Source organism: Nicotiana tabacum, chromosome 18 (genome assembly GCF_000715075.1).
Source record: "Nicotiana tabacum cultivar K326 chromosome 18, ASM71507v2, whole genome shotgun sequence".
Lineage (NCBI taxonomy): Eukaryota > Viridiplantae > Streptophyta > Magnoliopsida > Solanales > Solanaceae > Nicotiana > Nicotiana tabacum.
In genome coordinates, this window is record NC_134097.1 from 132,264,702 (window position 1) to 132,336,790 (window position 72,089).

A 72,089-nucleotide genomic window follows, 5' to 3' on the forward strand; every position below is an offset into this window, starting at 1 on the left:
TCAGCCACACTCCAGAGTACCTAAAATCCGCGAAAACAAAAATCAAGAGGAAAAAAAAAAGAAATTAAAATCTACCCGGGAATGAATAGATCAACATGTGGAGACTTGTTAAACGCCTGATATCAGGTGCATTTGATATTCAACAGCTGATGGCTAATGATTTACTAATAATACTCCAACTTTGAGCAAGTATTAGTTAGTAAGGTAGCCAAAATGCAAGAAGAATTCAGATATAATGGGATTATGGGAGAAGGATACAGCAAACCTTTTAGCATTTGCAATTATAAATGCTTCCATGGCCCACTTTGTATAGCAATAATCTCCTATTTTCCCCATTATTGAGCTACTGTCCTGTCTAGCTACGAGAGTTAAAACAACTGGTAGCAACACCGACAACTGAAAGACAAATTAGCTTGTTAGTAAAGAATGATGGAGATAGAGGATAATGGCATAGAGATGAAATGTATTTCATGATCAAAGTTCCAAGTACACACCAGTTGAGCTTGACCAGGGTTGAAGTAGATGGCAAGTGCATACGCTATCCCAGTAACACAATATACAACACAAAGCAAGACGATATAATTATCCAAAATGGAAGATCTTGGATTATTGAAGAAGTAGAACATTGATAGATAAACTGCAGGCTTTATAATTGTGCTGATATGGTCAATGGTATCCTTAGCCATAAAGTATGCCAAACTGCTCATGCCACATGCACTCTCTCTCCAGTAGTGTAATTTATCTAGAGAAAATGATCTCAAAGCTGAAATCTTGGTGAGAAGAGCTGGAAAAAAATTTAGGAAGATTAGAACTAAGGGAAAGTAAAAAGTTAATGAAGATATATGAGAACTGCCAATAACAAAATTTTCATATAAAAACCATCAAACGATAAGGTATCAAAATCCATATTTTCTGACACGTGACATTTTTCTATAAAGTAAATGCCACTGTTTCAAGGTAAAATTCACCATGCCAAATCCATGATTCAAATTCTCGGTCTAAACTTTAAACCTACATTTCCAAGAGAATTTCTGGGCTGGGTGTGAAAAATGTTGTAACTTCTCTTTTACTCTCTAACTTCTGCAATCCGTTGTACCATCTCCTTTTCTGAGATGCTTTGTTTATTTGAGATTTATTATTTCTTACTTCAGGTAAGCAATAAGGAATGGTTACTAACAGTAAGGAGGTTAAATAAAGTTTCTTTATTTAACTTTAAAACACTTTGTCAGTTCATGGCAGAAAGTTTTACACTACACATGCACAGTATGCTAATCTTAGAAATATGATTTTAAAATTGAGTGTCCCAAGTTTGCAAATGAAAAATAATCAACTGTCTTTAAGTCATTAATTCTCCTTAATAAAGATGAAAAAACTTAAGTATATACACTGTTCCAAGGTTTTGAACTTACGAACTGCAATGACGGTGTAAAGGTACCCCATAGTTCCGAAGGTTTCATCACTCACTTCAGCAAGTGTTCCCAAACAGATTCCAGCAAGCAATAGAATAAGAAAATCAACTGCTTGCATCCTGGCTTCTCGCAATCGCTGCTTGCCGACTCTGACAGTATGCAGTATCATAGATGCCAATGTCAAAACAAATGCAAACTCAAAACAAAAGAACTGTACACGTATTTGAATATAGGACAGCAAGCACAAGATAATCAAACACAAGCACACAGTAATTAGAAGGTATACGACTGAAAAGGAGAGAAATTTATCATTACCTTCCAAGGAAATACTTATATTGGAACAATACACCAGGGGTTCTCCGATTGGACAAGTCCTTCCATGCCAAAAAGTTGTATCGCATGCGGTCTTTCTTTTGTTCAACATTGGATTTGACCTCTGACCACAGGTCTCCAGTAAAAGATTGATCGGAGGTAGCAGTTGCAGGACTTGCTCCATCAGCTGAATTTTCTCCAACCGAAGATGCTCTTGAACCAGAAGAATCTAGCATGTCTGGTGGTACGGGGTAACCATTATGAAGCATCCATCTGAGAGGAAGATCTTTATAGTTCACTGCTGTGCTCGGAAGTTTAACAATTCCTTCTAAAATATCAATGAAGTGATCAGGAGGGTTAACACGATCAGGTACAGTTATTCCAATGCCTGCAAAGTACTCTTCAACTGTTTTCACTGGTCCATGATATACTGTAAGGCCACCCTTGGCTAGAAGTATCAAATCGTCAAACATCCTGAACAAAGTATAGCTGCAAAAGAAGAAGTGATTACTGAGATAAGGTGTCCATGGTAAGGTCCGGTTAGCAAAGATATCTTTTTTTTTTAAATATTTATTACATAGAACCAAAATGAAACATTGTCAAACCATCCAAGTTGTGGCATTTTTTCTTGCATCTCGGTTTGGTTTAGCTAATTTTTGGTACAATCCTTTCTTCTGAAAGATCCTCTCCAGAAGAATGGTGGAGCACAAAAAACATTCATGACCTTTAGGATGATTAACATTTTTTCAGAGGCTTGCTTATCAAAAAGACATTTTCCACAGGCTTGAGTGACTGTTTCGGCGTGTAGTTACACATTTAAGAAGACAGATCCCACTCACTGAAAGTAGAATTCCCCAAAATCCACTAGTTGCAGCTCACTAGCTACATGTTAGTCCAATTAGTCCATAAGAACATCAAGCTCTTTATTTGGCTTTCATCACTGTAGTTCAAAAATAAAGTAATTTGAAAGGCCATCATTACGCTGGAGGATAAAACTACTTAAATTTATATATTTATAATTCCACATGTTTTATGATTGCAATTCGTTTAACGATTGCGAGGATAAACAAAAAGATACTGCAACAGATAAAAGTCAATATGATAACCACCAGGGAATGCAGATGGAAGAAGAAACAGAGTAAGACCAAAGAAAAGAGGCTATCGTCCACAACATCACCTTGGTTGGTGCACCACCATGCATATATTCACTCCTTCAAGAGCTTCACGACGGAGTGCTCTAAGCAATAATTGAGATGAAGAGCTATCCAAACCAGAAGTGGGTTCATCTAAGATTAACAAAGAAGGTTCCATAACCATTTCCAGCCCAACATTGACTCTCTTCCTTTGACCCCCAGAGATGCCTCGCTTCTCCACCGTCCCCACAAGAGAATCTCTCACGGGTTGCAATCCCAAGGACTCTATGACTCTTTCAACAACTAAAACCTTTTCTGGTTTAGGCAAATCAGCTGCCAATCTGGACGAGTGATTCAATAAAGAAGAGCAGTCAAGCGAAAGATGAATATAGTATCAAAAACAGCAATGCTAACAAGTAAAAGCAGTAGAGCAAAACTAACTTCCTTTTGGATAATATAAGCTGGTCATATCTCTGCCTAATTTGTGTTTAATAACAATAGAAGGGGCATAGATTTCTCACAAGAATACTTTGAAATGTTATGTGAATGCATAGATTCAGACTAACAGAAGTATGACAGCATACCTGCACCGAGCACTAAACCAAAGATTCTCCTCCACCGTTAAATTTCCGTGTACTATGTCATCTTGAGGTACAAAGCCAATAATTTTCTTGTATGACTGCATCGGGTCGGGCTTCCCATTTATGAGAATCACACCAGTCGTGGTACACCCAGCAGCCTTACCAGTCAATGCAGACAGAAACGTTGTCTTTCCAGCACCAGATGGACCCATAACAGCAGAAACACGGCCAGGTGATAATTTCCCTGATACGCACCTCAATAAATGCTTGTTTTTCCCCTTCAAAGTAAGTGTCAAATCTTTGAAACACACCTCAATGGGAGGTCTAGTTCTTATCTCAATCTCACTTGCCATTGAGATTACACCAGAAAAGGTCAAATTCTTATTCTGCTCCTGCAGGGCTTTTTCTTTTTCAATTTGACCATATGCATATTTAAAGATTTGACTCTTGGTATGCAACTGTTTAGCCTTGGGCTTTTTCATATTTTTGTCCCCAACTTGCTCAGGTGTTTTCATATTTTTGTCCCCAATATCAATATTGAAACCGTCATGACTATCAGGATTTTCTTCAAGCTCTTGAACCATCTTTGTGAGGTTGGTTTGCTTTTTAGCTTTGGCATGAGACATACCTAAGGGCAATGGGGGTAAGGCAGCTTCTGAACGAGACCTAGCATGACTGGGCGCCTTATGCGGATCCTGTTGACTTACAAATTTTTTTCGGGAGAATGTCCTTGACAATTGAGATTGTAGACCAGTTGCATGCTTGCGAGCAATCTCTTTAGCAGATTTCCATTTCTCACGTGCTTGTACGGTCTCCCTTGCACTTTTTGCTGCACGTTCCCTGGACTTTGCTTGTTTTTTCTCTCTGCTGCTCAGCACTTGGCCAGAACAGTTGTATATAATGAGAAGTATAAGTGTGATTGCACCCTATTAGAAATGGAGAGGCCAGTTACATGTCGCAACCTGTGTGAAATCTAAATCTTATCCCAACTAGGTAATAAAACATGCATGTTCGAGGCTGAAGCATGACTAGTTTACAGAAGTCATATCTATTAGATATTCAACGCCTCTGAAACACAAAAAACTCAGGACAGATGGAAGTCTTTTCAGACTAAAGGAGACTTGGAAACTGATTACCTAAGAACATGTCATAGTTCAATTGACATATTCAAAGAACTTTCACATTTTGAATCTCTAACAGATATCCATTGAAACCATACACGTGTTTCAGCAAATGCCCATGGATCTGATTATTACAATGAAACATGAATATCAATTTGACGTTCATTCTTGATAATTAGTGATGTACAGACTCTTCAGAGATAAAAAATTATGACTTCCTTAGGAATTACCAAGGAACCAAAAGCATTTGTTCCTTCTAATGTATCCATTGGGAACTCCGAGAAATGAAGTTAATTAAATCAGAAAACTTGAAATGAGAAGAAGAAGAAGAAAGTTATCAGAGAAGCTTTTTGGTTAGTTGTGAGTTGTGACTTGTTACAGATGAAATCCGAAGAGAAGGAAAAGTAAGATGTTATATCTTGTGCGATCTGTCCTTTTAGGTTCAGCTGCATTATTTATGCAGCCATTACTCCACTATCATTAAGAAAAGAGGGGTAGAAGCTACGTCAAGACGAATCCCTCCCATTTCCTCCTCCTTTGGTAAGGCAATAGCGAGCATTAGCTGAAGGCAGATCTTTCTTTTGCTGGTTCTATTCTGTTCTTTTTGGCATGCATTTCTCACTTTCCTTCTCCCACTACAAGCCTAAAAAATTAAGACATGCATGGCCATACTAGCTAACAACCCAAGAGCATTATTTCAAAAGTAGAAACCTACAAAGATCATTAATATTTCTACAGCCTAGGAGTGAGGAGATGACTTACAAAAAACATAATACCATAAGCTGTGATATTTTGATTTGCTGTCTGTGATTCACAAATAGCTAATTTATAGCAGCCTGCATGTCGATAATAATGATGATGGAAGTGTTCAGACCAAAAAATATTTCCACAAACAGAAATTGAGAAGTACATGCAATGAGTTCTTACTTAATATAACTTCTCATCTTGTGAGATTATCTTCAAGTTACAAGTAACACATACTCTGTAACATGACAACTACATGATGTCTCATCTCAGCAAAACGAGTTCAAAGAAATCTATCTCTTAGTAGAGAAGAATGTGAGGCACACCCCACCAACAAAATAACAATCTTGGTAAGGTGGATGTCCAATATGCTCATATCTTGATACGTCCTGCTCATTTCTAGTAGTAGTTATTGGATATCCATCTAATATATTTTAACAGTACTGGTAGCCTAAGCAAAGAAGATATTGGATATGACAGCATGCCAAATTTGCGTCCTAGTATTCTTTTTTGTATTTCACTTTGAAGATAATTGTCTTTCTTTTTCCTTTATTTTGCTTTAGATGTATGGTACAAGTGAGACAGCAGAACCAAACAGGAAATTTTACTAGTACTATACATCTGGAAGGATCAAAGTTAATCCATGATTTATATTTTGTTGAAAAGTCAAGAATAAGAAATGAAGCAACGCAGAACTCAGTACAGAGAAAAAACAGACTGTCACATAAGATGAGGACTTACTTGATTGAGATGTAGAACCAGCTCTACAGTAATGGCTGGAAAAAGCATAAACAGACAGCATGATAAGTGAATGGATTAACATGAGCTTCTAATATGAGCAAAAGTATCCACCAAGTTAAACAGAAGTAGCATTTTGCTATTTGCTGCCTAAACCAGCAGGAGAAAAAAAGAAAGCACGCTAAGATACATGTTCTCCGGTTTTGGGATAAATATAAATACCCTTTAGTGCAAGGAATCTTCTCGGTAGTAGTTGGACAGTAAAATCCCGCTGAACAAAATAGTTCAGTAGTACTCACAAAATCACCCCAGACATCTGCTCCACCACAACTATGATTTGACTGTCCCGGAGGAGGTTGATAACGATACCTTCATATGTTGAGGCAGGCAATATCAGTTGAAGGATGCAAAAAATTCTGGTCAAGTAAGAATAATTAAGTTCTCCAAAAGATGTACGAAACTTACGGGTCACATGCACCAGTATCATTATTGAGTTTTGAAAGAGGACAATACGCGCCTAATGGGCAGGCTTCAACCGGAAAATAGGAAAATGAAAACAAACATAAATTTGTGATTGTTTATTAGAGAAGCAAATTCATCACTTCACAAAAAAGTGTAGAAATCACCTCAGAATAAAATAAAATAAAAAGAAAACAGTATGTCTTGGTATTAAGCAATTCTGAAATGCTTGAAAACACCATGTCTTGATATTAAGAAACTCTGAAATGTTGTTTGGTCTAAATTGATTGAGATTTCGTATCTACTTCGGATAGCGAACCAGGTTTAAATGACTATAAGCTAATATACTAGTAGATACTTACGTATCATGCAGGTGAGACCACGAGGACAGAAGAAACCTTCACAACAAGGTTGACAATCAAGAATTCTAGGTGGCATTTCCTTTGAATTTTTAAGGTCAACCTGCATGTCTTTTCCAACACTACATGCCCATCCTGGCTCACATCCAGAAGCCCATGATACCAGATTACAATTCTTGTTAGGTTTCAGGTTTCCTCTTCCAGCGCCTTGCGTTAAAAGTTGAGAATAGAACTTTACCTCTGCTGCTGTACACAACCGCTTTATTACATCACCTATTGGACCAACAAAGACATTGTGAGTATGAAAATAAAGACAATATAGAACAATCCATGCCATTGGAAATAGAAGCAACTAAATATTAAATGCTGTACTTGTGTAATTACTATTGATCACCACAAAAATGAACTTGCTATTCAAATGTTTACCAACCCAAGGAACTCATATTATTAGCTTATCTGAAAACGTAAGCCCACATATTACATCTTTTCACAAGTTTCTGAAGTTTAACTGATGCAAATCTTATAGAATATCATGAACTAGACCAGCAGGCTTCAAACTAGAAAAGATACAATCTCAGAGAATCTTATCCAGTAAATTAGTACCTTTTGTCTGTCTAACACATGCTGTCAAAAAATCTGTGTTGTCTGTAAAATTAAAAGCCGCGTTCCACTCAGCATCCCTACAACACGATCAGAATTCATCAACTGAAAATTAGCTGCTTTCAAAGTTCTATAGATGAATTGTCAAGCCAAACACGTAACAACCAAAGTGAAATACGATTTAGGAAAAGCTTTCGAAAATTGACTTAATGACATAGGAATTGAAGAATGTGCCTTTTTCTAAAGCAACACAAAAGACGTTTTCCGATACATATATTCTATTATGACACAATTTAAGTTAAAGTACTAGTAAGATAGTAAGAGCACGAACACCAAGATTTACAGTCTATAGTACGGTAGGGGTTATTATGGGTTCAACGGTACCAGTAAGAATAGGGCTTTGAGAGTCCACACTATGTTCATCGTATCATATGCATCAAATCCTAATCAATTTAGGTTGACCTTTTTTTATGACAGTGTTGTCCGTAACTATTCCCCAGGCACCTGCTACCTCCTATCAACCAAGGCTTGAATAGATGAGAAGAAATCACCCAATATTTTTTGTCTAGCTAGGATTTGAACCGTTCTCCTCCCACTTCATTGACCACTAGACCACACCGTTCGATGCAGTTATGTTTGACTATGAGAATCTTCACTATACATGTCACTCTATTTAAACCCGTCACAATCCAATATTCAATAACTTAGGTTTACCAAAACTAAAAGTTATCTACATATTCAAGTAACATAACAAATTATAACAACTAGATTAAAAGACTCCTAATGAACAATACACCTAAATTAAGTCTACTACAGCCATGCTCATTAATTGAACTAATACGCTTGCAGTTCCTACTTCCTAATCTAAACAGTTTCACAATACATTGAATTGGCACAAATTAAAAAAATAGTTTAAGTTATATATACTGTTAGTATAACGAAATTTGTTAACCCAAAGGATATCCCTAAGGAATGAGCCTCCATAAGAAGTGGGATTTGTATTCTTAAAAATAGAACATATTGCCTACTATAGCCCCTAATAGTTAAACGCGACCTAATAGTGTAAGAGATTCTTTACAAAAAAAAATGCATGAAGAGAAATATTATAGAAAATGACTTACACATCTTCGATGCAAAACCCCAATTCCTTGGTAACGCCAGGGTCAAATAAAGAGGTGAAATTGCTGAAACTGCTATAAAGGACCTGGGTCAAGAGCTGAGCCGACCCGGAGTTACCGGTCTGCTGTGCTGTCGCAATGTGATTCGTCGAGATGATGCAAAGCAAAAAATTGGTAAGCAAGGCATTTTTGTATTTTTGCCTTTTTGTCTGCACATTTTCATCAAAGACCATCACAATAGATGGATTTTTCAGGTGAGATATGGTAAATTTTGGTTGATGAAAATGGAGAGAAAGCTAGGGTTTGGATATGGGGAAAGGAAAGTGGAAGAAGGAGAATGGTGATTTCTCGGAGGGAAGAAATGGCGGGGAGGGGAAATAGGAGAACTGGAGAGAGATGGCATGATTTTGTATTATGGACCGTTAGATTAAGCAACGGTATTTCAAACCATGAAAAAATATATTATCTGCGACATAGTTCTCAGTCATACCAATGACGGCAATCATTTTTAATTAATTTTTCAACTCACCAAGTTTTTAATACAATCATTATAAGTAGAATCCTAGCATTGATTAATAATAGAATGCGTAAAGAGAATGTTCATCTGAACCCATAAGTTTCTACGCGAAACATATATTTATGAGTAAAAATTCATTAAAACTGTAAAAAAAATAGTATGCTTGAACTCATAAATTTAAAAATATAATATGTACAATATTAAAAGGCTTAAATATTGAACCCATAAATTTTAAATTCTGGATCTATCTCTAACTCTCTTGGGCAAGTGTGGATTTATAGAGGGAATTGTGGGGTACGTGAATCCATGGTCTTTCCGTAAAATTAGATATGTACATATTTGAAATTAGTATAATATTAAGTTATTAACTGTTGGAATTCATGCTCCAAGAAGGTTGAATGGTGCACTTGGTCGAAGGTTGAGTTATTTACCTAAAGGATGAGAGATCAATTCTCATTTAATATATTTTTTCTCTTTTTTTAGTAGTACACTCATGTACTAGAAATCCTAGATCCGTCTATGCTCTTAGAGCATTTGCATATATACCCATTTTTGGGGTTGTTGGTTTTTTTTTAAGTATATTAATGCTTAAAATAAGGTGAATGGGAAATGGAGAAAAAATGAAATATTTGAGTTTCATTTGAGATTCTCTCCTTGTAAAAGGGACATTGTCCCGTATTGGAAGAGGAAGAGGTTTTTGATGGGTATATAAGCAATTGCTCTTCTTCTAGCTCTTAAAGAGTTGAGAAGAAGGCAAGTCTCGCGCTGTCGTTTTCGGCTTCGGATTCGGATTTGGTCAAATGGTTGATTGATTAATTTTTTGGACCAAATTTATTTGTTAATAGTAAATATTAACAAAAATGTTATTAAATATTCGTTTTAATAACAGAATATTAATATTAATATTAAAATCCAACGGAACCATTTTCAGTTTTTCAGTTGTGTAACTGAAAATTAAACTTTCCTCTTCAATTCCCGATTTATTATTGCATAAATTAGCCATTTATGTTATGGCATTTATGCTATGGGCGTTTTGCATAAACAACCATTCTGAAGAGTTGCACCTCTTCAGCTTTCAGCTCAATATTGGCTATAAATACAAGTCTATTCTCTCAGAATTTTCATACGATTTTCTGAGTTCTGCTCCTTCCTTCTGCATACGTTTAACTTCAAAGAAAGCAACAATAAGTGTGATTTGCTACCGATTTTTTTGTTCGCTAAAACACTGGGGTTTGAAGTACCACTACACCTATGTGTAATTCGTTCTATCCTGGGAGGAAATAATCCATAACCTTAGGTACTAGGAGGGGATTAAATTCCTTAAGAAAACACTATAAATTCAATGGGCTTGAATTAACTTCTTTTTCGTTTATATTTCTGTTTATGTTATTTTATTTTCTCTAGAATTATTTTACAAATACAGTTTATTAACAAGCTTAAGGAATTTAATTTTGTATTTGTATTTGTGTTATATATTTACTGTTCTGGAAATTAAAATCTTTGTGGTTTTCTACTCCATTGGAGATTAAAATCTACGTGATTTTAACGTTTGTTTCTGCCATTATTTTACAGAAATGACTAATGATAATGGAAACCAAGTTGTTCCGATTGTGACTGCCAATGCGTCGACAAGCCGAACACCGGCGGAGAAACTCGAAAAATTTTCCGGGTTAGATTTCAAGCGGTGGTAGCAGAAGATGTTCTTTTACTTGACTACTTTAAGTCTGCAGAAGTTCATTAAGGAAGATGTTCATGTTCTGCCCGATAAAACTCCAGAGAATGAACACTTTCTTGTGATTGAGACATGGAAGCATTCTGATTTTCTGTGCAAGAATTATATTCTTAGCGGACTGGAGGAAGATCTGTATAACATCTACAGTGGCGTAGAGACGTTAAAAGAATTGTGGGTTGTGCTTGAAAAGAAATACCAGACTGAAGATGTCGGGTTGAAGAAATTCATTGCCGCTAAGTTTTTGGACTACAAAATGGTAGATAGCAAGTCTGTTATTACCTAAGTCCAGTAATTGCAAGTGATTATTCCCAATCTCCTTGCTGAAGGTATAAATCGAATTAATATTGATGTTGAAAGTAGTAATTTTAGTATTTTTACTAACAGAATTTTGATTGAAGGTCTTGTCATCAATGAAGCATTCCAAGTAACAAAGATGATTGGGAAGTTGCCTCCTATGTGGAAAAACTTCAAAAACTACTTGAAACACAAAAACAAGGAGATGTCTTTGAAGATTTTATTGTTCGGTTGAGAATCGAAGAGGACAACAAAGTTGCTGAAAAGAGAGGCCATGGAAACTCAACAATAATGGGAGCAAACATTGTTGAGGACACTTCTTAAAATAAGAGAAAAAGGAAGCAGGCTTCTGGATCGAAAAGCAACCCAAGCAAAAAGCGGTTCAACGGAAATTGCTACAATTGTGGGAAAGCTGGGCATAAATCTACGAAGTACCATTCTCCAAAGAAAGACAAGAAGAACGGTCAAGCAAACATGATTGAAAAGCATGAAGATGTTGATGACCTGTGTGCCATGCTTTATGAATGCAACCTGGTGGGAAATCCTAAGGAGTGGTGGATCCACTCGCCATGTTTGTGTTGTTAGGGAAGCCTTTGTAACATATGCTATTGTTAGACCCGAAGAGACTCTTTCTATGGGAAATGCTGCAACCGCCAAGATTGAAGGATGTGGGAAGATCTTTCTAAAGATGACTTCTGGCAAGGTGATGACTTTGAACAACATCCTTCATGTTCCCGAGATTAGGAAGAATTTAGTCTTTGCTGGACTTCTTGTTAAGAACAGTTTTAAGTGTGTTTTTGTATCTGATAAGGTTGTAATAAGTAATAATGAAATATTTATAGAAAAAGGTTACCTTACTGAGGGCTTTTTCAAGCTGAATGTAATGGTTGTTGAGAATAATAATAAAATTTCAGCTTCATCTTACTTAATTGAGTCAAATGAATTATGGCATATACGTTTGGGTCATGTCAATTATAAAACCTTGCGAAAAATGATTAACTTGGAAGTATTGCCTAAGTTTGAATGCGACAAATCAAAATGTCAAATATGTGTGGAATCTAAGTATATTAAACATCCTTATAAGTCAGTTGAAAGGAATTCAAATCCTTTAGACTTAATTCACACATATATTTGCGACATGAAGTCAATACCATCTCGCGGTGGAAAGAATTATTTCATAACTTTTATTGACGATAGTACTCGATATTGTTATGTTTACTTACTTAATAGTAAAGATGAAGCAATAGACGCATTCGAGCAATACAAAAATGAAGTTAAAATGCAACTTAACAAGAAAATCAAAATGATAAGAAGTGATAGGGGTGGTGAATATGAATCTCCTTTTGAAAAAATATGTTTATAATATGGAATTATTTATCAAACAACAGCCCCTTACACGCCCCAATCCAATGGGATTGCGAAAAGAAAGAATCGTTCATTAAAGGAGATGATGAACGCATTACTGATAAGTTCTGGTTTGCCACAGAACTTGTGGGGGGAAGCCGTTCTTACGGCTAACCGAATATTAAATCGAGTACCCCATAGCAAAACACAATCCATTCCATATGAAAAATAAAAAGGAAGGAAGTCTAACTTGAATTATTTTAAAGTGTGGGAGTGTTTGGCAAAAGTGCAAGTTACTAAACCCAAAAGGGTGAAAATAGGATCGAAAATCGTTGATTGTGTTTTCAAGGATATGCGATCAATAGTAAAGCATATCAATTTCTGGTTCATAAGTTAGAAAATCCCGACATTCATAATAATACTATTATAGAATCAGATAATGTTTAGTTCTTTGAAAATATATATCTGTATAAAAAGCAATGTGAGTCGATTGGTGAAGGATCTAAACGACCTCGGGAAGAAACAAAAGAAAGTACATTAATCAGGAGGATCCAAGACGTAGTAAACGTCAAAGAATGTCTACTTCATTTGGACCAGATTTTGTGACTTTCTTATTGGAAAATGAGTCTCGAACATTTAAAGAAGTTATATCTTCTTCGGAATCATTATTTTGGAAAGAGGCAGTCAATAGTAAAATAGAATCCATATTGAACAACCATACATAGGAATTGGTTGATCTTCCTCCTAAAAATAAACCGTTGGGTTCTAAATGGATCTTTAAGAGGAAAATGAAAGATAACGACACTATTGATAAATTTAAGACAAGACTTGTTCTCAAAGGGTATATGTAAGCACGTGATTTTTGCCCTATGAAAGAATTACTCCCAAAAATTCAAAATAAAATAATTTTCCTTGGTGTGCAATTTTGAGAATTTTTGTGACATTTTTGGATAATTATTTGTATTTGTCTGTGCATGTTTATTTGTTAAATTAATAAAAAAAAAATACAAAAATATATTGCATTTTGCATGTAGGATTTAATTCTACAATTGTTAGTAATTAAGTTTGTTTTACAAAAATTGAAAATTACAAAAATAGGCATTTTTTGCATTTTTAGCATTTAACGTCCAAATGTACAATTTTATGCTTAATTATTACTTAATTATGCGTTAATTGTTATTGGGAGTTAATATGCGCTTTTATAACTTAATAATAATTTAAGGATTTTTAGAATTTAGTTTTAGAAAAAATAAAAGAAGAAAAGAGAGCAAAAATATAAAGAAAATCGGAATTGGGCTATTCTTCAAATTCAAGCCACAAGCCCAAAAAATACCCAACCTTCCCCATAACCTGGTCCATTTCAAACCGGGTCGACCCGGTCCATAACCCAAATACCCAACACCCCTCTATCTTACATGTGACAAAAAAAACAAGAAAAAACCCTAAAAATTCCATCTGCCCCCTCTCTTTCTCTCTTCTCCTTCACCATCCCAAAGACCCCAAAAAACTCTAAGTAGCCATGGATGCTGCCCTTTCCCCGATCATCGAACCTCCATAGCCACACCAAACGACCCCGCTGCCACTGCTGCATCATCGCCTCACCACCACGAAGCTCGTTTTCTCCATGTCGAGCTCGAAGCTCGTTCATGGCTGCCCTCTCCTTTCATCTTCGAACCAGCTCCAAACGACCACCCCCTTTGCTGCGTTTTCTTCTTCTTCTACTCCTCCAAGCCCTAGCTTCAGGCGAAACCCCATGACTGCCTCATTCACTTCCCCAGCTGCCTCGTGACCTCCAGCAAAACCCAAGCATTCACGTCCCAAACGACCTCCAGCTCGGCGACTCAACAACAACAACTACTGCGTCCACCATCGATGTTGCTTCTTCCTTTCCAGTCGCAGCTTCAGGCAGTTCACCATGGTTGCTGCTGCTCGACGACCATGATGCCAGTTCACGCCACTGCTGCCCTCTGCTGCTCCGTCACGTTGTTGCTACCTTGGTCTCGTCCGTGTTGTTGTTGCTCGATGTTGCTGCTTCATCCAGCTTCATTCAACATCCATGGTGGCCACTACTCAACCACAAACAACTACTGCTCGACGATCTTCAGTTTCAATCCGTCAAGGTCGTTATGTGTTGTTTTGAGTTCGTCAAGGTTAAAAGGAAGGTGAGTTTGTCGTTGAATTCAAGATCCGTTAGGTCGTTGGCAGTCTTGGTGCGATAATCGTTTCCGGACAGATTTGTTCTCATTCAAGTTCTTCGTCGTTTCGATCCGGTTAGTGGGTTTTGAGTTTCACTTTTTTCCGTATTTTGTTTTTTGATATTCTCGAATCTAAAATCGGTAAATGTTTGGTTTTTGTTTTGTTCGTGTTCATTGTTTTGTTAATTTTCAGTTTGTTCATGTGAAATTGTTAGTTTAATGTCGTTAGATTCAAATTGAAGTTTAATTAATTATTTCGTCAGTTTGTTTCATGTGTTGTTATGTATTTTTTCAGAAATTGTTAATGTTGGTTAAATCATTTGAATCCGCCATATTTGTTGTTTAAAATAGATTTAATTCATGTTCACCTTTGTTTGAAGTTCGTTTGTAACCCCAGTAATTTAATGTGAGTTTGGGTTTTGGTTTTTGACTTATTGATTTAGTTTGAATCATGTTTTTTGTTGTTGATATTGTTGTCTCTTTGCTCATTCATTTTTGGTCTAAGTTAACCAGGATTGGTTCCAAATATGGTTAACTTATTCCCATTAATTTGAAGATGTATGATTCAATATGTGTTCATGAGATTTGTTGTTGAAATTTGTTTTGAAATTGGTCATATTTGCTGTATTTTGGTTGAGATTGATTAGGTGATTGGTTATAGCTGATGGGGGTAGTTTGGTAAATTGTAGTACGTTCAGGGGTAAAATGATAATTTCAGTAAGGTAGGAGGGGCATTTTTGGAATTGAACATTTGAACAATTGTTTAATATAATGGGGGACAAGACATAATATAGTGGGGGGGAATAATGTAATTGTTTATGTAATGGGGGACAAGACATAATGTAGTGGGGTGGGAATAATGTAATTATTTATGTAAGCATGGGGGACAAGGATTAAAAAATAAAGAAGACATTAATTAGTGGGGACAAAGCATGCAATTGGGGGAAATATTTCGGGTTGGGGATTCAAGACAAGAGTCTTGTTATAAATAGAGCATTTGAACAATTGTTTAATATAATGGGGGACAAGACATAATGTAGTGGGGGTTAATAATGTAATTGTTTATGTTAAGCATGGGGGACAAGATGTAATGGGTGGGGTTGATATAATTGTTTAATATAATGGGGGACAAGACATAATGTAGTGGGGTGGGAATAATGTAATTATTTATGTAAGCATGGGGGACAAGGATTAAAAAATAAAGAAGACATTAATTAGTGGGGACAAAGCATGCAATTGGGGGAAATATTTCGGGTTGGGGATTCAAGACAAGAGTCTTGTTATAAATAGAGTCATTTGACACATTTTAGGGGGGGCTTTAAGACTTGAGAGCTTTAAGACTTGAGAGGAGAACTTAAAAAGGGAAAAAGACTTGAATATTATACTTGAACTTGAAAGACTTACTTAGAGAGAGAGGGATACATTCTGAAAATCTGAATAGAGTGTGATAGAGTTTAAAAAGAGAAAACAAAAACAAAGTGAGAAACGAGTTTAGTTTCGGGTTTTAATAAACGCGTGGGTTGTTGCTGTTTAGTTTGTTTACAAACTTTTGGGTTTGTTCTATTGAGTTGTTCGGTTTTTCTTCAAAGTTTTCTGGGCCTTGAATCTGGTTCGAATTTGTTGATGTTGGGTTGTTGCTGTGTATTTACACTACTGCTGCTTCTATTGATTTTCATCTTCTTTCCTTGCTTTCCAAATACCAGGTACACAAACTGATACACTGGTTCATCTTATAAGCCACTCGAAGCATGAATGCAAAAATGAGAAAGATTTGAAGTTGTAGTTTAATGTAGTCTTTTCTTTCTTTTATTGTCTCTATATAGAACATTATATTCGTTGTCCATGTAAACTCTTTAAACGACTCATTTTCGAAACTTGACTATAATAACTCGAAAGTATGTAAATAAAGTAGGACATTTTCTTCATTTATTTTAGAAAACGAACTTAATAGAAAAATGTAGTCACTATAGGTTTATCCTTTTAAATAAAATGAGACGAGCCTCGCCAAATAAAATGCACAGATTGCGGGGCCCTCACAAAATGTATGTGTTAATTACTTAGAACTCGGGATTGGCCGCTTAGCGAACTCCACGGCCTTACCAAAAAATAGTAAATACGCTAATCGCTTTAGGCGTGCATTTTAATAATCTTACCTTCTTAAACTCGGGTGTGCATTTCATGCGACCCAAATCCAAATCCCCAAACATTGAATAAAAATGTGTTCCGGATTGCGGGTGCATTTCATGTGACGCAATCCAAAGACATGTTTTTAAACGATGTTCACATTCTTTTAAAAATATAATAATAAAAGCGATAAAGAGTTAAAACTTGCACATGAACGCATAATTGTATAAAATCAGATAAACAAGCCGAATATGACAGTTGAGCGACCGTGCTAGAACCACGGAACTTGGGAATGCCTAACACCTTCTCCTGGGTTAACAGAATTCCTTATCCGAATTTCTGGTTCGTGGACTGTAATACAGAGTTATTCTTTTCCTCGATTCGGGATTAAAATTGGTGACTTGGGACACCCTAAATCTCCCAAGTGACGATTCTGAAATAAACAAACAAATCCCGTTTCGATTGTCCTTTAATTGGAAATAACTCCTTCACCCTTCGCGGGGACGGAAAAAGGAGGTGTGACAGCTCTGGCGACTCTGTTGGGGACGATAACCCAGAACCACTGGTTCAGGGTTAGAAATTCGAGCTTATATAAATTGTTATATTTGGTTTTATCTGAGTTTGTTACATGTTTTGGCTCAATGTGCTAATTGGTTGCCTTTTACCGCTTTGATATTACGTGAACTGTATATAAACTGTGCCGAAACCCATCTCCTCTCTGAGTATTCTGAATCATGAAGAAGGGTGTACTTCGTACGACTTCTTTTCTGCATAGTGTCAAATCCCAATTTAGAACGAGGTTCGGACAAGTAGCTAAGCTGGTGAAGCTTTTGTATTCCCGGTATGCCCCCCCCCCTCGGCTTGAGCTGTCCGCTAGGGTAAGCCAGGTCTAGAACAAACACCCAGGTTCTGAACCTAGTATAACAAAGCCACATGTCGGATCCCTAGAAGGAACGCTTATTTGCATCGTGCGCATTTGACTTAGGGGACTCAACACAGGGGTTGAGTCCGTCTAGAACTAGCAACCTGAAGTGAAAAGACCATCCTGTTGCATACTGTGTGCTTTATGCATTTACTTGTTTCGGACTTGCATGCTGACCGGCTTCGAAAAATCGGGAATATTGAAAAATTGCGAAAAAGAGGGAAGTAACTGTGTAGAAAGTTAATTGCCTATTTTAGAAAGAAAAAAAACCCAATGCCCCAAATACTGGCGAAATTCTGCCGAAATTTTGGGAAAAATGAAAAAAAAGAAAAATATTTTTTTATATAGTTTGTTTCACTCAAAAAAGCAAAAGAAAAAATAGGAAAGAGTCTCTTATTTTTAGGTTGAAGAATAGGTTGGTCATTTTGTTGAAACGAAAAGAAAAAAAAATCTTCACTTTGTCTTGTTTTCAAAATAAAGAAAAAAGAAGAAAAAGAAAAATAGTTTGTCTTACCATGAAAAATGAAAATGAAAAAAGAGTCTTGTTTTTAAAATGGTTTTTTTATTATTTATTTATTTGTTTATGAAAATGCCAAAAATAAAAATAAAAAGAGTCTTGCGTTGAACGTGGTTTTATTATTTGTTGTAATATATATATATATATAAATCCAAAAAGTATTTTTATTTTTCCTTTCTAGAAAAGTTTTTTAGACCCCCAATTTTCAAAAAAAAATCCAAAAATATTTTCCATTATTGATTTCTTTAGAAAGTCTTTTTAATTGTTTTTTTTTTTACAAAAAAAAAATCCAAAAATATTTTCATTTTTCTTTCAAAATTGAAAAGAGAATTCAAAATTCAAAAATATATTTTAGAAGCGTTTCTTTCATTGGAAGTAAAATTCGAAAAATATTTTCTTTCTTCTTTAGATGTTTTTCTTTCGAAATTCAAAACAAAATAAAATCTTTTTCCTCTTTATAAGTCTTTCCTTCAAAAAAATATATATATATAAAAAAAGTTAGTTTATTTACTTTATTCATGATCACCCGAACTACGCGGGTTTGATTCTCACCGGATGTGAGATACGTAGGCAACCTTCATCGGGTCCAACCTCCCCTTTTTGCTAAAATAACCAAAAACAAACAAATAAATAAAAAAACATGTCAAGATTTTAATTTTGTCATAAAGAAGTCGGGTGACGCTTTTTTGTCAAAACATAGCCGAATGTTCCCGAAAGGGACGCCGGAGGGCTGACTTTGCATAAACAGCCACCTTTGGGTCATTTTTTTTTGGTATTTTTTGTCCAGTTGACCCACACAGCCTTAAAAATCTTCGTCCCCGAGGCGCTGAAGGGTCGTGTTTGCAACACCAGGTTTTTATTGTAATTTGAAAAAAAAACAAGGAGTCAGCGGTCAGGTGAATACCGTTTGGGTTTTTAGTCAAAAATAAGCCGAGCCAGCTTCGGCCGCGTATTAAACCGTTCTTGCCGAAATAGCTTTAGAGTATCTTTCAGTTGTCGAAAGGCTATTTTCGTAAAAGAACAAACAAGTTTGTAAAGTGTCATAAAATAATCCTCCTCGACCTTAAAATTCATGTGAAATTTGGAAGGGGCCACATTTGCAAAAAATAACCGTTCAGTTGCATTTGTCAAATGGAGAAAGGAAGCTCGCCATTTGTTTTTGGTGTTTGTAAATCTTTTGATTAGAATGTGTGGGTTGTTTGATTTTCGAGTTTGTAGGTCACCTTCAGACCTTTGAAACCCAGTTTGTTTTAATATGAAAATTGAAAAAAAAAATGTTTTATTATTATTTATCTTTTATTGGTCCGAACTACGCAAGGTCTGATTCATGCGGGGTCATGATACGTAGGCAATCTCCATAAGATTCGACCACAACACAAAAAAAACAAAAAGAAAAAAAATCAAAAAAAAGAAAGAAAAAAGAAAAAAGAAAAAAAAATGTTGTTAATAATGCAGACCGACTGAGTCCATTCTAACCTGTTTTGTTTTGAATCGCAAGGAAAGTTAAGGTGGTTGGTTTGTGGTAAGCCGGACAATGACACCCAGAATATCGCGCAGAATCCTTTACCTGCACATCATGATACACACTTTGCGGGGATCAAGCTTGATAACAGAAGCACTCGAATCCTATTGGGGACTTGTTGACGGAGGTTGATAATATTGAAGTTGGTAATGCTCTTGGCAGTATTGATGCGAAGATCAGTGGCTAAGATGCCAGTTTTGATAAAGTGGGAGGACGCTCCGTTCCTTGGTTAGCAAGAGAGAAGTTTGTGGTGGCTTATTTTGTTGTCATTTCTGTTGACCGGATTATTCTTAGGGTTGTAATCCGGATATTGTCTTGTGTCAAACTTTCTTATCTTTCCATTTTGTCATAACGGTTTGTTTAAGTTTTGTCCAGGTTGTTTTTGGATTTTATTCTGGTTTGTTTTTGTTTGTTTTGTTATTCAAACCATTTCACCGGTAGTCTAATGCAAATTCCGGTCTTTTATTATTTCTAGTCATCTTTTTGTTTAGTCCTTTTATCATTTTTATTCAACGCCAATTCTAGTGACATGACATGCGCACACAGTTTGGGCCTAATCTTAAAAGTTAATCATAAAACCCCGGAAAGGTGATCAGAACATTTAAAGGAATAAGGACGGTTTGAAATTATTCGTAGTTCGAGTCATGTGGAACTAGGGCAAGTAAAACACAAAGAAAACCGTTTAAAAGCAAGATTCGCCAAATTGGCACGAGGGTCGTTCATGATAATGAGAGTGAGAGTGTCGCCCAACGGTGCTTTAGAAATGACAAATGAAAAAGCAAATGTTGAATATAATTGTCAAGTCCAGCACCATCAGAAGAGGCTACAAATCTTTGTTTAAATTGTGTTGTTTGCACTTGGCATGTTTTGAAGACTGGAATGACGGAGGCATTTTGTTCTGCTACCTAAACACTTTATCCTTCGTTACCCCTTTTGAGCCATATTTATTTTTCTTTCATACCCCTCGTTCGGAATCATTAGCAACGACTAGAAAACACAAGCATGGCAGGTAAAGAAAAAAAAAAGAAAAAAAAAACAACAAAACAAAAAAAAAAGAAAAGAGAAAAAGAGAAAAGAAAAATGATAACAAAAAACAAAAGAAAGTCAAATGAAAAAAGAGGAATTGGGAACTACGTTTGACCTAATTCCTCAAAGAGGATACGTAGGCGCTTCACGGCTCGGTCATAGGGTGGATAATGTGCATAGGGTGCATAGTGTGTATAGTGTAACGTAGTATAACAAAAATAAATAATCCCCAAGCAAGAAACTGGGGCAAGGGTTGCGCTTGCTGTAAACAAATATGGTTCCGAAGGTTGTAATTTTGAACCTCAAATTGATTTGTTTTTGAGCCTTTAATACCCTTTCTTTCTAGCCTATCTAAAAACCCACATTACGGTCCAAAGAAAGACCTTCTGATCAGTCTTCAAAAGATGCCAAGTCAGACAAATGAGAGTCTTACCGATGAACATAACACTCTGATCCACAACAGAAAGGACTCTAATCCCCAGTAGAGAGAGTCATATCGGCTACACTCCAAATCCCCATCTGGAAAATGATACAAATGAGAGAGTCTTATCGGTGAAAATCTTCACGGGCACCATAAGATGATGAAAGCTGAGAGAAAAACCAAAATGAGAGAGGCTTGATAGTGAAAACCCTTCGGGCACTACAAGTCGAATAAGATTGAGAATCAGATGGGGAATCACCAAATGAAGATCTTGAAAGACGATTGACGGCGGAGGATAAGCCACATGTGCATGTCATGACCATTAGAGTCGATATCTGCGTTTGATAGGTTTTTATTTATAGTTTCTTTTGTTAAAGAGTCATATTTTTCCTTTGTCTTTTATTCTGTTCCCTTTTATCTTTCTCCTCTCATAGAAAAATTCCCCAGTAGAGTCTGTTTGGTCAGAACAAGTGAGAAATGACTTCAAAATATGCCATCAGCTTTCCAATTATGCAAGATGAGATCTGACTAGTACATCCAAGTGGTATAGTCAGCAAGGAACAAGCGCGAGGCCAGTGTCAAGAAAGATATCCCCAGCAAAAGGGAATTGACAAAAGGATTGACGAGTGTCAAGAGGGATATCCTTGCCGAAATCAAAGGTTATAAACCTCAAGGCCAAGGCCCGTGGACAAATCAAGGAGAGCAATGAGCATGATTTGGGAAATTCATACGAGACTAAAAGTCGGGGAAATGCCAGTTTCCGAGCTATGCCACAAAAGAAGAGGGATATCCCCAACAGAAAGGGATTATCCCCAGCAAATAATATCATCCCCAACAAGTTTTGGAACGCAGAGCAAGGAAGAAGAAAGGGAAAACCATCCCAGTAGGAGTATCATAACCAACCACCGCGTTTTAAACTAACAAATTTTGTTTGATTTGAAACAGGTGAAAGAAATGGCATTGATGACGGAAATGCATGCCACAAGGGAGATTGTCAAACTGGGGCAGAAAATTTTCCTTTCATTTAGAAAATTTTCTGAAAGTCAGATACTCATTTGGGGAAGAATAAATATAGCACCAGTCTCAAGGGAAGTGGTCTTTGAACCAGTGTTACCCCCAGCATAATAAGTTTTAATGAAGGAAGTTGTTCCCTAGCGGACGGAACAAAAGGATGAAACTTGTGCTCGGAAAAGCAAAAGGCCAGTGTCATTCCCAGCAGCCTTCCGAAGAGTGAAGCACTAGTTTTGAAGGAATCAAAATCCCCTAGCAGTGTTATCCTCGACAACGTTATCCCCAGCTGATGACATTTTATCCCCCAACAGGTAAGTAAATAATTCTCCAACAGTGTTATCCCCGGCAGTTGCGAGGGGAGACAACACAAGTTTTTAAGGAAATGATTCATGCATAAGAGACGCACTTCCTAAGTTTAGTTTTACCAATAGGAGACGAACTTCCTAAGTTTAGTTTTACCAATAGGAGACGCACTTCCTGAGTTATTTTTACCCATAGGAGACGCACTTCCTAAGTTTAATTTCATGCATAGGAGACGCACTTCTTGAATTAAGATTTCATGCATAGGAGACGCATTTCCTAAATTAAGTTTTCATTAATAGGAGACGCACTTCCTAGTTTGGTTCATTTAAGTTCATTTGTAGGAGACGCCCTTCCTAGTTTGAATCATTGAAGTTTCACCCCTAGGAGACGCACTTCCTAGTCTGGTTCATTTAAGTTCATTTGTAGGAGACGCATTTCCTAGTTTGAATCATTGAAGTTTCACCCCTAGAAAATGCATTCCGTAGGCTGGATCTTTCGAGTTATATTTTGCTTTAGGAGACGCACTTCCTAAAAATGAGAGTTTACCACTAGAAGACACACTTCCTGATTTTGGTTCATACAAGTTTTACTCGTAGGAGACGCACTTCCTATTTGGGTTCATCCGCCCTCGAATAGGATATTTTGGGTTCATCCGCCCTCGAATAGGATATTTTGGGTTCATCCGCCCTCGAATAGGATATTTTGGGTTCATCCGCCCTCGAATAGGATATTTTGGGTTCATCCGCCCTCGAATAGGATATTTTGGGTTAATCCGCCCTCGAATAGGATATTTTGGGTTCATCCGCCCTCAAATAGGATATGTTGGGTTCATCCGCCCTCAAATAGGATATTTTGGGTTCATCCGCCCTCGAATAGGATATTTTTGGGTTCATCCGCCCTCGAATAGGATATTTTTGGGTTCATCCGCCCTCGAATAGGATATTTTGGGTTCATCCGCCCTCAAATAGGATAAGTTGGGTTCATCCGCCCTCAAATAGGATATGTTGGGTTCATCCTCCCTCAAATAGGATATGTTGGGTTCATCCGCCCTCAAATAGGATTTTATTTTCAAAGTTGTTGTTGAGGTTAGGAGCCCGCCTGAAGAGAGGAAAGACGTTTATTTTTCAAAGTTATTGTTGAGGTCAGGAGCCCGCCTGAAGAGAGGAAAGACGTTTTATTTTTAAAAGTTGTCGTTGAAATCTCGCCAACCTGAAGAGAGGAAAGGCGTTTTATTTTTAAAAGTTGTTGAAATCTCGCCAGCCTAAAGAAAGGAATGTCATTTTATTTTCAAAGTTGTTGAAGTCAGGAGCCTGCCTGAAGAGAGGAAAGGCATTTTATTTTTCAAAGTTGTTGAAGTCAGGAGCCCGCCTGAAGAGAGGAAAGGCGTTTTATTTTTAAAAGTTGTTGAAATATCGCCAGCCTAAAGAAAGGAATGGCATTTTATTTTCAAAGTTGTTGAAGTCAGGAGCCCGCCTGAAGAGAGGAAAGACATTTTATTTTTCAAAGTTGTTGAAGTCAGGAGCCCGCCTGAAGAGAGGAAAGGCGTTTTATTTTTAAAAAGTTGTTGAAATCTCGCCAGCCTAAAGAAAGGAATGACATTTTATTTTCAAAGTTGTTGAAGTCAGGAGCCCGCCTGAAGAGAGGAAAGGCGTTTTATTTGTAAAAGTTGTTGAAATCTCGCCAACCTAAAGAAAAGAATGACATTTTATTTTCAAAGTTGTTGAAGTCAGGAGCCCGCCTGAAGAGAGGAAAGGCGTTTTATTTTTCAAAGTTGTCATTCAAGTCAGGAGCCCGCCTGAAGAGAGGAAAGGCGTTTTATTTTTTAAAAAAAGTTGTTGAAATCTCGCCAACATAAATAAAGGAATGAAATTTTATTTTCAAAGTTGTTGAAGTCAGGCGCCCACCTGTATAACGAGAGGAATACTTTTCAGTCTTTACATTTCATGTCTCAGGCGTCCACCTACATAACGAGAGGAATACTTTTCAGTCTTTACATTTCATGTCAGGCACCCACCTACATAACGAGAGGAATACTTTTCAGTCTTATACTTCAGATCTTGAAATCAGTCACCCACCAGAAGGCAGAAGGTTACAACAGGAATCCCCAGCAGGAAACAATAAAAATCCCCAGCACCGGAAAGCGAAGGTTGCAACAAGAGGTCCCAGCACAAATTCAAGCAAATGAGTCAAAAGGAAGAAAAGACTCGTCTTGAAAGAAGCGGCTTGTGAACATTAAATTATGCCCAGCATAACAAATCTGATGAAGAAAGTCGTATCCCCAGAGGAACCGCCGAAAAGCCTAATGAAGGAAGCCATATCCCCAGCGGACCGAACAAAATGATGAAAACTGGTATTCAGAAAGGCAAAAGGCCAGTATCATCCCCAAATTCACGGAAGAAAAGCACCGGAAGAAACACAAGCCGACAAGAAAGCAAGGCAACAAGAACAAGTTGAAGATAGATGAGATCTTATGATCCGTAGTCTAGCCTAGCTTCTTGTTTTCTTTTAAGCACGGTGTAACAAGGAGATCGGTAAGCAGTGGTAATAGCATGCAACAGCAGTAACATTGCAGTCTCACGGTAGTCTCAGCTACCAAAACTTCCCGAACTACATTAACCTGATTCCCTTTTAGCCATGGATATGTAGGAAACCTTTGAAGCAAAGGTTCGGTTAAATCGTTTTAAAAAAAAATGCTTAACACGGAGTACTCGGATGGACAAAAATCGCTCACTTTATCTTTGCACGAAAACCCTTCGTGTCGTCGGGCAAAGAGGGGCAGCTGTAAGCACGTGATTTTTGCCCTATGAAAGAATTACTCCCAAAAATTCTAAATAAAATGATTTTCCTTGGTGTGCAATTTTGAGATATTTTGTGACATTTTTGGATAATTATTTGTATTTGTCTGTGCATGTTTATTTGTTAAATCGCATTTTGCATGTAGGATTAATTCTACAATTGTTAGTAATTAAGTTTGTTTTACAAAAATTGAAAATTACAAAAATAGGCATTTTTTGCATTTTTAGCATTTAACGTCCAAATGTACAATTTTATGCTTAATTATTACTTAATTATGCGTTAATTGTTATTGGGAGTTAATTTGCGCTTTTATAACTTAATAATAATTTAAGGATTTTTAGAATTTAGTTTTAGAAAAAATAAAAGAAGAAAAGAGAGCAAAAATATAAAGAAAATCGGAATTGGGCTATACTTCAAATTCAAGCTACAAGCCCAAAAAATACCCAACCTTCCCCATGACCCGGTCCATTTCAAACCGGGTCGACCCGGTCTATAACCCAAATACCCAACACCCCCTATCTTACATGTGACAAAAAACAAAAAAAAACAAGAAAAAACCCTAAAAATCCCATCTGCCCCCTCTCTTTCTCTCTTCTCCTTCACCATCCCAAAGACCCCAAAAAAACTCCAAGTAGCCATGGTTGTTGCCCTTTCCCCCATCATCTAACCTCCATAGCCACACCAAATGACCCTGCTGCCACTGCTGCGTCTTCTTCATCGCCTCACCCCCACGAAGCTCGTTTTCTCCATGTCGAGCTCGAAGCTCGTTCATGGTTGCCCTCTCCTTTCATCTTCGAACCAGCTCCAAACGACCACCCCCTTTGCTGCGTTTTCTTCTTCTTCTACTCCTCCAAGCCCTAACTTCAGACGAAACCCCATGACTGCCTCATTCACTTCCCCAGCTGCCTCGTGACCTCCAGCAAAACCCAAGCATTCACGTCCCAAACGACCTCCAGCTCGGCGACTCAACAACAACAACTACTGCGTCCACCATCGATGTTGCTTCTTCCTTTCCAGTCGCAGCTTCAGGCAGTTCACCATGGTTGCTGCTGCTCGACGACCATGATGCCAGTTCACGCCACTGCTGCCCTCTGCTGCTCCGTCACGTTGTTGCTGCCTTGGTCTCGTCCGTGTTGTTGTTGCTCGATGCTGCTGCTTCGTCCAGCTTCGTTCAACATCCATGGTGTCCACTACTCAACCACAAACAACTGCTGCTCGACGATCTTCAGTTTCAATCCGTCAAGGTCGTTGTGTGTTGTTTTGAGTTCGTCAAGGTTAAAAGGAAGGTGAGTTTGTCGTTGAATTCAAGATCCGTTAGGTCGTTGGCAGTCTTGGTGCGATAATTGTTTCCGGACAGATTTGTTCTCATTCAAGTTCTTCGTTGTTTCGATACGGTTAGTGGGTTTTGAGTTTCACTTTTTTCCGTATTTTGTTTTTTGATATTCTCGAATCTAAAATCGGTAAATGTTTGGTTTTTGTTTTGTTCGTGTTCATTGTTTTGTTAATTTTTCAGTTTGTTCATGTGAAATTGTTAGTTTAATGTCGTTAGATTCAAATTGAAGTTTAATTAATTATTTCGTCAGTTTGTTTCATGTGTTGTTATGTATTTTTTCAGAAATTGTTAATGTTGGTTAAATCATTTGAATCCGCCATGTTTGTTGTTTAAAATAGATTTGATTCATGTTCATCTTTGTTTGAAGTTCGTTTGTAACCCCAGTGATTTAATGTGAGTTTGGGTTTTGGTTTTTGACTTGTTGATTTAGTTTGAATCATGTTTTTTGCTGATATTGTTGTCTCTTTGCTCATTCATTTTTGGTCTAAGTTAACCAGGATTGGTTCCAAATATGGTTAACTTATTCCCATTAATTTGAAGATGTATGATTCAATATGTGTTCATGAGATTTGTTGTTGAAATTTGTTTAGAAATTGGTCATATTTGCTGTATTTTGGTTGAGATTGATTAGGTGATTGGTTATAGCTGATGGGGGTAGTTTGGTAAATTGTAGTACGTTCAGGGGTAAAATGATAATTTCAGTAAGGTAGGAGGGGCATTTTTGGAATTGAACATTTGAACAATTGTTTAATATAATGGGGGACAAGACATAATGTAGTGGGGGTTAATAATGTAATTGTTTATGTTAAGCATGGGGACAAGATGCAATGGGTGGGGTTGATATAATTGTTTAATATAATGGGGGACAAGACATAATGTAGTGGGGTGAGAATAATGTAATTATTTATGTAAGCATGGGGTACAAGGATTAAAAAATAAAGAAGACATTAATTAGTGGGGACAAAGCATGCAATTGGAGGAAATATTTCGGGTTGGGGATTCAAGACAAGAGTCTTGTTATAAATAGAGTCATTTGACACATTTTAGGGGGGGCTTTAAGACTTGAGAGGAGAACTTAAAAAGGGAAAAAGACTTGAATATTATACTTGAACTTGAAAGACTTACTTAGAGAGAGAGGAATACATTCTGAAAATCTGAAGAGAGTGTGATAGAGTTTAAAAAGAGAAAACAAAAACAAAGTGAGAAACGAGTTTAGTTTCGGGTTTTAATAAAAGCGTGGGTTGTTGCTGTTTAGTTTGTTTACAAACTTTTGGGTTTGTTCTATTGAGTTGTTCGGTTTTTCTTCAACGTTTTCCGGGCCTTGAATCTGGTTCGAATTTGTTGTTGTTGGGTTGCTGTTGTTGCTGTGTATTTACACTACTACTGCTTCTACTGATCTTCATCTTCTTTCCTTGCTTTCCAAATACCAGGTACACAAACTGATACACTGGTTCATCTTGTAAGCCACTCGAAGCATGAATGCAAAAATGAGAAAGATTTGAAGTTGTAGTTTAATGTAGTCTTTTCTTTCTTTTACTGTCTGTATATAGAACATTATATCCGTTGTCCATGTAAACTCTTTAAACGACTCATTTTCGAAACTTGACTATAATAACTCGAAAGTATGTAAATAAAGTAGGACCTTTTCTTCATTTATTTTAGAAAACGAACTTAATAGAAAAAATGTAGTCACTATAGGTTTATCCTTTTAAATAAAATGAGACGAGCCTCGCCAAATAAAACGCACAGATTGCGGGGCCCTCACAAAATGTATGTGTTAATTACTTAGAACTCGGGATCGGTCGTTTAGCAAAATTCCACGGCCTTACCCAGAAATAATAATACGCTAATCGCTTTAGGTGCGTATTTTAATAATCTTACCTTCTTAAACTCGGGTGTGCATTTCATGCGACCCAAATCCAAATCCCAAAACATTGAATAAAAATGTGTTCCGGATTGCGGGTGCATTTCATGTGACGCAATCCAAAGACATGTTTTTAAACGATGTTCACATTCTTTTAAAAATATAATGATAAAAGCGGTAAAGAGTTAAAACTTGCACATGAGCGCATAATTGTATAAAATCAGATAAACAAGCCGAATATGACAGTTGAGCGACCGTGCTAGAACCACGGAACTCGGGAATGCCTAACACCTTCTCCCGGGTTAACAGAATTCCTTATCCGGATTTCTGGTTCGCGGACTGTAATACAGAGTCATTCTTTTCCTCGATTCGGGATTAAAATTGGTGACTTGGGACACCCTAAATCTCCCAAGTGGCGACTCTGAAATAAACAAACAAATCCCGTTTCGATTGTCCTTTAATTGGAAAAAATTCCTTCACCCCTCGCGGGGACGGAAAAAGGAGGTGTGATAGTATAGACAACGAGAAGGTCTTGACTATTTTGATACATACTCTCCAGTTACAAGAATTACGTTCATACGGATGTTAGTAGCATTAGATGCGGTGTATGGTCTTGAGATTCATCAAATGGACGTTAAGACGACCTTATTGAATGGAGATTTGGAGGAAGAAATCTACATGGAACAACCTGAATGATTTGTGGTTCCAGGTAAAGAAAAGAAAGTATGTAGACTTGTTAAGTCTCTGTATGTACTAAAACAAGCACCCAAACAATGGCATGCGAAATTTGACCAAACAATATTGTCAAATGGTTTTAATATAAATGAATGTGATAAATGTGTGTACATTAAAAATGTTCCAAATTACATAGTCATTGTTTGCTTCTATGTGGATGATATGCTGATAATGAGTAATGACATTGCTAACATAAATGCTACTAAGCGTATGCTAACTAGCAAGTTTGACATGAAGGACTTGGGAGTTACTGATTTAATTTTGGGAATTAAGATCCATAAGGCTCCTCAAGGTCTGGCATTGTCACAATCTCATTTTATTAAGACAATACTTGAAAATTCAAGTACTTAGGGTTTAAAGTTGCAAAGACTCCAATTGACGTGAATCTTGCATTAGAAAGAATAAAGGCAAAAGCATATCACAATTGGATTATGCTCGTGTGTTGGGATGCTTAATGTACATCATAAATTGTACACGATCAGATATAGCTTGTGTTATAAGTAAATTGAGTCGATACACGAGCAATCCAGGTCAATCTCATTGGATGGTAATGAAACGAGTTTTAGGATATTTAGAACATACACAGGGCTTTGTTTTGCACTACAGTAAATATCTTGCGGTGATTGAGGGATACTGTGATGTAAATTGGATTACCGGTTCAACTGATTCGAAGTCCACAAGTGGATATGTATTCACTATTGGTGGAGGAGCGGTATCTTGGAAATCATCCAAACAAACTTGTATTGCCCGCTCTACAATGGAGGCTTTCGTAGCCTTAGATAAAGTCGGTGAAGAAGCTAAATGTCTCTGGAATTTCTTGGAAGACATTCTATTTTGGCCCAAACCATTAGCACCAATATGCATGCATTACGATAGTCAAGCTACAATTGGAAGGGCTGAGAGCATTATGTATACCGATAAATCTCGTCATATACGATGGAGACATTAAACCGTTAGGCAATTACTCTCTAGAGGAATTATCACGATTGACTATATAAAGTCAAGCAATAATTTGTCGAATCCACTTACAAAAAGACCTAACTAGAGAAGTAGTTGAGAAATCATCAAGGGGAATGAGAAAAATAAGTCATTGTGGCGGTAACTCTACCTAGAAGACTGGAGATCCAAAGATCTAGGTTTAAGGATATCAAACAAAGTCATTAATGACGGTTCAATATTGTCAACTAAAATTTTGGTCCATTCTCGTGATGAGACAATGTTCAGTACAAGGATAAAACATTAAGGTTTTTTAATGATTTCTAAATTTGATACGGGGTATATCAAATAGTGTATCTACGGGATGACACGTTTAGGAATCACCTATGTAAGTGTGAAGTTTTAGCCGCTTCAAGGAGAACTTTGTAAGGTCAATTCTCTATGCACTTATGAAACCAGGCGGTGTTCATGGCTGAAACGAACACAACAATGAGAACCAAAAACGGTTAAGGGTTGGTTATGTGACTTATGGTTGTCTAGGTATGCACAAAATTTCTATGGTTCAAAGATATCAAATCTACCGATTGACCGAGTATATCCGACATAAGTTTACTACGGAAAGTTCAAAGGGAAACCTACTTATCCAGATGCAATTAATCCTTGCTTGCGAATCACACAGTTTTCATGCATATTTCCGTAATATAGCCATTCCCCATTCATGTGGGGGATTGTTGGATTTTTTTTAAGTATATCAATGCTTAAAAGAGAGTGAATGGGAAATGGAGGGAAAATAAAATATTTGAGTTTCATTTGAGATTCCCTCTTTGAAAAAGGGACATTGTCCCATATTGGAAGAGGAAGAGGTTTTTGATGGGTATATAAGCAATTGCTCTTCTTCTAGCTCTTAAAGAGTTGAGAAGAAGGCAAGCATCACGTCGTCATCGCTCGCTCTGCTTCGACTTCGACTTCGGATTTGGATTTGGTGAAATGATTGATTGATTAATTTTTTGGACCAAATTTATTTGTTAATAATAAATATTAATAGAAATGTTATTAAATATTCATTTTAATAACAAAATATTAATACTAATATTAAAATCCAACGAAACTTTTTTCAGTTTTTCAGTTGTGTAACAGAAAATTAAATTTCCTTCTTCAATTCCGGGTTTATTATTGCATAAATTAACCATTTATGTTATGGCATTTATGCTATAGGCATTTTGCATAAACATCCATTCTGAAGAGCTGCACCTCTTCAGTTTTCAGCCCAACATTGGCTATAAATACAAGTCCATTCTCTCAGAATTTCCATACGATTTTCTAAGTTCTCCTCCTTTCTTCTGCATACTTTTAACTTCAAAGAAATCAACAGTAAGTGTGATTTGCTACCGACCTTTGTGTTCCATAACCTTGGGTACTAGGAGGGGATTAAATTCCTTAAGGAAATACTGTGGATTCAGTGGGCTCAGATTAACTTCTATTTCGTTTCTATTTTTGTTTAAGTTATTTTATTTTCTCCAGAATTATTTTACAAATGCAGTTTACTAACATGGGTCACCATTGAATTTATACCCGCATTGCACAAAATTTTACAAAGTCTACCCACTCGGATCTGAAATAATTCAATCTCTTCAATGCAACTTAAGAAATCAAATCTGAAGTTCTCCTATCTTTCAAGTTTCAACTGCAACTTCTGAAATTCTAATCTTAAGTAGTTCAAGTTCTTCAAAGCAACTTCAAATTTCGAATATGAATTTCTTCTATCTTTCAATTGCAATTTCAGAAATTCAAATCTTAAGTAGTTCAATTTTTCAATACAATTTCAAACAACTTCAGATTCAAAATCTGAAATCTTAAGTAGTTCAGTTTTTTTATACAACTTCAGATTCAAAATCTGAAACTCTTAAGTAGTTCAGTTTTTTTATACAACTTCAGATTCAAAATCTGAAACTCTAAAACATAAACTTGTTATTCAAATTTCAACAATCTAACACAGGATTCAACACCTAAATCTACTCCAAATTAATGAGTTCAAATTTGAAAAATAACTTTCAAATATCATAAAGAATAATTTGTTAAAACAACAACAAATTTAACAAATCCATTTTGCAACGAAGAAGAAGAAGAAACTCTAAACGTAAGGAAGAAGAAAGCAGCAATGAAGAAGAAGAAAAGTTACTAAAAATGTACAAATTTAATCGATGGCACAAAACTGGTTTCCACATAAAAGTTTATGAACTCTCCTGACGTTTACTTGCAATATGAAAAAATATTTCATTAGATTAGTAAGTAACAAATAATTTTCTTATTTTTTTTTCTTCTAATAATTCGTTTAATGAAAACCTTTGTATATTCACCCTTCCACTTCATCCTCTTCTTGTTTCTGTTTTGTTTGAACCAAATTTTTAGGGGCATTTGAATTTGGGGCAAATTTCATAGACCAAATTTGCTACTTGATGAACTATTGGTCCCTTTATATGACTTCAACAAATTTCATTTTGCTAAAGATCTCAAACTAAATTAATGGTATCTCATAAATTTTAGAGTATTTTACAGGATCGGACTACTCTTTTGGCATATGTGTCTCTCATTCCTTTAGTTGGAAACCATATTCTATTTTTTTTTTTTTTAACTATGAAGATGAGAATTAGCCCCGACTTAAAATGCTAGCATACCAAAAGGTATTTTCTGGGGTAGCCTAGAGGCTGGGCATAGCCAAAAATGTATCAAGGCGCACTAATATATATATATATATATATATATATATATATATATATATATATATATATAATACTTGCTCGCTCAAGCCAAAATGAGTAAGTAAAATAATTTGGCTCCTCATATACTAATCAAGCCAAGAGGGGTTGCTCTGATGGTAAGCAACATCCACTTCCAACCAAGAGGTTGTGAGTTCGAGTCTCCCCAAGAGTAATGTGGGAAGTTCTTGGAGGGAAGTATGCCGGGGGTTATCACTACCTTTCTCAGATCCTGGGTTGTACTAAGTTGTTGTTGTTGTAGTATATACTAATCAAGCGAAAATTCCAAAAGGAGTAAGTAATTTATCTAGTTTTTTCCTCTTTCAAAATTGTTACTATGGTAAGGACGCATATTTTTACTATTATTTAGAAATGGGAGTTGGGGTGTACTAACAGGGGTGCACGAACAGGGCAACTTAGTAATTATGAATGTCTGTCATGGATTTTCTGGTACTTTGCTTTTTAATTACTGTCTTTTAGGTTTTCCTCATGTCACTGACACATGTTAGCCTTTTTTTTCCTCTGCGACACCTGTCTTCTATTCCATTTCATTTCGATGTTTCTAATTCTTTCTTGGTTCTTCAGTGCGTTATTGCTCTGTAAATTTCCTTTTGCTTCCATTTTTTGTCCTTCCTTAAACAATGGCACAAGATAGCTAAACAAGACATATATTGCATGTCTGTCTTTACTGGTAAGTTTTCCTATGATCTTATTTCTATTTAAATGCACCTTTTTATTGTTAATGAGATTTTAATGGGTATCTGATACTTCCTCTGTTCTTTTGGAATTTTCGCTTGATTTTCACACTCATGGCGTTAATTGTATCAGATTTGCACACTTATGCACCGGGAGTGTTTGATAATATGTCAAAGCCACTGATTTTCTTAAACTTTTTCTCATTTGCTTGCCTTCTGTTAGATTTTTGTTTTTCTTTCTTTTTAAATATAATTTCTTACAGAAATATGAGAAGCTGAAATTAAAACCTCTGCAAAATAATCTTAAAAGCGTCTGGTATTAGAGATTACTTTTGATAGTTATAGCTATAAGTTTATTAGCGCACATTGACATGTAGTAAGATTTCTCCATGAATTTAGCTGTTTCCTCTGTATAAGCGTTATGTATTCTGGCTTACGTATCTTTGTGCAACATCAGGTTCATATAAATGACTTTTAGTACTACTGCATTGTGCAAATTCAAAGTATTTGATCATATAAGTGAAACCACTAACTATATTTTATTTCTTTTTCAACATATTCTCCACAACATTCTGATCTATTATTTAACAACTCAAATGCTACATTATTAAATTCTTATTAGTTGTATCATATGATTTACATATATGTCATTTGTTGCCATCTGCATTTCCATTAGAATATGTATACTATTTACCTAACTTTATTTGTGTTAAAAAGATAATTAAATATACCACATTGTTTTTAGGATTTATATCAACTTACAGATATTAATTTTGTAAAACTGTAAACAACTTGCAATACTTGCAACATTTGTATCCGGAAACGAGGATACTATAGATTTGCTGCGCAGACCTTAAAAGAGTGAGGAACATTGAATTGTTCATCGAAATTTGTGACATCGCGGTAGATATGCAGAAATGTATCCGAGAGAAAGTAATTATTTTTGTCCCATCTACCAATTAAAAGAGTTGGATAAAAAAGGAAACACCATCAATATTCAAATAATACACTTCCATGATGTATAAATCGGGTAGAAAGCTTTGGGGTTGAGATCCGAATTTAATAACAATAGTATACATTCAAGTGGAAGTGGTAGAGAGGCGGGCTGAGATGTCAAGCTCAAAAATAGTGAATTTTCCAGGTTATCAAAAGATTTGAGTGATAAGTTTTAAAAGTTATTTCGGTGTTTAAATCATATAAACTAGATTAAACATTTTGCTATAGTATTGGGAAACTTGAGACTGGTTTGATTATTGACTCCATATTGTAAAGCAAATAGAGACTTTGTCACAGTTCCCCTCTCTTTATTGATGTACTTCAATATTCACTTACATGCTTCTTATTGTTGGAGAAAATTTGTTTAGCTAACATTCTATTTTGATTTTATAAGAAATGTGTTAGTCTGGCATAGCGAAGTTAAGGTCCTTTCTTTATCTTTACAGATATATCAAACAACTTTTGCCGTGCATACTTGCCAGGCCATAATTGTTAGTATAACAATTGAAAAAGTCAAAGGAAGATGTTACATGTGAAATGCCTTACTTCCATGAGCAAACAAAAAAATTGTGAAGTGAAAGAAAGAAGTATGCATAAAGTTTATGTGAACTGTAACTCTTTAAGTACTACTTTCTATCAATGTATCACTTCTCACGTTACTGCAACTTTCAGATTGGTAAAGTTATGTGTGCCTTTAGCTTTGATCAGATTTTTGTGTTATTCATGTGTTACAGCTTCTTCTTTTTCCTCTAATGTTTGAATTTTTCGTTCTTTCTTTCATTTTCACTTTTGCCTATGCAGTTTGTTACCTCATTATTTTGATATATCTTTATACAATGGAAAACAAGATTCTTAAGGAGTTTTACACATGCATTCTGGGAACCAAATTACATTAAATTGAAGAATTCTCAAATGCGCTAAAAACTTTGGATCCAAAATAGTATATTTAAGTGTTATAGTTTTGTATAGTGAAAAAGGCGAATAACTTGGTAAAGGATTCTCTTTCATTAGGTTGAGTTACAGATAGTTGGACTGATAAATTCATAGTTCACACATAATTGTTATAAAGGTTGTAATTGCTTAGGCTACATCAGTTTTCGAGATTGATAAAAATGAGAACTTGGACCAACAATTAAGGCATAATTTATGATCAATAAATATTTGATACATGCCCTTTATAGATTCATAATACACATAGAGTACCATTGCTTGCAGCTGATAAGAATATTGCACTTCAGTCTAGTTTGTTGTTCACTTTCTGTTTTTGTAGTAGAAATTCTTTTTCATGTTGTAGTATAGCCTTTTGGTTGCCTACTAATAGAATTTAATTGTTTGATGTTTGACTAATAGAATTGAGAAAGAAGGGAAAATCTTGGCGTGCTCAACCGGACAATGTAACATCTGAGGACTACTTTGCAATCCTTTTGTTTATCTATTTAAAATATAAAACTCAATAGCATTTCTGAGTTCCTTTCAAGGGCTTTTGCAGATGTATATGATGTTAAAAAAATTTATTCAGTACAATTGTTTGCTTATTCTAATAATCCAGCAAATTTTTATTTTTCGAAGCACACCTCAATTTTACTGTTGGGCCCGTGAGAAGCACGGGCAACCACTACTAGTACCACTACTATGGTAAAGAAAAATAAACAAAAAAGGATAAGAAAAGAAAGAAAAAGAAAACAATAAAGAGGATGATGCTTCTACTGTCAACTCAGCTTATATTTTTTGTCTACATCGTCCATGTTTGGGCAAAGATGAGATGGTCCACTTAGCCAATTGTTGACGTTTAATACATTTTTCATGGTACATAAATGACAAGTGAAGCCAGAAATCACGTAGGAAGGAATCTATTGGGCCATACAGTTTTTTAATTGCTAAACTATTCAAAAAGAATTTAGTGCATGGTCAAACCAAATAATGGCCATATTGATAATTTGTAAAATCATGTATTAAGAAGGATCTCATTAAACTACTAGCAAGACTGGGATTGCGTTATGCAATTGAGTAATACGATTAGTCTTTTTGCTTGATATCAAGTTCGAGTAACATAACCATCAAGAAATTTGGTGAAATAAATAAATAAATAATTAAAATTAGAGATCTCAAGTTTGAGGTCTAAAAATAAAAAAATCTCTGATACAGAGTAGTTCCCCTTATTAAAGCTCTGTACATATACGAATCAGAATTAATTGAAGCCAGTAAAATATACAAAATGTACAAAACTTGAAAGGAACACCAACAAATGAAGAATGTGTTGATTATGTATGATGATCAATAATAATAGATGAACTTTTAAGCAGAGATTGCAATATCAAATCAAGAAGTAACTTATCTTAGTATTTTTGAATTAGTGCCTTTTATTTTATCACATACAAAATCATAAATTTTACATAAATAATGTATGTATTTGTAGTAAAACCAACTTTACAGTAGACCAAGAAAAAGAAAATTTATAATAAACCAAACCCTCGATTGGTATATTTATTAACAATAAAGAATTTCATAGGAACAACCGAACATCTTATTAGAAGACGAAATACATAAACAACTCCTCCAAGTTGTCAACAACGGCCATTTGAACACCTTAACTAATCCCTTTTTCATTTCAACATTTCAAGTAGCTATTAAATGTATCTCGTGAACACCCGAGTCTGGCAGACTATATGTGTGAGTTGCACTCACCAGTGATATGTCAAATGAACCAATTAAAGAATGACATGTGTAATTTATAATAAATTTTTTGATAAATATAAACTAAATACATTAAAAAAGGAAAAATTTCACATTAGAACAATTGAGCTCCATACTTTTTAATTTTATTGCCCATATTTTAATTTACAACCAATTAGCCCAAAAAAATAGGTTAAGATTCAACATCTAACTCAAATAGGTTCTAAAAATTACTGTTTAATTTTTAAAAAAGATTCATCAAGCTTTTAAATTAATTTTCGAATCAGTAACTATGACTCAAATATTAATTCAACAAACCAAATTCATTTTGGTGGTGAAAATTAGATTTTTAACAAGCTTAAATATGTGGGTTTAAATTCCGAATTTAATTTTGTGAGAAATTTGGAGTGGGTGTTATTTAGACTCGTTAAAAATAGTATAAGGAGGTTGTATATAAAATTTGAAGTCATTTAATGGAGATTTGGACTGGTTTTGAATAATAATTACAATTGAAATAGTGGAAGAAGCTCGTCTACAGACGCTTGTATAAAGGTGTATAATAGTGTATAACGTGTGTTTGTACCCTCATATACACTATTATACAAGATTATACATAATTATGCAAAAAACTGACTTTGTCTTCTTCCTTGCGTCTTTTTCTGAAATTTAACTCAAATCTTGCTCAAATCTACTCCAAATCACTTCAAATTTAAAATTTTGAACTTCTTTTGATATTTTCAATCAATTGGAACAATACCCAATCCAAATAACTAACAAATTCAACAAAAAATCATTTTCAAAAGCAAAGCTTTGAATGGTTTTCAATGGTGGACTTCTACTCTTCAATTTTCTTACATTACAAGCAGGTGACACAAGAGGAGAAGAAGAAAATACACAGTCCCTTGAAGCATATGTAGAAGATGTGAGAAGAAGAGAGTGCAAGCAATGGTTATGAGAAGCAATGGTTGTAAGAACACATGTTTTGAATTTGCAAGTGCTTTCAAAATATGTACAATGTGAGCTAAGTGGGGGTAAAACTATAAAAACATGAGCCAATTTTTGTTATGGTGTGAAGTCACATGTATTTTCTTATAATTCTTTCTTAAAAAAATCTTTTTATTAATTAACCAACCTCCCCCCCCTCTCTTTTCATCTTCTTCCTTCTCACTCCCCCTCTAGCCCCACCCCTTCCCCATGAATAACCCCTCACACTGATTTTCTAGCACTTTCCAAGAAATTGAATGACAAAAACCCATATAAAATTGAATGAAATTGAGTGGTGGTCAATGATTTTCGGCATTTTCACCCATGAAATTGAGCGAAAATTAGAAGAAGACATTTTACTAACATTCCAACACCCCTTTTGTATAATATGAACAAACAACCCTGTTTTCTCACTTCTTCTCCCTAGAAAATTTTGTTTTTCACTTATTCCGAAGTATATTTTAGTCATGGCGAGGAATGAAATATTTTCGCGACGGTGGAGGGCGGAGAAGATGGAGGAGTTTGATAATTTGTGCCCGTCTTTTGATTCTGTTAAAGTTCATGTTCTTGCTGCCGATGATAGACTCGTCGATCGGGAAGTTATTGAATGACTACTAAAAATCACATCTTGCAGAGGTTGAATGGAAATCCAAACCCCCAATTCAGTTGTTGTGTTTTTATCCCCCCCCCCCCCCCAAGATAAAGCCTAATTTTAAAGATCTTCACGCGCTTAGATGTAAGTGTAACACACAAATTTTGCCATGTCAGCGTAAGAGGTTTAAGAGAATATACTTTTACCAAGTAGAGGTGTCTATCTGGTCACATAACAAGTTAAGGTGTTCAAATGATCGCTGTGGACAACTTATAGGGGTTGTTTTTATATTTCGCCTTATTAGAAATATAGTAGCATTTTATGCTGAAATTATTTGTTTACACAACAAATCAAGCTAGTCTTATAGCCTGTTTGGCCAAGCTGGAGAAATCAGCTTATTTTGAGAAGTGCTTTTGAAAAAAGTACTTTTTGAGAGAATCAGTTTGTGTTTGACTAATCAGTCTGAAAAACACTTTTGAGAAATAATTGTGTTTGGCCAAGCTTTTTAGAAAGTGCTTTTAAGTGTTAAATTACGAATAAGGACATGAATAGATTTACTTAATAATTAATATTATAAGTAAATAAATAATATCAAAATTTTGTTATTACATGCAATAATTTAAAAAAATCATTTTATTTAAGTAAAATATGAAAATAAAATTAAAAAGTACTTAATTCTTTTAATATAAGTTAAATATATTAAAATTCTTTCAACAAATATAAAAGCATTCACCCCTAAAGACACTATATATTAGAAAGTTTCCTAAAAATAAGAAGAAATATTTATAAATTAATATCCTAAGTATTAGGTTTAAGGGTTATTTTGGTATATACTATATTTTGTTAAGGGTATTTTAGGTAAGAAGAAAAGCCAAAACTGCTTCTGCTTCTGCTTTTGGAAAGAAGCTACTTTTTTCTGCTTCTCTGAAACTGCTTCTGCTTCTTCCCAAAAGCACTTTTTTTCCCAAATAAGCTTGGCCAAACACCTCAAATTAGGGGGAAAAAGTGCTTTTGGGGGAAAAAGCACTTTTTTTGTCTTGAGAAACTTGGCCAAACATACTATTAATTCAAAATGGTACTAGTATTATGTTCCTTGAAAAGAGGGAAAAAAAGGAGGAAAATTAACGGCAGCTATCATGCAGCGAAGGCATCTAGCATTTCAAGCTCCGACAATATCATGATGGTACACGGTATCCGTACCCGCAAACACGAAAGTGAAAAAAAAAAGAGAGGTTAAAAAAAAAAGAAGAAGAGAGAGAAACAAGGAAATTAAGTTGCGCCATTTGATTAAACGTAGAATTTAAGAAAGAAAAAATGAGTATTTGCATCTATACCTGTTTTTTGTGTCACGTTTTAATTTGTATTCGCTTTGCAAAAAGATTGCAAGCGTACCCATTTTTTCTAATAACTTCAGCATACAGAGCTGAAGTAGCAAAGACAATCACGCAAAATTTCAGCATTTTAGTAGACGAGCCTGAAGTAGCAAGGGTGTTGAAACAAGTGTGCTAAAATTTCTGTTTTGTAACTGACGAACTTTAGCTCTAGAGCTGAAGTTTTTGTTTTGTAACTTGCGAACTTAAGCTCTAGAGTTGAAGTTCGCCAGTTACAAAAACTTCAGCTCTTTTTGTTTTGTAACTGGCGAACTTCAGTTCTAGAGCTGAATTTATTTAGTTCATTTGTAAAAATTTCAACACTATTTATGTTTGTTTGGGATCTTGGTCATTTGTATATTGTTTGTAATTATGCAACAAGAAAAGAAAACGAGAGTATGCACAAATCTAATAACTCATCATCATTAACTGATCAGTAAAGTCACCAATTTCAACAAAAATCTTGCAACTGTAATAACATGCCTCTGAACTAATTGGTTACATCAACAAGTAACGTAGTCTAAATTTACTATTACATAACTTTGAAAGAAGAAAAAAAGAAATGATAATTCAAGGGTCAAAATACAGATGACCAAGATCCCAAAGAAAAAAAAAACACCAAGAATCTACTCATCTAATATAGTTACAGCTAGTTATTTAGTTTATTCGTAATTATTTATAATTTATTTTTAAATAATCTGATAAACATATTTATGGCAATCATCCCATGAACTGAAGTTACATAGCAGCACCAACAGCAGCAGAAGAAAGAAGAAGAAGAAGAAGAAGAAAAAGAAGGAGGAGAAGGAGGAGAAGAAAGGGGCTAAAGTTATTTAAAAAGTGGGTACAAATTAAAAGTTTTTTTTAAAAAAGTATAGGTTAAATGGGGGCGCCCCGTGCAATTTTTACAGAAAAAAAAGACTCCTGATGTGATCTTAGATAAATATGTGCTGTCATATATATGCAAAATTTAAAGTTAAATTAATTCTAAATAAAAAAGTATGATAATCTTTTTTGATAGACTAAAAAAGAAAGTATGTCATATAAATTAAATCATAATATCCAATTTTAATATGCATTTTTTATAATTTACTCTGTCTCGTATTATCTTTTTGAATAATGTGAGCGTTTCAATATTTTTTCATTTTCTCTATTATTATAATAATTTTTTTCATATCCAATTAATATAATACGTCATTTATTAAGGATAAAATAAAGATTACATAAATTCCAAGTAAAATCTGTCATTATTTTTAAAACATACTAAAAATATGCCACATAAAATGAGATAACATAGAGTATAGAGTAACAAATTACCATTTAGTCCTTGCTAACGTAATGTGGTTATATAAAGGAATATATCTCAACAATAAAAGTTGTCAGAAATATTGTTCAAACTTTTGTATCAAATTATGTATAAATTATTAATTTTAAAATTAAATAACTTAAAAAATTAATTTTAAAATTAAATAACTTAAAAAATTATACATTCGGAATGAAACTCTAAATTTCTATGGTTAAAAAAAAAAGAGAGAATGAAACAAACGGCGAGGAAGCGGCATAGTGCTGCAAAAAACTCCAAAGAAGGGGACTGAGGACTGAGAGAAGTCAGAAAGGGGTGCATTTGCAGAGTTTTGATTCCATTTCCATTGTCCATTTCCTCTCTCTCTCTCTCTCTCACACACACACACACACAGCCCTCGTGACATCCGTCCTTCTCCACTTTCCCCCAATCACCAAACATTTTACCATCCATATATTATTTGTGGCTTCTCGAATACGGTTTTCTTTTGTTTCACCGGCATTCTATTCTTTCAACTTTCTTCCTCACAAGCACGAGCTATCGCTTTCGGATCGGCGAAATTCACTGTAAGTTTAACGCGCATTTTCTGATTTCTCATTGTTTTCGCTAATGCCGTACTTGTAAGAGATGAAGCGACTGCTTCTCCGCTTCATTCCGTAGCCGTGATTTTGAGTGATTTTGTGCGTGTGTGTATGTGTGTTGTTTTTTGTGCATTTGAAGTGTGTAATGAGGTGTTAAATCTGTTTGAAATGGATCGCGTTGATCAAAATCTCTGTGATTGATTTAGATAGCGGCTTTGCTCTATGTATGTGTATATATATTTGTTCTGCTTTGCGTGCATTCGTTATTAGAACTGCCGCCCAAATCTAAAAATAAAAATATAGGTTATTTGTTGGTGATAAACTTGTGAAAATGGATTGAGGTGATCATAATTTGTTGTGATTGATTGAGATGGTGTTATGTGCTGTTTTTTCTTTGCTTTAATCTTTAATTTGCTTATTGTCAGTAAGATCCATTGGCATTAGTGATATCTGGCACGTCATAGCCAAAAATCTGTGTATTTTGCATTTGATCACTTAATAATTGAAAAGCTATCTACAAGTAAATACTACTAGTAATTAGATGTCAGTGTCAAAGGGAAAGAAAAGAAATGATGGTACAGTGAACTGGAGCTTGCTCTATGTATTTCTCTCCGTATCTGTGTTTTAAATGATCTAACATGTATTTGATCACTTAATTGTTGAAAAGCTATCTAGAAGTAAATAGTAATTACACGTCACTGTAAAAGGAAAAGAAAAAAAAATGATGGTACAGTGAACTGGAGCTTGCTCTATGTATTTCTCTGTGTGTGTGTGTGTGTGTTAAATGATCTGAAATGGAATCAACTAATATTAATGTCCTCGGAATTCATGAGCTAGTTTAGAGGTTTTGGGAAGTTTATGTGAATTGCTTGACCGTCTCATCTAAAAGCTTATATTGTTAAAGAAGGGGCATTTTAAATCAATTTATTTTAGGTCTGAATGAGTTTGTTAGGTTAAAAGCATAAATGTGGAAGGATTTGTCAAGGTACACTGAAACTCCTTGCATTGCATTATTTTAGTATCATATGCCATTTTCCCTTTTCTTCAAAAGTGTTGTCTATAGGTGCTGGTGTTTTGGATGATGTTCAAAGAGCGCTTGCCCTTCTAAATTGTATCACTTTACCAAAGAATGTCGTTGAGGGCCCACATGAATTTAGCAGAAAAAGTAGGTACATCAATTTAAATGGTTGCCAGTCCCTTCAGAAAGCTTGAAAGTTGATTCTTGAGCTGTACCTATGAAACTGATCCATTTTTGCTATTATAATCTTGAGGCATTTGTAAGCAATTGTCTGTGTAACCTTTTAATATTAGTCGATTCCATTTTAGATCATTTAAAAAAGAAAACACAGATGTATTAGCTATTTGCAGTTCTCTTGTATGAAAGTTGGATATTGTGCTTCTTGCGGAGCACAGATAGTTGCTGTCTTTTTCTCTTGTTATCATTACTAACTACTAGGCAGAACTAATCTTCAGCATTCATTGTTGCAGGCATTTATCTTATAAAATCAAAATTCTCAGATGATTACGAGCGAGCAAGATCCGGATGTTGTCCGATGGGGTCTCCAGTTGTTTGACAGTGATCCCTATTCTAACTATGCCTATAGTGGTGTCATACCCCATAACAGTGTAGATTACTATCAGGACCATTACTTCAAGGATGATCATTTTAATGCGGGATCTAGCAATGAGGAAAATCACAACTTCAGTGCACAGCGCCTCCAGGAAGAACTGTCTCAACTTTCAGTCGCTGAACCTCCCTCAAATCTCCATCCAATGGTAGAACATACACAAACGCATTTTTATCCACAAGACTGGTTTAGTCAACCTATGGGACACTACATTATTGGTATTGGAAATGCTTGATATTTCCAACCTTATAGCTATAGCTCTTGGATTAATTTATTCTGACTATTCATACTATAATTTCCAGGAGAAGACAATTGTGATGAAGAAGAAACAAGTAATGGACCTTCCACTTCATGCTCTAGTCCAGGAGAAGAGTCATACACAGGAGAAGATTGGTCGTATTCACTTGAATTGATGGATGAATACGATCTTGATGGTGAAGTAGGGAAAAGATTGAACCAGATGATTCCAATTCCCGTAAGTATTCCATGTTCATATGTGTAGTGAGTTAGACACTAAGGTTGTGAATTTGTCTACTTTCCTGGATCAACACAAGCATCTGAAAAATGTGCATTTATGTGCCAGAAGCAGTTGGAGACATGTCTTATTCTGGTTAATCTTCATTCTTTGTAAATGCTTGAGTAATATTCTTATTTATGTCTTCTAACCTAGCTGTGTCTCTTGAAATCTTTGCCTTGATGCTCATGCAATTTCTATGCCTACTTTTGCAGCATATTCCCAGAATCAATGGTGAAATACCATCAATTGATGAGGCAACCTTAGATCATCAAAGACTTCTTGACAGGTACTTTATAATTTCTTTCATAAAAGATGTTAAAGTCCAGTCCAAAGATAAACACACCTTTCACAGTTACTGACCAACAAATTATATTATGGTAAAAACAAAAATATCATGTTGTTTTGCATCTTTTTAGTTTTTGAAGGATTTGTCATGATTTCACCATCATTTCACATGTTTTTCTATTAATCGAAAAATTATGTCTTAATATTTAATGATAGAAATACTTCTTTGAATGTTAAGTTCTGTTTTCGAATTAAAGAATGCATGAAAAGAAAATAATAGGAAAAAAACAAATACTCCTTTGCTGTGATGTTTGCTCTCTTTTTCAACCGCAATTTTAGTATTCTCTTCCATCATCACTATTATATTTTATAAGTCAAATTAATATCTTGAACTCCGTGCCAGTTAAACACCTTCACATAAAATGAAACTGAGAGAGTACATGTGAAGACTCTGTGAGTGTATTTCTTATTTGATTCTCTTCTGTGTCATTCTTTTGTTTACGGTACTGAAGTTTGTGTATTTCTACAGATTACAGGTCTATGAACTAGTCGAATTTAAAGTTCAAGGTGATGGTAATTGTCAGGTTAACTCTCTTACGTTCATACCCTCTTCTTTTCTAATTGAAAGTCACAACTTTTTTCTGGAACAACTATTTAAAGGAGAGTTGAGCACATTTATTATTTTGTCGATTCTGTAAAGGAGGGTAGCTTATTATTTTAAATTCTTTAGGCATAGGGAAGTAGTAAATCAAGTTAGTGACGTTTGAAAGGGGTGTCTGTTAGTTTTCTTGTTTTAAATATTTGAGTTACGCTGTGTAGATAAGATAGATGGAACAACAAAATATTCAATTTTAGGAAACAAGACAGTATCTTGAGATTGTCCAGTAGGGGAACCAACCACCATTATGAAAATGGGAATAGCTTCTGTGTCGGAGTTACTAACTGCTACACCCAAATTTTGCAAGCTATGTAATGATAATATCATGTAAGCACATATTGTAAGATACACTATGGAAGCATGTAAGCACATATTGTAAGATACACTATGGAAGCAATAGATGCTGGAAGAAGACTACATTTAACATTTGCTTCAGAAGCTCTGCCCAAGAAAGCCATCTCATACAATTTTAGGATGCTATGCAGTTGTAATATGGAATTTCAATTTTAGAAGTCGAAACCAAAAGTAAGTGTATTAGCTAAATGTGCCCTATGAAGTGGAGGGGGGAAGGGAGATGGTGGGAATTGAACCCCTAATTATTGTGTAGAGATTTTTACTGGTACCACTAGATTACAAGCCTTTATAGTGTTTCACCATTTTCTTTAGGGTCTGGCTTTTTTTTCTTTTTTTGATACTACATCATATATGAATCTCAAGTAAACATATGTTTAAAAAAGTTCAGTTGGGCTTGAAGGCATATCTTCTTAATCAGGGTCTTATTCCCACCTAACTGTTTCATCTATTATGACACGACAAGCCATTTTAAATTCTGACTGGTATAACATGTATTCTTCTAGTTTCGTGCTTTGTCCGACCAATTTTACCGCACCCCTGAGCATCACAAATTTGTCAGACAGCAAGTTGTGAATCAGGTCAGTAAAGCTTTACTTCATAACATAAACAATCTCGTCTTATCATTCTTATACTGTGAGAACGATATCTTTTGCATTATCAGCTCAAGTCATGCCCAGAGATGTACGATGGATATGTTCCCATGGCCTATCATGATTACCTGAAGAAGATGTCAAAGTATTTCTTCAACCTTTATTTTTGAATTGATATCTTTTCATGGATTGCTTGTAAGACGCTACTTTTATGTAAATGAAATCAGGGATGGGGAGTGGGGTGATCATGTAACTCTACAAGCAGCTTCAGATTCAGTAAGTTTCTGGTCTTTGCTCTCTTCTACACCATGGGCTCTTCTTTCTTTTTCATTTTCCTTTTTCTCTTCTTCTTTTTTTTTTTTTTGCCGTTGAGGGAGGATCGGAAGGGGGGAGGAGAGGCATTCTAAGCGTCTTTCTCTTTAAATATTGTGACATATCATATCCAAGAAAAAGAACTAGGGGGTGGAGCTGGTCAAAAAACTTGTAGCCAAAAATTAAAATAGCCAAGAACTGCAAATCCTCTTTAACACCGTTGACTCATTCTTGTTTAACCAACAGCATGGGAGTGATCATCAAATATCAGCTGAAAGTTCAGAACAATATCATTTCTGTTCACATGTTTGTGAACATCAAGCTAAAGTGCTGCGAGAAAGAGTTTGAAGTCTATTAGTGTTCCACTACTGATGCTCAAACATAATATTTTAACACCATTATCTTTGGTGAATTCAATATAGCGTTGTTAAAACTCGGTATTCAATTGCAGTTTTCTAGAAGAGTCAAGACATTTGTAAAATCTGACTTTTCTCAACAATTCACTGCAGTATGGTGTAAAAATATTGGTGATAACATCTTTCAGAGATACCTGCTACATTGAGATACTTCCCACCATTCAAAAGTCTGAACGAGGTACAAGATGTATTCTCGTTCATAAAATTTGCTGTGTTCCTTATGATTGTTACTAGATTTAGCTGCAGCTTTTAAACTTATTACTTATCATCTAAGTAATCCTATGAAGTCCCACTAGTACTATGAAATTGTCAGTGTTGCATTGTCTACCATTACCCGTTGATTCCTCAGCCCAAAAAAGCTAATTATTTATTCATCATACATCTGCTTTTTCAATCCATATATATTCTGTTGTCTACTCATACTATTGGGTGGAGCAACTATTTACATTGAGTGCATAAATGGACAAAGCATTGATTAGTTATCTTGACCTTAGCTCTAAATGTATCAACATATTAAATGTAAGAGTAATGGCTCTATCGGCTTCATCTTGACCTTAGCTCTAAATGTATCAACATATTAAATGTAGGAGTAATGGCTCTATCGGCTTCCGTGGTTTATGGATAAGTCAAGATCCTTGGACATCCTTGGACATTTGCCTACAATAACAAAATAGTCTGTTTTCACTAGGCTTTTTTCTTCTTGTTTTGGTTTGAAATATTAGTTTCAAGCACCTGTTGATGAAGAAGTGCATTTTCTCCTTTGGGCGGTGGGTGGAGTCATTTATTTCCTTTGTGCAATTCGAAAGGAGATCATCCTTTTCCCTCTGGGATATACCAAACTATTTTGAGGGACCTTTTCATTATTACTTGGTCAAATATCATGAAAAGGAGTTCAAGTGAGATTGGGTTTAGTTGTTGTTTCTCTTCAATTTTTAACAAAGTTGGGATGACTATTTTATATGAACTCACATTGCTGCAGTTATCTTCTTGAGCTTTTGGGCCGAGGTTCACTACAACTCAATATATCCTGAACGAGGTGAGATCAAAATGTTATAATTTTGAGTTAGTTATTTTGCCTCTCAAGTCCACCTCATTTTCCACTTTTATCTGTCTTAACTCGTACACATATTTCAATTTTCCAGTCGATAATTTATTTTGCCAATTTCCACTATTTTCCAGAATAGTCAAGTAGAGGACCATCAGAATTTGGTATAGGAAATTTTGGATAACTAAGTGGCAATTGAAAGAGAAAAAGCTTCCACTAATATGAAGGAAAGTAAACAAGAGTTGGTTGTGTTGATTGACATAAAACAAAAATTATCCATTTCTTCACCAGTCACCACAGCCATCTTATATCAGATGATGTATTAGATGTTGTTCAATGTCATTTCAATCGCCTTCTTCTAGCCCTCGTTTGAAACCTGAATTTAACCAAAGAAAATGAGTATACATTTTCACGGAAATTCTGTTCACATGTTTGGGAGTGAAAAAAAATATGAAGGAAAAGGAAAGGGGTAAAATGGTAGGACAACATGGTTATATTTGGAAGAAGGTGAAGAAATTGAACGAAGTTGATTCCACTTTTTACTCTCTTCTTTTTTCTAGGATTTAGAGAGTTGTAAAGTTTGCTTCTTCTGCTTTTCACATCCACTTTACCCAGTTAGTGCTCAATCCTTAGATAGTTGTACCTGTACTTTTCTTCTTCCCTTCACCCAAATCAGTGTCCAAAACTTAGAGAGTTCTACTTTCTGACTTATTCTTTTTTTAAAAAAAAAAGAAAAAGAGAGTTGTACTTTCTAGCTTCTTAGTACCTAAAGCTTACAGAGTTGTAATTTTACTTTTCTTCTCTTTTCTTTTCCACTTGCACACCTCACCCAATTGGTACCTAAAATGTAGAAAGTTGACTCGCAATTTTCCTTCCCTTCACCCATTAGCACCTAAAGCTTAGAGGTTATACATTTGCTTTTTTCATTTTTGTCCTCTTTCAATTTTCCGGTTTCTTCCTTCCTCTTTACCTCACCCAAGTGATACGCAAGAAGAAAATGTATCAAAGATCAAGGTGAAAGTGGAGATGACATAAACAGGTAGAAGAATGGAAATTCAACAATGATATAAATTGATAGTACATTAGTTCTTCTCTGTGTGCTTGTTCAGCGGGCATTTCCTTACCTTTTTCCTTCTCCCCAAATGATCCAAACAGAATCAGGAAATCGTGTTCCAAAAATATATCTACTCCTTTATTTTAATGCTACAGTGTATCTTCTTGATACTTCTTATTAATAAAATTAACTTGCCATTATTAAAGCTATATATTCCTTTTTTTTTTTCACATTCTTTTCCTTAACAGTGTAGGATCCAAACCGGGTCTTAATGTAATATTCTTATTCCTGGATGTATCTGTGTTCTCTTGGGTCATCGTGTAACAGCTGAAATTGTTTGCTTCTGCCTTCCAGATATCACAGCTATTGAGATGAAAAAGAAGTACTTAGCCATTTCAGATGAACAATTAGAATCTCAAGATGGTTACAGTTGATAGACTGGTATTAGACACTTCACATATTCTGTTCAAATTCTTGATATTTCAGTCTTAAATTATTCTAAGACTTCTAATTAATTTATTCCATTGTTTAGCAGCAACACATGATGTTTGCTATAATGCTTCTGCAAGTTACTGATAACCAGCTCTGTTTTGGTGCTGCTCAGGGTGCAGCCAATTTTTTCATGACATTCTTTCCCTAGAGCAATCTGTGTTTTGGGGTTGAACTTACACTCTTCATCTTTGCTAATCCAGAAACAAGTCTGATATTACTCTTCCTTCAGTATGTTTACCTTGAATAATCTGTGATGCATACTCAGATGCATCATTTCTTCTCTTCTTTTCTTAACCTTTAATAGCCAGATGTACAGGTGAATATTTGATTTCTGAGACGTATCATATTTATCTGATCCAAGGTAATAGCGTTTATAACTATCTCCATTCCATTTCATTTTGGTGGTGTTTGTATGGATGGTGAATTTGATGTTAATTTGACTTATGTATCATCATAGAGGTAGTAGATGAAATATGGAGAAATAGTTGAAATTTTTTTGATAGATAAAACTTCCTAGCAAAGTTTAAAATTTAATGTTAAAGAATTTGGATTTTGAAACTTGTGAAAAATGCAGTGTAATATTTTTAGTCAGATAGAGTTGAGTATGCGTACTATGGTTTCCAAAGAAATGGTAGAAGTCGACCAATGAAGTCCTATTAGTTTGTTCTTTTGAAGTCGACCAATGAAGTCCTAATAATAAGGTTAGAAGTTCACTCTAAGAAGTATTATGCTTTTGAAAGAAAACATAGAAGTCTGTTATTTTCACTATTTGCTGCAGAAAAGGCAGAGGCGTATCCCGGATTTTAATATCATGGATGCACTATTATCTTTAAGATACATGTTTGGTTCCATTATATAAAATTTTATGATGGTGGCAAGTTGACGAGCAAGCTATATTAATATTATATTCGCAAAAAATATCATTTACTTTACGATTGTCCTCGACGAGTTTTTATTAAAAACGGTCAATAATAACATCATTACTTAAAGATTTACATATCTCACGCTCTATATAACAAACTAAACAATCATTCAAAAAAGTTTTTATAAGCGGCGCTTAATATTGAGCAAAGGTTTTCCTGTTTTGAATTCACTGAGAGCCAAGAGAGACGAGTCATGAGTGCTTTGTTTTTCGGGATTTCAAAGTTTTTGTACTCAAAAGAATGATTAAGAGAAGAAAATAAAAAAGACGTACGCAAAAGGGATTTTTTTTTTTAAAAAAAAAAAGTAAAAAAATATATTTGTTTGTTAATTGAAGAGAAAGAAATGGCATAAGGATATGTTGTTAATTGAAAAGAGTGAGAAATTGAGAATTTATTTATTGTAATTAATTATAAAATAAATTAATCAAAAAGAATTGTAGGCGGATCGAACCCGGACCTTGAAGACAAAAAAGAGATAAGAGGGGCACTTAGTCACCAATGTACCAAACTAATCATGTGAGCATCGTGGGTGGTCAGAAATATATTTAATCACATAATTAAAAAAATTACTCCCTCTGTTTCAATTTATGTGAACCTATTTCCTTTTTGGTCCGTTCCAAAAAGAATGATCCTTTTCTAAATTTGGAAACATTTTAGTTTAAACTTATAATTTTACCCTTAATGAGAAGTTTTTAGAACCACACAAATACTATGGACCCCTTTTTGACTTGTTTAGGACCACAAATTTCAAAAGTCTTCATTTTTTCTTAAACTCTGTGTCCAGTCAAACATGTTCACATAAATTGAAACGGAAAGAGTAATATTTTATACATAGCGTAGGGAGGGAAGCATGGGTGCATGTACCCAGCCCCCTCCACATAAATCCGTCTCTGCGAAATCCTAATGCTTTACTATGTGGGTAGCACGAAGCCAAGTAAAAAGTTAATTTCATTCTCCCTTTTGATCAATCTGGGAATTGTTGGTAAATGTTTCACTTAATTGCACTCTATAGAGACTCGAACTACCTTACATGTTTTAACAATGAACAACCAGTGTTACCCATTGCAAACTTCCAAAAATGCACTAGGAGAATACAAAAGTCACATGCTGAAATAAAAAAGGCACACATACACACACCAAAAAAAAAAAATGCTCATGCACACAATCAGTCATTACTTAAAGTAGGTAAGAAAGAATAATCAAGGACTGTGAGGCGATTATATTAGTATAGAAAGCGGGATATTATAATTGCAAAATTGACCCATGACTTTCAGGACCTACCAGCAGCGCAGGCTTTAAACATGTGCGCACTACTAATGGTTCCTACGCTCTATCTATAAGACTAGAATATCGGATATCCAGGTGCATACCATGACCTGATTTTCTAATTATTTCGTTGGCATAATCTGCTTCTTCTTTCATAATTGTGGACTTGTGGTGTAGGTAACTTGTGTATGCTTCCACTAATAGCATATTTGATAAAAATTTTAAAATTAACTTATTTTAAAAAGTATTTTTTATCAAAAGTGCTTTTTTAAAAAGTATTTTTAGTGAGAAATATTTTGTGTTTGACTAATTAATTTAAAAAGCACTTTTGAGCGACCATTAGTATTTGGCCAAGGTTTAAAAAAATATTTCTAAGTGTATTTTTCTCGAATGTGTTTTTCAAAAAAGTGCTTCCGGAGAGAAATTATTTTTTTCTGCTTCTCCAAAACTGTTTCTGCTTCTAATCAAAAACATTTTTTTCTTCTAAAAGCTTTGGTCAAACATTTTAACTTTGAAAAAAAAATATTTAAAAAAAAATGCTTTTGGCCTTGAAAAAGCTTGGCCAAACATGCTATAAATGGGAGTAATCTCCTAATTTCACTTTGTTAACTACTAAAATCTCATCGTTAGGTGGTTGAATCTGAGATTATCTTATATACTTCAAAGAAAGGATTATCTTATAGATTTTCTAATTTCTATCTTCAAGATTCTTTAATCACAAATATTTTCAAGATTAATAAAAATGAGATAATCTTATAGACTAAAATAAGAAGATTATCTTATAGATTTTCTATCATCAAGATTCTCAAATTTTGTATTTTTAGCTTTGCACGTTACTGATGTTATTATTTATTTATTTTTGGATTGGATATTTGGATTCAGTCAATTTTAGGATCTCATATGAGACGTACATAGATTATTTCTTTCGTTTCTTGAGGAGAGGATTCGGCCTTTTGGACATGAGAAGAGAAAGAAGAGACGAGCTAGAGAAGCATAAAAACGAAGAAATAAAGATTTTTTTAAAAAAAAACTTGACCTAGGTGCATAATAAAATTGAATTTTAAGGTGTATGCACCAAATTGAACACTGACACTGACACTGACACTTTGGAACCTCAAATTCAAGAAAGAAGTATCATATTTTACATATAGTAATACATTGTTAAAATGGTTCGTAAACTATTAAGCTCTTGGTAGTAATTATTAGTTTATTATTAATGCCATCCCGTTTGGATTAGCTGTTTGTAAACAGTTGATAAACTTAAAATGCTGAAAAATATTTTTAAGTGTTAAAACTGACTTTTTAAATAAATATTTACGTTTTTGGATAAAAGTACTGAAAGTGATATTAAGCAGTTGATATATTTGGTAAAAAAAATGTTGATAAGTTGTTCTTTTATTAAAATGACTAAACCCTTTAAAACTTCACAAAAGATTATAAATTAAAAAGTTTCTTTGTAAAGAAAAAGATGAACAACGAATATGGAATGAAGAGAAAATTGGAAAATTTATTTTGGAAAAAGTACTATTTTGTGAATTACAAAATATTATTAAGGAAAAACTAGTAAAAGTTTTGGTCAAACTAAAAATGCATATAAGCTGAAAAGGCGGGATGACCAGTTTATGATTGATTTTAGTGCTTATAAACACTTTAGGTGTTTACCAAATTCATAGATAAGCTAAAAAGTGCTTATAAACTAATTTGACAAACTTATAGGATTAATCAAACACCCTCTACTTTTTTAATATTTTGCCATGTGATACACAAACCCGGCTCACAAAGGAGATTATCCTATAGATTCTCTACTATCTTCAAGATTCTCAAAGTTTGGATTTCCAGCTTTGCACGACGTTGTTGTCGGTTTTTATTTTTTTTTGAATTCATATTAATTTATAAATTTTAGCATTTCATCTGAGGAGAATGTTCGATCCTTGGATATGAAACGAGAAGAGAGAGAAGAAACCAGTTAAAATAGTACGGGCTAACCAATTTTTGGACTGGTCATTCAATAATAGCAAACATTTGCCAAGTCATTGAAAAATATTTACTGTTTTACTGCAACAAAAATCGATCCATCATAATATATTAGAGTTTCGTGCACATGTATATGAATTTCTAGCATATTATGCTGGATCGGTATACTTTACTGACTCCAATATAATATACTGGAGTTCCAGTATACTTTGCTGGAACTCCAGTATAATATATACTGGAGTTGTATACTGGAATTTCAGTATTTTCTGGATTTTGAACAGTGTTTTCGGTCAAATTTATCTTTACATAAAAAGTGACTAAAATTCGATTATTTTTGAAATTATGGCTATTTTTGAATGACTGCTTATAAATTTGGCTATTTTTGAATTTCTCACGATAAATGAGCTTACCACAAAAAGAGAAAGAACTATGAAACAAGTACCTTTGGTACAATTATATTTTTAACTATTAAGCTGCAATTTTCATCCTAATTTAGCGGAAAGTGAAGACTCAAATACTTTGGAACCTTAGTTTCAAGAAAGAATGTATGCGGCGAAATTAGGGGACATAATTCCTCGCTATCAAGCCACTTCAGAAGAATGCTTCGAGACCCCAAAGACGTGGAGCCGCGACCGAGTTCCCTTCCTCGGGAATCATTGGGGCCAGACTCGAAGAAGAAGGAGGTCGAGGCTACAGCAGAAGGGGAAGCTCCCAAGGCACATAGCTAAAATCTGACAAAGCCGGCCTATCCAGAGCCTATGCCGAAGCGTCGCATCTCGCCGTCCCATCTCCATGCTTTACAATTAATACATGTTGTACTATAGCCGGGTTCCCTTCCTATATAAAGGGAACCCACACTACTTTGTAAGGGGCGGATGTTGCTCCAACTATTTCTCCACAAGATCAATAATATCTCTCTTTCTCTTTTCTCTCTAACTTCCTCGTTCTTATTGGCTCGAGACCACTCTTAGCGTCTATAGTTTTCATACTTGTTCTTCATTTATTGCTCGGTATTGGCCATAAAGAGCCTTGTTTAATCATATCTTAACTGTTATCCTATTCCCGACTACCCCTGATAGCTCGAGATCGAGCTGGATATCGACCTCGAGGTCCTCCATCGACCAGTCCGAAGCCAGGGCAGCAAGCCCCTCGGTTTGATTACTGCCCCGTTTTAGCTTGTATTTTGTCATTAAACTTCATATTCTTAGCAACATCTGCTTTAACAACTAGCATAAAAATAGATCACGTATTTTTAGAATCCCATTTACAAATTCAATTGTTGTTACCATTTTTACGGTAAACAGTTTGACGCCCACAGTAGGGCTAAAAATAATAGTGATTATTTTCTTGTCCAAGATCTCTTGATTTCAGGTCAAAATTTCTGGCTCGGTAAACAGAGTCGGGAATGGCAACCTCGAAAACCATGGAGAAAACGGTATGGCTGAATCAGTCATTGGCGCGCCACCGCAGAACCCCGATAACGCACCTGGACCGGTTCCGGCGGATGAGGTTTCGCAAGACGCTCAACAGGTCGACGAAACCTCACACACCGATGAAAGCATACAACATGGCGACCAATAAGAAGCCCAAAAAACCCCATCCCGGGAAGAACAAGAAGTTAATCTTCATGTTATTTTTGAAATGTTGCAGGCACAACAGTTGGCCATCGCTCAGTTACAAAGCCATCGGAAGACTTCCAGCACAGCAGCGCCGGAAACAGCTCCCCCCGCCGAGCAAGTACCCGAGAGATCAAGCAGTAACAGATCGGTAGCCAACCCTGCCATAGCAAAGATGCTGGAGGATCTCACCAAAAGGATAGAGTCAGGCGAGAAAATGATAGCAGCCAATGATAAGAAGGTCGAAACCTATAACTTCAAAGTTGACCAAATCCCGAGCGCACCCCCGGTCCTGAAAGGTGTAGATTTGAGGAAGTTTGTGCAACGGCCGTTCCCCAAGGAAGCGGCCCCGGAACCCATTTCAAAGAAGTCCAAAACACCAGTGCTCTATAAGTACAACGGGACCTCAGATCCAAACGAACACGTCACCGCCTATACGTGCAGGGGAAAGGCAACGACCCACGAGATGATGAGTTTGAGCTCGCCTTATCGAAAAGGTTCGGGGAAACACTTTTGAAAGGAACAATGATGTGGCGTCATAACCTAGCGCCTGATCCCATAAACTCACCTACCATACCAGTAGATTCCTCCGTAAAGACGCACGCCGATGCTATCGAAGCAGTAACGAGAGAGCCCGACACATCCAGGTCCGAACAAAGGGAGAATGAAATGCCATAGGAATTCACACATTATTCCCTGGCGGAACGAACGAGATTGCCCCCGGCCTCAGATGACTGGGCAACACAGGCCTTCACTCATAGCCTAAACATCCAAGGACCGACGATCTCAGGGTAGTTCAAACAAAGCTTGATTAGGTACCCAGCCAAGACCTGGTCGGGTGCCCGTACCCGACATCGGTCACAAATCAGGGTCGTGGATGGCCATCCAGGAGCCCCCTCGGGCTCACCTTACTCAAACAGGCTCCTAACAAAGAAACCAATGCCAAATAGAAGAAGGTACCACCCGTGCGCTGCAGGTAGGAGGGACGCCCCGAGATGCTATCTACCTCGCAATGATCGGAGAATGGCCCGAGGGAAACATCCTCGAGGAATCTACGACAAAGCCATATTCGATGAGGATGCATGGCCGGTAAGGGAGCCTTGCCCGTCAGAATACAATTTCCATATCCATATATCAAATATCGCGTTTGTCGTAGGCAAAATCAGGGACGTCAAAATGGTTCGGACCAACTCGGCCAAATTTCCCTCAAAGGAATCGCGGCCTGACACGGGAACTACATAGCAAGTGCGACCGCGAGGCTGAAGGTAACCATCAGCTCCGAAGGAAAGACGCCAAGCCTCTCGACAAAAATCACCACCGAGAACTAACGACTGACCGAATTCGAGTTCCGTCCCTAGTATGGAAGGCGGCAGGGAGGAACGAAGCAAGCGGGCTGCAGCACACTACCATGATAATAGAGGAGCGACGACCCTTTCCAAGGACTTGTAATAGGGAAGGCAAAATTTTTTGCCACCGGAGAAAGGCAGATCTGGAGATATACCCCCAAGGATGCCATTACGTTCAACAAAGAGGTTACCGAGACCTCGTCTCGACCTCGCAATGACGCACTGGTAATCTTCTTCCTCACTCAATCCATTTTAAATAAGACATATGCACATGAGTACAGGTGGCTCGATCAGCACTGACGGGCCAAGGATGATGGGGCGGGTCAGACCGCTGGGTCAAAACATAACCACCTCTCGAATCTTTGACAGATTTCAAACGGCGATCGCTACGACAAGAAGAAAGACCATTTTCTCAGTACAGCATGACTGGCCCAGGCTGGAACGCCGAGTTCCATGTCATCAAGGGAGACGCAAGGCACAAACGCCTTATCCAGGCGACCACGGACGCATCACCCGAGTACAGGTCCGCCCCCACTTTGCCAAAAAGATGAAATCCCACACGAGCTACGGAATTAAAATCGTCGGCAGGAGGCAATACGCGACAAGGGGAAATCCCGCATCACATGACACATCGCCTACACATCCTGCGGTAAAGAAAAACTACCTCCCTCTTGTTGATACCCAATTTTTCCTCAAATTATTTTAAATTTGCATATAGGCCATCAAAATTAGGTTTTCATAACAATAGGTATTTTTCTATAATTTTCCTCATATTTTACTAATTCATTTTTTATTTATCCAGTATTTTTATCTCTAATAATTAATTATAAATTGCATTACAGATGATTTCAAAAGTATTCCTTGATTTAATATATCATTTTTGATCCTATTAAAACCAAATGTATTTCACAAATTAGCCAAATTGGCACTATCTGGTTATAATTACAATGACTTTGCAATTATGGCTTAATTATATATTTTGTGCTATGTTTTTACTCAATAATTAGTCATTTATACTTTTAATACTAATTAATCATTTTAATTTAGTTTATTAAGCATCAATTTCATTTTTTTATAATTATTAACCTTTTGAATAAATTATTTATTTATTTTTATGGGGTATTTAACAACTAGCTATTTTTAAATTTCAATTCTAGCCTAATTAACCCAGACCCCTAACCCAATAAACTAGCCCAGTTACCCAACCCAAACTTAAAATCTTACCCGGCCCAACCCTCGTTCGATCTGAGCCGTTGATTAATTTAAATCAACGACCCAGATTAATACTTACCATATTAACCCCTAAAAGACTACCCCCCTTTCTCATTTTCCCCCCATCTCACTTCTCACCCGTCTCTCGAAATTCTCTCAACTCTCTCTAGAACCTTCATCTCCTGAGCTCTGTCTCTCCCCTCTCCGACCATCTCCTCGCCGGAAACCATGAAGTTTCCACCTCTCATAGACCTTAGGAATCCGTCTTTCACACCTGTGTCACCGGTGGAGGCTCTCAAGTGACCCTGAGGCGATCCACTCCCATCTCCGGTCTCATGCCATGTTTTCCGGACACCTATGGCCGTTCGAGTAAGATCTCTACATTTTTCGGCCAAAGGTCGGTGATATTTTAAGCTCTCTTCTCCTCCTTTGGGTTTTCTGTGGAAACCCTAGCTTTAAATCCTCTGATCTTTTTAGATCTGTGATGGATCTATGTGTTTTTTAAGGTTCTCACCTGTTTTTCTCAAAAGATTTCTCTGATTTCAAATGATTTCCTCATTTTCCAAACTAGGGCTTCAAAACCCTTTTGCAAAAACGATTTCTTTATGATTTTTAGCAATCACTTTATGATTTTTAGAATGTTTAAACATCATCCGAGTCTTTCCTTTTGCTTGATTCATTTTTTATAAGAAACCCTAATACTTCTGGGTTCAATTTGAAGATTTAGTCTGCTTGCAATGTGTTTACATGTCTCTCATGAACATTCTAGGTTTCATGTATGTTCTATATGCTCTTGTGCTTCCTGCTCTAATTTGTTCTTAGGGTTTCTCTGATTTTGTTCAACACATGTTATTTATCGTTTAATAGGTCCGACTATTTGTTTTATTGATTGTTCACATAATAATTTATATTGATTTTTGTGTAATCTCCTTAGACCTGTGATATCTTCCATGAATCTGTGATTTTGTGTATTTTCCTTGTAATTCTGTACTGATTTTTCAAATTGCATCCTTACTTTTATGATATTTTCCTTAGTTAATGTTGATTACCTATGGTTTTCATTCTCATTCGGAATTCTTTGAACTAACTTTCAGAATTAAAATTGTACTCTACCTTATTTATGTGCACAAATATGCTGTTAGTTATTTAACGTGTACTTCCTTACTTGAAAATATTTTGTACTTAGTCCTTATTACATGCTACATGCTTTTACTACTCCTATTATGGTAAAATCAGTCTTATAATTAATTCTTTTCCTTATTTGATACAACTTGTACCCGTTTGAACTATGACTCCCTAATTGAAGGGAGTCCGGGTCTTTAATTGATTCTGATTTGTATTATTTCTATAATTGTGTTAAGTCAGTACTTATTACCTTATGTTCCTGCCTGTTCTCAAATTATAAATACTCTACCCTCTCTTTAGCATAACAGATGAACAATTCCACTATTCTGAACTCTTTCTTACACATATACATACTCTCTTGCTTCTCTTGTTGTTTACTTGATACTCAGTCAGGTGCAAGCCAAAACTAAGTGATTACATTGCTCTACTGCTCTATTATTCTACTGCTCTACTGCTCTACTTCCCTTCATTGTACTACTCTTCACTCCTCACTCTGCAGTTATTCTCTCATTTTTGTTAGTATGTTTTCAGTTTAACTTACAACATCCAAAACAATATGTCTCTATTTGTATTGCACTTCCTTTTGTTTCTCTTATGCTTCTACTTGTGGTTTTGCTGTTTCCCTTGCAATTAGCATGCCTATTTTACCATATGATTACCCCTTCCCTGTAATTCAACATGTCAACTGCTTTCTTACATTTTCTACTACTATTCTGCCCTACCCCTAACCCCCAATACATTATAAGCATGTGTTAGTGACACCTAGTTACTATGTGATCCTGAATCCTTCCCCCTAAACCTAATGTGTAACTTTGTTTATCACCCCTTAATCTAATACTGTTAAGCTTCTGGCATGAACACTTTATGATAGACTATTGCTGTGACTATTTAAGTTCTGTAGTACTTCTCTGGTGTCAACCTGTGTGCAAATATGCTTTCACATATGAACTACTTATCCCTAATTCCTCCTTTCCCTATTTGTGTTTGAACTATGTATGTTGATTTGGTTTTGAGTTGCTGATTGTTCTGTTTCTTTTCTTCTTCAAACTGGTTTTTCACTAAGGCAAACTCTTCTATTGCTTTCCAAAACTTATTTCAAACTAATCATTGTCAAAACTGTTTCCAACTCCACTCTTTTAAACATACGTCAACAACTCTCACATATACTCTTAGAAGTCTAGGTTCTTCCCCCTTAATGTGTGATTGCTTAGGGACCCTTATGAGCTCCCTCTGAACTTTGACACATTAAGGCTGGCTCTTCCACACTGCACTTACTCAATTTAGTTATAAATCTGGGTGTGAGCACTGCCCGGGATCCCTTGAGATCCTTAGGGAACTCCGACACACCTGGATCATGTGAAAGGTTGTGAACCAATGGCATTTGAGGCATTCTGGAGATCTTGGGCCTATCCGTAGGCTCCCTATAGTATAACTTCTTCTTTTAATTTTCAATTATGTAATTTGTGCAAACGGTTTGTAATAATTATTGTAAAAACTCTCCGGGGATGGATAGTGAAAAAGGATAGAGTAAATATGCATGTTATAGTTGTTAAGGGTAGAAAACATGTTATTAGGTTTATATTCCTAATTGCGCAATAGAAACCATGCTTAGGATTCATACATGCATTAGAAATCATGCCCTTAGGTCCCATGTTTATTGTTTCAGCATGTGCATCCTTATAAAATCATGTGTTAAAATATGCTAACCATGACCATTATTGAAGAAACGTTCCAGTCTATAACAATCCCACAAATTGGTTACATCAGGCAAGCTATTTTTGTCGCATTGGATGAAATTTGTACAAAGCGCTCTGCCCTAAAACAAATTATCCAACACAATCCAGTGCTTGACAAAGCATACTGCAAATTTGATCTAATCACCGGATCAGGATGTTCCTGCCACACATCTAGGCGACAGAGAGAATTCAGGAGGTTCAAATTGCCAGGAATTCCATACGGGAAATCAAGGTCTAAGAGACGCACAAAATATTTCAGACGTAGAAGGCCAGGAAATTTTCACAAGAAAAATAGATGTTTTATTTGCCACAAGATTGGACATTTCGCTAAAAACTGTCCCCAATCGAGAAGATCTATCAAACTCCTTGAAGAGATTGAAGATTACACTGACATACATCTCGGAAAAGAAGAGGACCTTGAATCCATATTCTCTGTGGATGATGAACCTAATGAAGAAACTTTATTCTCTCTTAATGTCTATGAAGATCAAGGCAATGATCACTACCAAATTTCAGAACCAGTGATGGAAGCCCGAGAGGAGATCACGCTCTCGTAGTCGTTCCTCAAGTAGAAATCAAGATCTATTCATCCAAATGGGATAAACCAACTCGAGTTATTGCTTTCATCGACACTGGAGCTACTTCCTCACTCATAAATCCTGCTGTTCTCCCTGAAAATCAATGGATGTCGCACTTTAAGGATTTTAACACTGCATCAAATGGAATCCTGACTACCACCGTCATCACAAAGTATCCGGTCACAATTGAGTTCTTTCCAGGATTGAAGTACAGAACCAAGCTGATAGGGTCTGATATACCAGGAAACGATCTTATTGTTGGATTCGACATTTACAGACAACTTAGGGATCAACTCCAGATCAAGGCTAATGGGATAACTTTTAAAAAGCAGTTCAAACATTATTCTGAGATTCCAAGGTTATTCCAAATCACTAATGACGAACAAATCAAAGAGATTGAGCAAAATCTCATTGAACATTCATGTGCTGAATCCCACAAAGATTTCATGAAGAAAGGGAAAAGCCTGTTATGGAAAAACCAAGAGTTTTTTATCAAGCTCCCTTTCAAGAAAAATAAAAACATCAATCCAACAAAAGCCAGTCATTCAGGCATGAATCCATATCATCTTCAACTTGCAAAGAAAGAATACGAAGAACTTTTGGAATTTGATCTGATAGAGCTATCAGATTCACAATGGGCATGTGAAGCATTTTATGTCAACAAAAGAGCTGAGCAGACAAGAGGAAAACTCATGTTAGTTATTAATTACTAGCCACTTAACCATTTCCTCCAAGATGATAAATTCCCCATCCCAAATAAACTCACTCTTTTCTCCCACTTAGCCAAGGCCAAATATTTTTCCAAGTTTGATTTAAAATCTTGATTTTGGCAATTGGGATTCCACCCTGAAGAAAGACCCACGACGGGATTTTGCATCCCCGATCATCACTTCCAATGGAAAGTCATGCCCTTTGGGTTGAAAACTGCACCTCCTTGTTCCAAAAAGCCATGATAAAAATCTTCCAACCCATCCTCCATACCTCTTTAGTTTACATTGATGACATCCTATTATTTAGTGATACATTGGAAGAACATGTCAATTTGCTTCGTCAATTTGAGGCATTGGTAACATAATACGGGATCATGCTTTCAGTAAAAAGATGGTTCTTGCTCCAAAGGAGATCGATTTTCTCGGAATGTATTTTGTCCAAGGTGAATATAGTCTAGGACCACATATATGTTAGGAATTACTCAAGTTTCCAGATACCAGCCTCATAACAAAGCAGATCCAACAGTTCTTGGGTGTAATAAATTATGTAAGAGATTTCATCCCAAATATCTCTACATACATTTCACCGCTCACAGAAATGCTCAAGAAAAATGCTCCATCATGAGGAGAGAAACAGGATGAAGCAGTCAGAAAAATAAAGGAGATATCTAAAAATGTCAAGTCCCTCTACATCCCTTTAGATGGATAGAAGATACTGCAAACTGATGCCAACAATGAATATTGAAGTGCTGTTCTATTTGAAGAAAAAGATGGCTAGAGGAAAATATGCGGATACGCCAGTAGAAAGTTCAAAGATGCCGAACAACATTATCACTCAACTTTCAAGTAGATTCTTGCAATAAAGAATGGAATCAAGAAATTCAATTTCTTCCTTATTTATACAGAATTTCAAATAAAGATGGATATGAAGGCCTTCCCAAAGATGATCCAGATAAATACAAAAATTATTCCCAATCCTCAGTTTCTCAGATGGGCTCAATGGTTCTCTCCATACAAATTTCAAGTCAAGCACCTGAAAGGAAAGGATATTATTCTCGCGGATTTTCTGTCTCGACCAGAAGAATTCTCAAAAAGATTTTCCCCAGCAAAGCTGAAGTCAAAGCAAAAGCTAATTAGCCACATCTTCATGTTTTCAAATATTCTAGGAACAAGTTCATTAAAGCCAACAGATCATCCACCGGAGTTGTTCAACCTCATGGAACCCTTTGATCCATCAATTATTATGGAAAGAAGAACTTATTATGAGCTCCAAGTTTTCCGACAACATGGAGGATCCATTCTCAAGCCATATGGGGTCAATCCCGAATATCTATTCTGCCATATATTCATAGCTCAAGCCAAGGATTTTCCACAAGAACTATTATGGTTTTTCTGGTACCTATGCCATCAGTATCATATTTTCATGGAATTCAAATGCAACGTCTTCAAGGATTTTGATAACATTGCACCATCCCTTAAAGTATTTTTGCTATGGTTCAAACCTAGAAGATATTGGATAAAATGTTTCAACGAGTCCTACACAGCAAAGGTATTCATGTTTCACAGGCCAGTGAAGATTATTAATGGAAAAGTCCAATGCAAGCAGAGGCATCATTCTGGTGGAAATTTTCCATGACCATTTTATCAATGGAGGAAAAATATAGTGAGGCACAAAGAATCCTTTTCCAGCAAAATAGGTGCATCCCGAGAGAGATATGGCCAAAAGATTGGGCAAGCTGGAATTACACCAACACTCATCCTCACCGGGAAAGAGTCCGGGAAGCATCAAAAGAGTAATAAACCCCATACGAAGTAATCCGAGAAAAAAAATTACTCACAACATTTCTATATTAAAGTTGCGGATTACATCTCTCAATCCAAAGGATAAAGAACACAGCGGAGGAGGACTGTCAAGTTCCAGGCATTACGACACAAGGTCTTTAAAAAGATGCCTAGAAGACAACCCTAGAATCAATGAAGGATAATTATCTAAATCCCTACTAATCCCACCATAATCCTACATTACCCACCAAAAAACCCTTCAAAATCATATACCCATGCCAAGACAAATTTCCACATCTTTCCATACTATACAGGCCCCACTTCCACTTGTTTTCACATGCTTCCACATGCTTCGTCACATACAACACCCTACTTTCACATGTAGTGACATGCCCCCTCATACTTTCACATGCTACACCATGTATATTTCGCCCCTTTCACATGTTTTCAGGAGCTTTTTAGTTGTTTTGCCTAAAGTCCTTCACATGCCAAGATGGACCCACATGTAGATAAGTTTGCCATGTAAGATAGGTTTATTTTATCATGTAAGTTTGTCTTGTAATAACTTCCTAGTCCTATATAAAGGAGGCCTTGTAGTAGTTGGAAGATCATCTTGTAACCTTTGTAAAGCTTTTGTGATATATTACATATGGGTGCTTTCTAAATTTCCCTCTTGTTCTTTCTTTCGAATGGATGGAAAAGTCGGTCCATGTATGAAAGTAGAGTAAGAATACTCTTTGAAAGTTAGCCTATTGTAGTACGAATGTTTTTTGAGTTATAAACAGCTAACGTTGGTTATAGTACAAAAGTTTTCTGAGTTGTGTACCTTGGCAAACCGTCCCTTGTGGGTTGTTGAAGCCAGCCCCTTTGTAAAACTTTTGCGACTATAAACAAATTAACTGTTTGTGTAGCTTGGCAAGCCGTCCCTTATGGGTTGTTGAAGCCAGCCCCTTTGTAGGGAAACTTTTGTATCTATGATTTAGTTTGCTTTCTTGGAGTCTCTTACTCTGTTCCTTATACTGTGCTAATAACTAGCACTTTACCATTATGTTATGCACTACCATGTACACTTAGAGATCCTGCCTTAGGATAAAAACAATGCTATAAACAAGTCATTTCCATATCTTCTGCATATTCTGAAAGTATGTAACACATGCATTTAGAAAAAAATCCTGCTCAGGTCCTGCATATACATCACTCTACTTTTTTGTGCATTAGATATCATGTCTTTAGAATTGCATTCACATTCTCTTAGGCATCTCTAGTTTAATTATTGATAAAAAAAATAGATTAACCCAACTGGTAATAATTCCGGGATTTTGAACATTTAGAACAACATGTTTAGTAATACAATTCAAACAATCTTCTCTAAGTAACCCCGATAACTGGAAACATGCTTCTTTATGTATGCTGCTTAATTATCAACTGGTTTAAAATCAGTAGGCAAAACTTATTAGGACCCTTTTTTCTGAATTACAAATCAAATCTGCCTCTGTTATGTTTTTAAAATCACTTAGATACCATACTTTAGGATTCTAAGTTCAAATGTGGACCTTATCTGTGTATGAGTCGTGTTGTCTATGTGCATTACTTGTGGAGGTATATCTGAGCCTTCTATCTGTTTTCTGTGTTTCCCCCTAAATGCAGTCCTATGTGTTCTTATTTGTCGCCTAGTATTTTGCCTTTAAACCTGAGGATCGTCCTAGAACCTCCCTCATAGGATAGAAATCCTAAACTCCTCCAGGATTATAGGAAAGGACGGGTAACAGCATGCAATAGGGGTCGAGACCAACCCTCGCTTTAATTACCTTCACGGGGTGGGAAAGGGTAGATATGGATATGATGACCGGTGCGTTAATACCACGTGTAGCCCCTCTTTGAGGAGTGTCATACCGGGTATTGCATTGATGTGATCCATATTATAAAAAAACCTAGGACACCCCCTTTTACATTCACAAATATGCTTAGACTGTAATTCTTTTCAAAATCTTGCTTTTCATTAACTGCTTTTCAAACATCTATGTACTTAAACTTAAATCCCCTACTATTTTAGCCATACTTTTTTATTTTCTACTTGTACAAATTCACAAAAATTGTTTGACCGGGAACCACACTAGTGGATCCTGAGGGGTGCCTAATACCTTCCCCTTAGGATAATTTCAAGTCCTTTCCCTGTCTTTGGTTACCAAACGTAGTTATAAATGAACCCTATAGGTGCCCTAACACACCTTAAATCGTTAGGTGGTGATTCTTCAAAAATGCAAACCCACTTTCCAAAAGGAAAGAGTTGTCCCAACCAAAATGTCATAAATCCGATTTCGCAAGAAAATGGGGGCGCGACAGCATGGCAACTCTGCTGGGGATATTCAGGCTTTTACCATTTTATACCATTTTTGTGAATTTGTACCCTCCCTATGTGCAATTATTTTTTTAATTCCTTTAAGTATTTAATTTCTTCTTCAAAAGCAAAACTGACATATCTTTCTTGTTTCCTTCCTTTATAACTGCTTTAAATTATAAAACTACTGTATTTATCACTTTCTTAATGTGCAAATACATGTCAACATGCTTTTAATTATTGCATAATCATGATCAACATCATACTTTACTCGTGCCAAACAAATATTATAGCAACGCTTGATGAGTGGTGGTGACCTTCCTATATCATTACCCTTTAAATTCGAAAAGGCTTATTTGCGGTAAAACTAGTCAATCAGTGGTGCAGTCGACAGTTCCATGCCTTCCCCCTTGAGTTGTTAGCTCAAGGGTACCAATCTAAAACCCATAGAAACCTTACTCTATTTAAATTGCGCATGCATCATGTCAAACCTAGCCGAGTCAGCTATGTGGTCCACGTAATGATCTTTTAAGATAGCCTTGTACAAAAGTCCACTAGGTTTTCCTAAACCCAAATGGATATTATCATGTTCTGTGCATTTATTTGGAGAACTAAATGTCGATGTGCTGATCATAAATGTATAAATAGTCGAGTCCGGTGGGGGTAGGGTCTAACCCTTTTGTTTTGCAAAAAATGAGGCACGAGGTCCCCAGTTTTGGTATGGTTAATACGCCCCCACTCTTGCTAGACTGGTGGGGGAAACTTCCATCAAATGGCCGAATTAATGAATGGAAAAAAGGGCTATCAAAGCTAGCGAAAAGCTGGAATATCCGGTATACAATTTGCTAGAATTGGAGGGAAAAATGAGGAAGAGAGTCACCGACTGCCAGAACGCTGAGAGAAACAAAGGAGAACACCTGACAAAGGCATTTTTACTGGTGAACCTACGCGAACTGGAGGATTTGATCTATGAGAGCATTCAACCTGAGAAAGGTCCTTCTGAGACCAAATACATTAGGTTTACTCGCTTTCCAAATGTATAAGGCCAATGGCCATTAGTGCCTTTTATTTCTTGCTTATCTTAGTATCGTTTTGGGATTCGTCTATTTTTATATTATGAAATGAAGCATTTATTGGCATTTGAAGTTCTCCAAATCGATTTATCGCTAGGCCTACCTCAGGCACAAAGAGGTTCCCAAATTAGGACACACTTTACATTCCCACACTATGTGTTTAAATATTGCAATACTTCTTATAATCCTCACTGACTTGGTTACCTTTTGTTTTTATTTTTATTATTATTCCCCTCCCCAAAGGTTAGTTCGTGCACTCTGGCATCATCATCTTATTTCACAAGATCCAGGGGCCCTCCACCCACTCCTCCTCTTAGTTCATCTAAAGGCAAGAACAAAGGCAAGTATAAAATGGAAGATTTAAACAACATCAGGAAGGATAACATAGTTGAACGGGTAGAGGTCACTGATGACCAGGGTATTCGGGTTCCTAATGAGAATGTGTCATAACTTGAATAGAAACTATTGAAATTCCAGGAAGAGCTCGATCAGGTTCGAAATCTAGCAAACCTGTCATTTTCCCTCAACACCCCAGATATCAACTTCCCCAATGCTCAAAAACCTACACCTCCTCAAAATAGCAGAATCATCTCGTGCCTCATCATCACACTGCTCCACCAAAGAACCAATGTAATACCTATCATACCCCAAAAAACACTCTACTACTCATCCCAGAACCTCAGAACTCTACAAACGACCATTTCCATACCCATACACCAGGCCACCATAACAATCTTATCTACATGGAGACCATGCCACACTCCACCCAACCTATCTCATGCACACTTGAGTCAGATGAAAAAGATCTGCTTATCAGGAACTTGGCCGAGGAACTTAAAAAATTGACCAGCCAAATTTAGGGCGTTGAGGGAAGCAAAGAAATCGAGGGGCTAAACTATGAGGACCTTTGCATACAACCTGATGTCGAACTGCCTGAGGGGTACAAACCTCCTAAGTTCGAAATGTTTGATGGCACGGGTGATCCAAAGGTCCATCTGAGGAAATATTGTGACAAGATGGTTGGAGTGGGGAAGGATAAAAGGATCCACATGAAGCTGTTCATGAGGAGTTTGAAAGGAGATGCATTATCTTGGTACATCAACAAAGATCCCAAGAAGTGGTCAAGTTGGGTAGGTATGCCATCTGACTTTATGGACAGATTCAGATTTAATACAGAGAACGCACCAGACGTGTTCTATATCCAGAATTTGAAGAAGAAGCCCACGGAGACGTTTCGCGAGTATGGTGCTCGCTGGAGGTTCGAAGCTGCTAAGGTCAGACCCGCCTTAGAAGAGGAGAAAATGAACAAGTTATTAATCCGGGCTCAAGACCCGTAATACTATGAGCGACTGATGATGACTGAGAACCACAAGTTCTCCGACATTATCAAATTAGGAGAAAGAATTGAAGAAGGTATTAAAAGTGGTATGGTTACAAATTTCGAAGCCTTGCAAGCTATGAATAAGGCTTTATAGTCTGGTGGTGTGTCCAAGAAAAAAAGACGTAGGGGCCATGATGGTTGCTCAAAGGACCAAGTCTCCCCTTAAATACCAAGCTTACCCAACACCTCCACTTATGTACCAGCTAACCCCAAATTACCAAGCACCCTCATGCCAAGATCCGCCACCAACTTATCAGCCATCTCCACCTCCTACATATCAACCTACATCACCTAGATACTCCCAACCCGCTCATGTCTACCAAACTTATAATGCTCAATCATCCCACTATCAATCACCCCCTGCACACCAAAATTTCCCTAGACCCCAACCTAATTTTGATCGCAGGCGTCTAAAATAATATATAGCCATCATTGAACCCATCGACCAACTGTATGAGGGACTCAAAGCTACTGGTTATGTCACTCCCATCCCTGCTGCAACCCCTGAGAACCCTTCTCAGTGGGCTAACCCAAACAAGTCTTATGCATACCACTCCGGCATAAAAGGGCACACCATCGATGAATGCCGCTCTTGAAAGACAAGATACAATCTTTGATTGATAACAAGATCATTGTGGCAAAGGAACCCGCTTCAAATGTCTGCAACAACCCTCTGCCAGACCATAAGGGTGGAGGCATCCACATGATTGAAGTAGAAGATGATTGGGATCCCGAGGGATCAATCGGGTTGATCACAGAAGGTGATGACCCGAAGAAACCAACAATTACTCTCAATCCAGTCATAGTCCAGATCCAACCATATGAGGATGCTAAGGTGAATATGTCCTTACCTCTTGAGTTCGAAGCAACACTATTCGCAAAGGCACCGACACCAATTGAGGTTGAATTCGTGTCTCCGGCAAATGCACCCACATCATTCGAGGTTGCAGTCTTGCCACCCAAGACACATGTTCCATTCGAAGTGAGGATATCCGCGCCAATCCCAGTGGAATTGTCTACCATGCCACCATTCTATACAAATGTTGTACCCTAGGACTATACATCCGAGGCGAGAAGGAAGGGCAAGGTCAAGATTGAAGAAGTTGTCGCAGCACAGGGTATAACAAGAATTGGTAGAGTCTATACCCCTGAACATCTGGATGAATCGAGCAAGCAAGCTTCCAACCGGCCGCCCTTCATTGAGACAGGTTCGGATGACCTTTGGAGGAAAATACAGTCCAAGGAATATTCGTCCATCAACCAATTGAACAAGACGCCAGCGCAAATATCCATTCTCTCTTTGCTGCAAAATTCTGAGATGCACAAGTTTACTTTATTAAAGGTGCTAAATGAAGCATACGTACCCAGTAACATCACTAGCAGGGAAGTGGCTAATATGGTAGGACAAGTGCTGGAAAGCCATAAGATCGCCTTTCATGAAGACGAGCTGCCATCTGAAGGGCTAGGGCACAACAAAGCACTGCATATCACCGCACAATGCGAAGATCACTTCATCACCAGAATCCTGATCGATGGAGGTTCTAGTCTTAACATTTGTCCACTGGTAACACTCAAAAAGTTGGGTAAAGGGCTGCATGAGATAAAAGATGGAGCAATCAATATGAAAGCCTTCGATGGTTCTAAGAGGTCCACCATTGGTGAAATTAGTCTATGTATACAGATGGGACCAACCTGGTTGGAGGTCGATTTCCAAGTAATAGATGTACCAACATCTTACAACTTGCTGCTGGAAAGGCTGTGGATTCATGCTTATAGGGCTGTAACATCAACGATGCATCGGGCAGTAAAGTTTGAATGGAATCACCAGGAAGTGATCATTCACGGCGACAGTAGCAACCCTATATACAGTCGCCAGACCATTCCGGCGATCGAGGGAAGAGGGAAGCTGGGTGGAGAAACTTACTACCACATTGAGCGGGTCAATGCTATCGACAAATACAAATGGTGGGATAGAAAAATCGAGAGTATACTGAGTTGGAGTGGGTACGAACCTGACAAAGGGCTCGGCAAGAACCTCCAAGGATTCTCTAAACCCATAAAACTCAAGAAGCATGGCACTACCTTCGGTTTGGGATATGAATACACCTGGGAAGAATTCAATAGCTAGTTTCCACCATGGCATGGTCCTTACTACCCACTAGAGCAGCCAATACCGCATCTGGAGCAGACCTTCCAACAGGCCGACATTATCTATGGGTCAGATGAAGAAGACGCACTTGTAGCAGTGAAGAACTTGTTTCTAGAGGACAGTGATATGGACTGTTGCGTTATTCTCGAAGAGGAGGGGGAGGAAGGCCCTTCCATATAGGTTGTGAGTAGAGGGGTGCATCTCAAGACTTGGACTATTAGGACAACCAAAGCCCGACAAGCCTCGGGGTAGCAAAGCTAAAACAAGCGTTACTCACTATTTGATGATTTTGTTTTCGCATTTTTTTCAATTCGCGCAATAAGATCTTCGATGTTCAAAATAGTTATTCAACTTATCAAAAGCATTTTGATTTTTCTTATGAATTAATATTTGTTGCTATCGTTTTCTCTCCTTGCTTTACCAATACATCATTACTATTACTTGTCTTGATGAACCAATGACTGTGACATACAATGAAACAATGCAACAAACAGACATAGATTTAGAGGAAGATGACATACCTGACGAGATTGTCAAAGAAGTTGAGAACTTTGAGAACAGACCTAAGTCCAACCTGGACGAGACCGAAATTGTCAACTTAAGAGATGCAGAAAACATCAAGGAAACGCGAATCAACATTCACCTATCGCCATCAGAGAATAAAAAATACACAAAAATTCTAAAGAAGTATGAGGACATATTCGCCTAGTCATATGATGACATGACTGGTTTGAGTACGTCTATTGTGGCTCACAAACTTACAACCGATCTAATGTGTCCCCCGGTAAAGCAAAAACTCAGAAAGTTCAAGCCTGATATGAGTTTGAAAATCAAGGAAGAAGTCACCAAGCAGATCAACGCTATGGTTCTCAGGGTAGTAGAATACCCAACATGATTAGTCAATATTGTGCCAGTGCCAAAGAAGGATGGGAAGGTCAGAGTCTGTGTCGACTACTGGGATATCAACCGGACCAGTCCGAAAGACGACTTCCCTTTGCCAAATATACACATCCTAATTGACAATTGCGCCAAGCATGAACTACAGTCATTCATAGATTGCTTCGCTGGTTATCATCAGATATGGATGGATGAGGAATATGCTGAGTAAACGACTTTCATTATGCGGTGGGTAGTGTACTGTTACAAGATGATGCCATTCAGCCTGAAGAATGTAGGGGCCACCTACATGAGGGCCATGACTACCATTTTCCATGATATGATACACAAGGAGATAGAGGTATATGAGGATGATGTTATTATCAAATCCAAGAAGGCCATTGACCACATAGAAGATTTGAGTAAGTTCTTCAATAGACTGAGGAGATACAACCTGAAACTAAACCCCGCAAAGTGCACATTTGGGGTTCCTGCTGGGAAATTGCTTGGGTTTATTGTGTGCTGCCGAGGAATAGA

General features: G+C 36.4%; 2 protein-coding genes and 1 long non-coding RNA gene across 5 annotated transcripts in view; 2 read left to right on the forward strand and 1 right to left on the reverse strand.

Annotated features, from left to right (window-relative positions):
• Window positions 1-9,003, reverse strand: part of LOC107823136 (ABC transporter G family member 28-like) — a 9,674-nt gene extending 671 nt beyond the window's left edge. The window contains exons 1-14 of the mRNA XM_016649732.2: window positions 8,578-9,003; window positions 7,460-7,536; window positions 6,860-7,129; window positions 6,504-6,567; window positions 6,261-6,407; window positions 6,042-6,076; window positions 5,319-5,392; window positions 3,439-4,361; window positions 2,899-3,195; window positions 1,725-2,210; window positions 1,410-1,558; window positions 495-784; window positions 266-396; window positions 1-20 (exon numbers count right to left, since the gene is read on the reverse strand). The exon at window positions 1-20 is cut by the window's left edge and continues 671 nt beyond it. Coding sequence (XP_016505218.2) covers window positions 1-20; window positions 266-396; window positions 495-784; window positions 1,410-1,558; window positions 1,725-2,210; window positions 2,899-3,195; window positions 3,439-4,361; window positions 5,319-5,392; window positions 6,042-6,076; window positions 6,261-6,407; window positions 6,504-6,567; window positions 6,860-7,129; window positions 7,460-7,536; window positions 8,578-8,807 — 3,193 coding nt within the window. The 5' untranslated portion in view covers window positions 8,808-9,003. The remainder of the gene's footprint in view (window positions 21-265; window positions 397-494; window positions 785-1,409; window positions 1,559-1,724; window positions 2,211-2,898; window positions 3,196-3,438; window positions 4,362-5,318; window positions 5,393-6,041; window positions 6,077-6,260; window positions 6,408-6,503; window positions 6,568-6,859; window positions 7,130-7,459; window positions 7,537-8,577) is intronic.
• Window positions 9,004-33,232: 24,229 nt separating this feature from the next.
• On the forward strand, window positions 33,233-36,128 carry LOC142172978 (uncharacterized). Its single transcript, XR_012702311.1, has 2 exons — window positions 33,233-33,613; window positions 35,964-36,128. It is a non-coding gene; the product is annotated as an uncharacterized LOC142172978 (long non-coding RNA).
• Window positions 36,129-41,769: 5,641 nt separating this feature from the next.
• Window positions 41,770-49,861, forward strand: LOC107791683 (OVARIAN TUMOR DOMAIN-containing deubiquitinating enzyme 12). Of its 3 annotated transcripts, none has more exons than XM_016613783.2 (12): window positions 41,770-42,101; window positions 43,605-43,962; window positions 44,047-44,219; window positions 44,474-44,547; window positions 45,076-45,130; window positions 46,062-46,136; window positions 46,220-46,293; window positions 46,376-46,424; window positions 46,970-47,054; window positions 47,856-47,912; window positions 49,330-49,416; window positions 49,508-49,861. In XM_016613783.2, the coding sequence occupies exons 2-11, from the start codon at window positions 43,635-43,637 to the stop codon at window positions 49,407-49,409; spliced, it is 1,050 nt and encodes a 349-aa protein (XP_016469269.1). In that variant the 5' UTR covers window positions 41,770-42,101; window positions 43,605-43,634; the 3' UTR covers window positions 49,410-49,416; window positions 49,508-49,861. The 3 variants fall into 3 exon arrangements, with proteins under 3 accessions (XP_016469269.1, XP_016469268.1, XP_016469270.1); XM_016613782.2 differs by having other exon boundaries at window positions 49,511-49,861; XM_016613784.2 differs by having other exon boundaries at window positions 49,580-49,800.
• The last annotated feature ends 22,228 nt before the right edge of the window (window positions 49,862-72,089 follow it).

Coding starts and splice junctions, on each gene's coding strand:
- LOC107791683 (XM_016613783.2), top strand. CDS start 43,635: ATGATTACGAGCGAGCAAGATCCGGATGTTGTCCGATGGGGTCTCCAG. Junction 43,963..44,046: donor TATGGGACACTACATTATTG/GTATTGGAAATG, acceptor TATAATTTCCAG/GAGAAGACAATTGTGATGAA. Junction 44,548..45,075: donor CATCAAAGACTTCTTGACAG/GTACTTTATAAT, acceptor GTATTTCTACAG/ATTACAGGTCTATGAACTAG.